This window comes from Miscanthus floridulus, chromosome 17, assembly GCF_019320115.1.
Source record: "Miscanthus floridulus cultivar M001 chromosome 17, ASM1932011v1, whole genome shotgun sequence".
NCBI lineage: Eukaryota > Viridiplantae > Streptophyta > Magnoliopsida > Poales > Poaceae > Miscanthus > Miscanthus floridulus.
Genome location: NC_089596.1, coordinates 11,518,624 through 11,590,466, shown reverse-complemented (window position 1 = coordinate 11,590,466; position 71,843 = coordinate 11,518,624). Strand labels below are relative to the sequence as shown.

The window sequence follows — 71,843 nt, the reverse complement described above, 5'->3', positions numbered from 1 at the left end:
TTTCGAAGTGATTTGGAGTGCCCTCTGTGGGCTTCCAACTACCCTTGCGGTCGGCAGCAGCCACGAGCGAATCCTCGCGCTGTTTCTTCTTATTCTTCCTTTTGGCGAAATGATTGGAGGTGGCTTCGCTAGTACCCTCATCCTGCCTTGCCTTGCCTTTGAGGCGATCGAAGATCGCTCCGACCACCTCTTCGCCTAAGGTGTGACTAGTGGTGATGTCCAGGAGTTCCTTAGTGGTTCACGGGCCCTTGCGTCCTAGCTTTTGAACTAGGGATTTGCAAGTCGTCCCGGATAGGAAGGCTCCTATCATGTCGACGTCGGCGACGTTAGGGAGCTTGTTGCACTGCTAGGAGAAGCATCGGATGTACATGCATAGGGTCTCACCGGCCTTCTGACAGTAGTTCTTGAGGTCCCATGGGTTCCTAGGGTGTTTGTACATGCCCTGGAAGTTCCCCACAAAAATCTCCTTTAGATCCACCCAACTCTAGATTGCGTTGGACGGCAGGTGTTCCAACCATGCTCGAGCCAAATCGGCCAAGAACAATGGAAGGTTGTGGATAATGAAGTCGTCATTATCTGCACCACTGACCTAACAGGTGAGCCGATAGTCCTCAAGCCAAAGTCTAGGGTTTGTCTCCCTAGAGTACTTAGGGTTATTGGTAGGTGGCCGATACCTTGGCGGGAATGTAGCGTTGAGGATGTGCCGGCCGAAGGCCTGAGGGCCTGGCAGGCCAAGGCTTGGGCTTTGGTCCTCGCTGCTGTCATAGCATCCGCCACGCCAATGATGATAGCTACGGCGGGCTCCTTCCCTCAAGTCGCTGTGGGTGCATCTACGGGCATCGAGGGTGTTGCGTGCATCACGGTTGTGGCCAAGACATTGATGTATCGGGATTGTAGCATGCTTCCCGCCGCCTTGTGGTGCTTGGTGGACCGATGCATCCCTGGTGGGGTGCACCGAGGGGGTACGCTAGCTGGCGTCGAGCTCACATCACCAAGACAACGAGCTCTCCACCTGCTGCACTGCCGCACGCTCAAGTAGCGTGTGAATCTCGAGGTGGACCCAATGATCCTCGGGCATCGTGGCCTCCGGAAGGCCATGAAGTAGGGCCATTGCAGTGGTGATGTTTTGGCTTGCCTAGATGAAGTGAGGAAGGGTTTCATCGTTGGTGATGATCCTTCAGTTTATGTTGCAGGCCACGGCGCACGTGTGCCCACCATCTCCATGGCGCTTGATCTCCTCATCAACCTCCACGTACTCCCGAACAAGCTGTTGTCTAGCTTCATCTATTTCCTGCTTTTGGGCTCCCAGCTGCTCCACCCCTATGTGAGGTGGGGCCACTGCTCCCCCTTTGGTTCCATCACTGAGGTTGCCTACCGGGGTGACCTCCTTCTCAGAGGCACTTTCGATGTGTCCCTAGGAGGTTTCCACCATAAAGCATTCCCGAGAGGGATGATGGCTCCCCCTACCGGAGTCAGAGCCAGAGTCTGACCTCGAACCTTCCACAAGGAGGGTGGAGGGATTCTGTGATGCTTTCGATCATCCCCATGAACTCGTTGTTCATGGGGGATGGGATCGCGCGCTGGGCCACAAGTTGGCTTATGGTCACCGCGGCGTTGCGGAGACCGAACAAAAATGCCATCGAGGCATGCCATGTGGAGCATTCCGGAGAGAGGGTGAGGCGGCATGGGGCCTCCCTGGATGGCAGGGGTCCAAGGGAGACGTTGGGCTAGCCCTCAAGCCTTCGGTAGCTGGAGCCGATGGAAGGGAGAGATTGGATGGTGAGATGGGCCAACGCCAACTCTCCTCCCACCGTGACGATGAAGTCCAGGTCACCAAAATGCACGTGTGCACTCAGGACCCAGCTGATTGCGTGGTTAGCCATCCGAGGCCTAATTTGGAACACGCAAAGGCCCCTACCTGGCACGCCAACTATCGGCATTTCAAACAAACACCGGCAAGTAAATTTATAATTGTTGCGCGTTAGGCCCGGGTGGTGCACTAAAGGACACGAGGTTTATACTAGTTCGCGCTAAACATCCCTATGTCTAGTATGCTGCTGCTCATGTTATTAGTACTGAAAATGGTTTGTAGTAGGGGGTACAAACAGTCGAGAGAGGGATGAGTCCCAAGTCTCTGATGGAATGGTCAAAAAGATCATCGAGAGCTTGGTCGCTGCTCAGCCGTGTGTGAAGTGTCGTGTGTGTTGAACTTATCTGTCAAGAGTTGATCCCCTTAGTGGGGGACCCTACCCTCCCTTTTGTACACCAAGGGGGGAGCAGGAGTTACAGATGGGAGAAAGGAGAAAAACTAGAGGCCAAGAAGCCCCTTCGATGGTGTTGGGCCCTCCTTTTCCGCTGAGCCAGCCCGCTGACACGGCCAGACAGTGTTAGGGATTGGCATGTTCGTTAGATGCCTATGTGCTACCGACGTCATGCCCTTACCGGATCAGCAAGTGGCCATGTCCCATCCCGCCTCTCCGAGCGGCGTGTCGAACAAGGGTGTTGACCTATAGCCCTATGGGGAGCAGACGGTGCGGTGACTGTACGTTCGTCACTGTAGAGGGCATGAGTCTCTTTTTGGACCATAGTGGTTGTCGTATGACTATGTCAGGTTCCACGTCCGAGGGCTGAAGGCGGCGCCTACAACACTATTTGGACTCTGCCACGCCCGGAATGGCCTAAAGCACCTGTCCCATCGTACCCTGACAGTACTTTCCTGTAGCGGTGCAGGGCATGGTCTTTGGTACTATGTTTGACTTGAATGTCATGTCGTACCTTGTGCTCATCATTATGAATGGGTAGGGTGTAATCGTCGGGTGAGGCAGACTCTGCCACCGGCCGTCGGGCAAGGCGGAGCCTGTCCTCAACCATCGGGCAAGGTGGAGCCTACCCTCAGACATCAGGTGAGGCAGAGCCAACCCTCAGGGGTTGGGCGAGGTGGAGCCTAGCCCTCGGGGGTCGAGTGAGGTGGAGCCTAGCCCTCTGGGGTCGGGCGAGGCAGAGCCAGCACCTCTGAGGTCGGGTGAGGCGGAACTAGTCTTCCGTCGTTCAAACAAGAAACACAGTAGCATTCCCGTCTGATCAGAAGTGTCAATGTTCAATGATCATTAGTTCCACCTCATTAGGTACCCCGGTATTAGGTCCCCGACACAATGGTAGTGAGTTCAAAAACACTATAATTAATGAGTTGTGTGATGAATTTGGAATTAGACATCAATTCTCGGCCAAGTATACCCCCACAATCAAATGGCCTTGTTGAGAGGAAGAATAGAACACTCATTGACATGGCAATGTCTATGCTTTGTGAGTACAATGTGAGTCAATCTTTTTGGGCCGAAGCTATCAACATGGCTTGCTATTGTAGCAACCGCCTCTATTGTCACCCATTGAAAGAGAAGACACTATATGAGCTCTTGAATGATAGAAAGCCCAACATCGCATATTTTTGGGTCTTTGGTTGCAAATATTATATCCTAAAGAAAGGCACTAGATTGGGCAAGTTTGACAAGAAATGTGATGAAGGATTCCTACTTGGTTATTCCACTACAAGCAAAGCATATAGAGTTTGGAATTTGGATAGTGGTACTCTTGAGGAAGTTCATGATGTTGAATTTGATGAAACCAAGGGTTCACAAGTAGAGAATGAGAACTTGGAAGATGTTAGAGGCATTCAACTTTCAAATGCCATGAAGAACATGGATGTTAGTGAATTGAGGCCTAGGCAAGTGAATGATGATGACGATGATCAAGTGCAAGTGCTCTCTAACTCAAATGTGCAAGATGATACAGATCAAGCTAGTATAAGTGGCTCTCATGAAAATGAACAAGATCAAGTGGCTAGTACATCATCTCTACCCAATGATCAAGCAAGTGCAAGCAATCAAGTTCCAATCCTCCAACCAACCAATATTGTAAGGGATCATCCATTGGACACTATCATTGGTGATATTTCTAGAGGTGTGCAAACTAGATCAATATTAGCTTTATTTTGTGAGCATTTCTCGTTTGTGTCATCCATTGAACCAAAGAAGATAGATAAAGCATTGAAGGATGTTGATTGGGTGAATGTTATGCATGAAGAATTGAATAATTTCACAAGAAATCAAGTATAAGAATTAGTAGAAAGACCAAAGGGACACAATATGATTGGAACCAAATGGGTCTTTAGAAACAAGCAAGATCAAGATGGGATAATAGTAAGGAACAAAGCAAGATTGGTAGCACAAGGCTATACACAAGTTGAAGGTCTTGACTTTGGAGAAATATATGCCCTGATTGCTAGATTGGAAGCAATAAGAATCTTGCTAGCCTATGCTTGTGCCCACAACATCAAGCTCTATCAAATGGATGTCAAGAGTGCATTTCTCAATGGTTACATCAATGAAGAAGTCTATGTTGAGCAACCTCCCGGTTTTGAAGATGATAAGAAACCCGACCGTTTGTACAAGTTGAGGAAGGCATTGTATGGCTTGAAGCAAGCACCTAGAGCATGGTATGAGAGATTGAGGGACTTCCTACTCTCTAAAGGGTTCATAATGGGCAAGGTTGACACCACTCTTTTCATCAAGAAGATTGGAAAAGACTTGTTTGTGTTGCAAATCTATGTTGATGACATCATATTTGGATCAACTAATCAAGATTTTTGTGATGAGTTTAGAAAGATGATGGCTAATGAGTTTGAGATATCCATGATTGAAGAGTTGAGTTACTTCCTTGGTCTTCAAATTAAGCAATTAAAGAATGGTACTTTTGTGAGTCAAGGCAAGTATATCAAGGACATGATCAAGCACACCAATGGGAACAAATGGTAACTTGGATAGTGATGCAAGTGGCAACATGGTGGATCAAAAATTATATCGGTCTATGATTGGAAGCCTACTCTATGTGACCGCATCAAGGCTGGATGTCATGTTTAGTGTATGCATGTGTGCAAGATTTCAAGCCTCACCAAGAGAAATTCATTTGAAGGCTACAAAGAGAATATTGAGGTACTTGAAGCATACACCAAATGTTGATTTGTGGTATCCCAAAGGAGCAAAGTTTGAGCTAGTTGGTTACTCTAACTTGGATTATGCGGGATGCAAAGTTGAAAGGAAGAGCACCTCGGGCACATGTTAATTGTTGGGAAGATCACTTGTTTCATGGTCATCAAAGAAGCAAAATAGTGTTGCACTATCAACCGTCGAAGCCAAATACACATCCGCCGATAGTTGTGCACAAATACTTTGGATGAAGGCCACTTTGAGTGACTTTGGAATCAAGTTCAAGAAAGTGCCATTGCTATGTGACAATGAGAGTGCAATCAAGTTGACAAATAATCCGGTTCAACATGCAAGAACAAAGCACATTGATGTCCGCCATCATTTTATAAGAGATCACCAACAAAAAGGGGACATTTGCATTGAGAGTGTAGGCACCGAAGATTAGCTTGCCGATATATTCACCAAGCCATTAGATGAGAAAAGGTTTTGCAAGCTAAGGAATGAGTTGAACATATTGGATTTCTCAAATATGTGTTGATGCACCCCCATTTATATGACATGCCTCTCCTTCGAGCAATCCAAGGTAAAAGTTGATTGACATGACATACATTCTTACTAAGGACATGTTTAGTGTATCTAGACATCTTTCACATTCAATAGGCCCATTCTTGAAAATCAAATGAATTTGATGATTATATGGTACCACTATTGCTTCTATGCTTGACTTGATCTAGTGGTAGCATATGACTTGTTTATGGGCTTATAAACCTAATGTTTAATCTAGAAAATAAGCTCTAAGTGTTTAACTCAACATGGTACAAGATAACCCTTATTTGGAGGTGTGAAGAAGCTTGTCCTTGGATCAAACTAAGTTAAATATCTTTGGTAAATGATCTAGATTGGACCAAATTTGGGAAAATGATCCTCACCCCATTAATTGACATTGATAATATCAACCTATCTATATTTTGAACCTTTGTGGTCATTGATGACAAAGGGGGAGAAATAGTTCACAAAGATAGTGAAAAGACAACAAAGGGAAGAGAAATAAAGATATAAGGTGATAGGGGGAGAACATGACATTAGGGGAGAAATATGACAAAGGAAAGGGTTCAATTAAAATTTTGAGCACACAAGTAGGGGGAGCAAGCTCATAAACTTGTATGGTGCATTTGAATGTGCATTTCATATGTTTGCTTGCATGGCACAAGTTTTAAATTTCAATATCCATGCTTGTGTGGTGTATGCTAGTTGTAGGCTTGAATGATGAAATGAAAATCTAGCATGCATAGGTTATCTAGTGATTCCATTTCCAAGTGTTTTCAAGTGGTATCAGGCTAACCATGGTGCTAAGGATGGTATAATGGTGCACTCCAATTGGTATCACGCTTCAAAGGTCCATCTTTTATACCTTAGCATCATTTGGTAGACATTGTCTCATATATTTCCTATCTAAGCATATGTGCAAGCTGCAATCCAAACTCTTAGCACATATGTAGGGGGAGCAATTGCCACCATTTGGGGTTCATGAAACTTGTCCATATCCTTTTACACATGGTAAATATGCTTGGGCAAGCAACATGGATTCAATTGAATTTCAATTCATATCTTTGTGAAAGGGTTGTCATCAATTACTAAAAAGGGGGAGATTAAAAGCTCTAGTTTGGTTTTGGTGAATTGATGAAACCCTAAGTGCTAACCTAGTTTATCAAGTGATCATGAGATAGGTAGCACAATCCAAGTGGTGAATCAAATGAAGATCATGATGATGGTGATGCCATGGTGATGATCAAGCGCTTGGACTTGAAAAGAAGAAAGAGAAAAACAAAAGGCTCAAGACAAAGGTATAAATGGTAGGAGCCATTTTATTTTGGTGATCAAGACACTTAGTGAGTGTGATCACATTTAGGATCGATAGCCATACTATTAAGAGGGGTGAAACTCGTATCAAAATGTGGTTATCAAAGTGCCACTAGATGCTCTAACTCATTGCATATGCATTTAGGATCTAGTGGAGTGCTAACACCCTTGAAAATGTTTGTGAAAATATGCTAACACATGTGCACAAGGTGATACACTTGGTGGTTGGCACATTTGAGCAAGGGTTAGGAACTTCACTAGCGGATTGTCCGCCCGTAGAGTGCGGATAGTCCGATGATGCTATCAGCGTCCTAGACAGAAAAGATGGAGGTTGCTGTAAGTGATCAGATGCTGGTCTCTGAAGGACCGGTGCGTCTGGTCAGCAGCAGTAGAAAAAGCGCAGCGTCGGTCATCGATCGGACGCTGGCGTTGAAACGATCGGATGCTGGCTAGCTACGTCCAGTCACACTGACATGGTCATGCATAAAGGAGTCATCGAGTGATTGGACGCTGGGTGTGTCCGGTCGAGCATGACCGGACGCGTCCGATCGAGAAAAGTCGTCTCTAGATGCTTACTGGAAACAATCGGACGCTGGGGTTCAGCGTCCGATCACTTTTAGCTACAGTGTCTGGTTGTCATAGGACCGTTGAGATTGGGCATTCAGTAATTGAAGAAAGGGACACATGGCACGCATCGTGTGACCGAACGCTGAGGTTCAGCGTCCGGTCAATATGACCAGAGCATCCGGTCACCCCATGTTGTGCCCAGTGAAGGTACAATGGCTTTATTTCATGGGAGCTTCTATTTAAGTCCCATTGCCGGCTCAAGCTCACTCTCTTGGCCATTTGCATTGACATAGCAACCTTGTGAGCTTAGTCAAAGCCCTCCAACTCATCTCCATCATTAATTCATCATCTTTGTGAGATTGGGAGAGAATCCAAGTGCATTGCTTGAGTGTTTGCATCTAGAGGCACTTGGTGTTCGTGTTTTACTGCATGATTCGCTTGTTACTCTTGGTGGTTGCCGCCACCTAGATGGCTTGGAGCAGTGAGGATCATCAAGCGGAGGTTGGTGATTATCTTCGGCTCTGATCATGGTGATTGTGAGGGGTTCTTGACCTTTCCCCGGTGGAGAGCCAAAAGGTACTCTAGTGGATTGCTCATGGCTTGTGTGATCCTCATCTTATGTTGGTTGTGCGGCACCCTATTGAGGGTTTGGCGTGTGATGCCAATTACCGCGTGAACCTCCAAGTGAGTGAATCACCACAACGAGGAGTAGCTTGCCGGCAAGCAAGTGAACCTCGGTAAAAAAACATTGTGTTCATCATTTGATTCCGAGGTGATTGGTCTTCATTGTTATTCATTCTTGTGATTGATTGGCTCCTTCCTCAACATGGCGGTATAACCTTCTTACTCGCTCTCATTACATTACCGCAAACTAGTTGTCAAGCTCTTTAGTGTAGCTAGTTGTGATAGCTTGTTAGTTTGGTTAGTGTGGCACTTTAGTTAGCTTTTGAGAGCACACTAACTTAGTGTAGTGTCATAGCTATTGTGTGGATAGAAACTATATACACTAGAATTGTGGTAGGTGGCTTGCTATTTTAGTAGGCTAGCGTAACACTTGCTTTGCCTCATAATTATCTAACTGGTGTGTTAAGTGTTGTTGTACAAATTTTTAATAGGCTATTCACCCTCCTCTAGCCATTAGGACCTTTCAGCGGGATGCCCAGGGCTCCGTGTGGCCAGTCTGGCTCGATGGGCGAGGGAGGCACGGTGGCCACGGCCGAGGCTGATGGTGGAGGGTGGCAAGGCAGGCAAGGGGACCAGGGCATGGGCGGAGGGGCGCTAGCCGTAGCGCGGCACAGGGGGGCGGTGCTCCTGCACGCCGAGGCGCATCGGCCGTGGGCACGGGCCGTCCATGGTGGCATGGCACCGAGGGCCTTAGAGCGACCACGGTGGTGCTCGGCGGGCTCGAGCCACGGGCGCAGGAGAAGGCGCGGTGGTGGCGCGGGCGAGGGTGGCTGGTGGAGGCGCGGGCACGGGCGGCGTTGGCGGCGGCTCTACTCTGCTAGGGCGAGAGAGGGAGAGGAAGAGAGGCATGGGGCCCATAGGTAATAAAGGCTCAGCGCCAGTCACTCTGGCACCGAGCTCGGCGCCAAGATCTATGGCGCTGAGCTCGACACCAAGATCTAAGGCGCTGAGCTTGGCGCTAGAGTGACTGGCGCCGAGCTCCCTGTCATGTCATCTATCGAGCCTAGGAGCTCAGCGCTAGGGACACTAGCGCTGAGACGTGTTAGTTCGGCGCTAGCATCAATGGCGCCGAGCTAAGGGCCCATTTTCTGAATTCTTTCCGCCATTGGTCTATTTGTGAGAAACTTTCAAAAAAAGGGCTAAAATGTAAAAAATTCAAATGGGGCGGCGATCAGGGGTTCATTCAATTTGTAGAAGCCATCCACGCTGATCTTGGCTGCACAAGGCCGATCCAACGGTCACTAGGCACCCCTGAGAAAATGAAAGATCTCTAGCCTATATAAAAGCTTGTGTATAATGTGTTGTACAAGTTGATTGCAGAAGTCATTGAAAAATCTTCTCAAATCCATATCTCCTCCCAGATATTTAAAAATATTCTTACATGAACCATATTTAAAAATAAAATATTCTTACTGAAACTCTAATTGCAACAAAGCTACTGAACTTAATTGTGATTAATTGTCCACACGGAACTCGATAAGGGTCCTCGATATGATTATACCTCGACTAAAAACCTAGTCATTCTATAATTGAACCACTAATCATGATAAATCGTCCAATAAGAGCATCCGGACAACTCAAGAATTTTGTATGGTGTGATTGGGAAGAATTTAGCCCACACCCTTTACGGTCCAGACACTTTCTGTGAGAGTGAGAAAACCATAGCTCGGAGATGGTCTTGTTTTGTGTTGCTTCGACATCATTTTAGACTTTTAGTGAACCTTTTTACCCCCTTATGTTGGTAAGATCTGCCACCCTGGATAAATGGTCAGGCTAGCGTCCGAACACCCGTGCCTACCCGTGTCCCATGCTGCTCCACCTATATGCACACCTACGCCTGCTTCACATGGGGGCCTATGTCGCTCCTTTTCCCACGCCTGCACGCGCCCATGCGGGGGCGGCATCTCAATCTGCGCTCGCTTCATTTCCCGCGCCTGTCGCTCATGCCCCCTTGAAAGCTCTAGTTTGGTTTTGGTGAATTGATAAAACCCTAAGTGCTAACCTTGTTTATCAAAGTGATCATGAGATAGGTAGCACATTCCAAGTGGTGAAGGAAATGAAGATCATGACATGATGATGGTGATGCCATGGTGATGATTAGGTGCTTGGACTTGAAAAGAAGAAAGAGAAAAACAAAAGGCTCAAGGCAAAGGTATAAGTGTTAGGAGCCATTTCGTTTTGGTGATCAAGACACTTAGCGAGCGTGATTACATTTAGGTTCGATAGCCGTACTATTAAGAGGAGTGAAACTCGTATCGAAATATAGTTATCAAAGTACCACTAGATGCTCTAACTCATTGCATATGCATTTAGGATCTAGTGGAGTGCTAACACCCTTGAAAACATTTGTGAAAATATGCTAACACATGTGCACAAGGTGATACATTTGGTGGTTGGCACATTTGAGCAAGGGTTCGAAACTTCACCGGTGGAGTGTCCGCCTATAGAGTGCGGATAGTCCGATGGTGCCACCTGCGCCCCGTATAGAAAAGACAGGGTTTCACAGAGTGCACCGGATGCTGATCTCAACTGGACCGGAGCATCCGATCAGTGGAACCAGTGAAGACACTGGCGTCGGTCTTTGACCGGCCGCTGGTTGGGTGCATCCAGTCCCACTGACACGGCATCACACAGTGGAGACAATGTGTGATCAGACGTTGGGTGAGAACGATCAAACATGACCGGACGCATCCGGTCGCGAATTTCCACCTTTGGAAGCTTACTAGAAGTGATCGGACACTGGGGTCCTGCACTGTAGAGCATCTGGTCACAACTTAAGTGTACCAATGACCATTGAGATTGAACGATCAGCGTTTGAAGCCGATGACACATGGCAAGATTAGGCGACCAGACGCTGGGGTCCTACGTCCGGTCGATCTGACCGGAGCGTCCGGTCACCCCGAGTTGTGCCTAGTGAAGGGGTACAACGGCTCTATTTTATGGGGGCTTCTATTTAAGCCCCATGGCTAGCTCAAGCTCACTCCCTTGGTCATTTGCATTGACATTACAACCTTGTGAGCTTAGCCAAAGCCCTCCCACTCATCTCCATCATAGATTTGACTTCTTTGTGAGATTGGGAGTGAATCTAAGTGCATTGCTTGAGTGTTTGCATCTAGAGGCACTTGGTGTTCGTGTTTCGTTGTAGGATTCACTTGTTACTCTTGGTGGTTGCTGCCACCTAGACGGCTTGGAGCAGCGAGAATCATCGAGCGGAGGTTGATGATTGTTTCCGGCTCCGATCGTGGTGATTATGAGGGGTTCTTGACCTTTCCCCGGCGGAGAGCCAAAAATTACTCTAGTGAATTGCCCATGGCTTATGTGATCCTCATCTTGTGTTGGTTGTGTGGCACCCTATTGAGGGTTTGGCGTGTGATGCCAATTAGCACGTGAACCTCCAAGTGAGTGAATCGCCACAATGAGGACTAGCTTGCCGGCAAGCAAGTGAACCTCGGTAAAAAATCATTGTGTCATCATTTGATTCTAAGGTGATTGGTCTTCATTGATATTGATTCTTGTGATTGATTGGTTCATTCCTCGACACAGCAGTATAACCATCTTACTCTCTCTCTCTCTATATATATATATATATAGTTATCAAGCTCTTTAATGTAGCTAGTTGTGTGAGCTTGTTAGTTTGGTTAGTGTGGCTCTTTAGTTAGTCTTTGATAGCACACTAACTTAGTGTAGTGACATAGCCATTGTGTGGATAAACTAGAATTATGGTAGGTGGCTTGTATTTTTAGTAGGCTAGCGCAACACTTGCTTCGCCTCATAATTATCTAGCCGGTTTGTTAAGTGTTGTTGTAGAAAATTTTAATAGGCCATTCACCCCCCCCTCTAGCCATTAGGACCTTTCACCCCTCCACTACCACGTGCATGCACGTGGGCTCAATAGCTGCGACAGTGGGTTCTATTTGCAACATGTGCAACACTAGATCTAGTTTTGCAACATCTACATGAAATAATTTACAACATACGTCTAAAACACTAGGAAAACATGTTTGTAGCCATTGCAAAACATATGCAACATCCAGATCAACACTTTCAACATACGTATGAAACACCTAAAATACTTGAAACATACGCTTACAACATGCATGTATATGCAACATCCGGATCTAATTTTACAACATATAGATGAAACACTTGCAACATACGTCTGAAACAGACGAAACATTTAGGACATACACATGAAAACACCATTGCAACATGTGCAACATCCCGATGTATTTTTGCAACATCGATATAAAACACTTGAACATAGCTCTGAAACATTTGAAACGATTGAAACACACGCTTGGAACATGCAGTTTCAGCGCAACATCTCTTTGATGCTTGGGAGAATGGATCCTCATCGGCATGTGGAGTTCTATCCCGGTCGTCGTGGGCTGCACGTGGGCGAGTTCCACCCAGGCTTCCATGAGCTTCATGTGGCAGAACCTCCTAAATTATAGGGCCCACATGCACCTATCACTGTCCAATGACCTCTGACGACTATGCATATGTTCCCGGTAACATAAGAAGATTGTCGGGTGTCCTCGAAGAACCCTGAATCATCCACGATTTTCCGAGCAGGATCCCATTACAGAGTTATTGCAGTATTACAACATTTATTAAAATATTTACATCAGAGTAAAATAGCGAAAGTCTTACGATAACTTAGTTTACAAACCCATTATTTCAAACCTTACAAACTAAGTTCGATAATTAGTACAAACCATAGTAGTGGAGTGGCATTAGTAACATAATACAAACACACAATATAAGTACCCTGCCCAAGGGTCACACATTTACTCGGCATCATCGATCTGAACAACAGTCATGCAGTACAGTCCAAGACAGACCTGCCCATGAGGCTCACCTGCAATTAGGGTCAATGAACCCTGAGTACAAAAGTACTCAACAAGACTTAACCGAAAAAAAACTGATCAGACTCAGGAATGTAGGCTCAGGGATTCAAGGTATGGCTTTAACAATAAACAAAGTTCTTTTGCGTAAAAGCTTTCTAACAAGATTCTTTCAACATTTAATTCTTCATAAAGACCATATATGAATCTGCCATGATTCGTAATGAGATCATGAACTTCATATCAAACTCTTTCTTTAAAACTTCCTCAAGTTTCATTTATTAACTACAATGATGAACAGTGAGTTGAGTCTCCATAACCGAGGAGCAGCGATGATTTGAACCGATTATAACCTAGCTGGGGATTCCCAACCACATGACATATGTAGGTCCTTGACCTACATATACCAACCCACACTCAGATCCTCTAAAACAAGAACAGGTCCACGCCACCCGAGAATACAGTACTCCACCAATCCAGCCCTTGGCCACGTGGGTACATGCTACTCCCGCCTTCTCTCCACTCCCAGTGCGCAAGTAGCCATTCTCATAATAGAATAGCCAAGTTAAGGCTTACCGGAGTATGTGATCAGTAATACAAAGTCTCACCTCATGCAATTCAACAACAGACGTGTCTTAATCGACACAGGCGGAAGGAACCCGCTCACAAGACCTCCATGGCTTGTGGCTCTGAAAGGTCCTAATATGGCTAGAGGGGGGTGAATAGCCTATTTAAAAATCTACAAATTAACTAGAGCAATTTGATTAGTATGACAGATAGCATAATGCAAACTTGCTCTAGCTCTACAAGGGTTGCAAGCCACCTATCCAACAATTCTAGTTGCAATGATTACTTAGGCACACAAACTTGCTACTCCAAAGAGCTCAACTAGATGAATGTAAATAATAAAGCAAGCTCTCAATTCTAATTACACTAAAGAGCTTGTATCAACTAGTTTGCAAGAATGTAGACAAGTAAGTAGGGTGATTATACCGCCGTATAGGGGATGAACCAATCACAAGATGAAGATCAAGCCAATCACCGGGAGAATGCAAATGACAAGAGACAACCAATTTTTCTCCCGAGGTTCATGTGCTTGCCAACACGCTAGTCCCCGTTGTGTCGACCAACACTTGGTGGTTCGGTGGCTAAGAGGTGTTTCACAAACCTCATCCACACGATAGGACACCACAAGAACCGACCCACAAGTGAGGTAACTCAATGACACGAGCAATTTACTAGAGTTACCTTTTGGCACTCCACCGGGGAAGGTACAACTCCCCTTATAATCACCGGAGATGGCCACGAACAATCACCAACTCATGCCAATCCTCCACCGCTGCTCCAACCGTCTAGGTGGTGGCAACCACCAAGAGAAAACAAGCAAAATCCGCAGCGCAACACGAATACCAAGTGCCTCTAGATGCAATCACTCAAGCAATGCACTTGGATTCTCTCCCAATCTCACAATGATGATGGATCAATGATGGAGATGAGTGGGAGGGCTTTGGCTAAGCTCACAAGGTTGTTATGTCATTGAAAATGTGCAAGAGAGGTCCCTTGAGCCGGCCATGGGGTTATAAATAGAGCCCCCATCAAATAGAGCCGTTATACCCCTTCACTGGGCAAAACGCGCTCTGACCGGACGCTGGCCCTCAGTGTCCGGTCGCCCGATGGATGCCATGTGTCACCAGCTTCAAACGTTGTTTGTCAGATTTCAACGGCTACGAAGCTGACCGGACGCTCCGGTCAAAACTGATTGGACGCTGAAGCCCCAGCGTCCGGTCGTTTCCAGTAAGCTCCCCGAGGCATGTTTTTTCGACCGGACGCGTCCGGTCCACCTTGACCGGACACAGCCAGGGTCCGATGCTCAACCCTTAGCCACTGTATAGACCAGTCAGTTTGACTGGACACAGAAACCAGCGTCCGGTGCATCACAGGTCCAGCGTCCGGTGCAACACCAAAACTGGCGACTTCTTTGCCAGCTCGACCGGACGCAGCCTTTCAGCGTCCGGTTGCTGAGTGACCCAGCGTTCGGTCAGTAGACCAACGCCAGCATCATTTCGACCAACTCTATTTCAACTCTAACTTCTTTACCCTTACTCAAATGTGCCAACCACTAAGAATTTTGCATCCGGCGCAATAGAAAATAGACATTTCATTTTCCCGAAAGCGCCTTGCGCACATGTGTTAGCCTTTTTTCACAAATATTTTCAAGGGTGTTAGCACTCCACTAGATCCTAAATGCATATGCAATGAGTTAGAGCATCTAGTGGCACTTTGATAACCGCATTCCGATACGAGTTTCACTCCTCTTAATAGTACAGCTATCTATCCTAAATGTGATCACACTCACTAAGTGTCTTGATCACTAAAACAAAATGGCTCCTACATTTTATACCTTTGTCTTGAGCCTTTTGTTTTTCTCTTTCTTCTTTTCCAAGTTCAAGCATTTGATCATCACCATGCTATCACCATTGTCATGATCTTCGTCATTGCTTCATCACTTGGAGTAGTGCTACCTATCTCATAATCACTTTGATAAACTAGGTAGCACTTAGGGTTTCATCAATTAACCAAAACCAAACTAGAGCTTTCAGGCTCCCATACACCGAGTCCGTCCCATCTAGATTTATTACTTCACATGCTCATATCTCATGATAACATAAATAACCAGTCGTATCTAAGAAAACATTTATATCTCGCAGGTGACCGATAATCACCCAACTTTTATCGTTCTAAGTATGGCTAAGCATAATTAAGCATTCTTGGATTGAAACGAGTAGCAAGGTTGATATGGGAAAAACAAGGTTGGTAATGCACCAATTAGGTTTCCACTCAACTCCTAATCACTTAATGCAGTACTAAAAAGCAAAAGCGATAAAAACTTGTAAAACACAAGGTAGGTTTAAATGCATCTAGAGCTTGCCTTGGTTGTCGGAATAATCAGGTTCCGTAGACGTTCCACAATTATCAAACCCGACCTCAACAGACAGATTAACTTCCTCCTCAACCTGATTCACTACCACGTTCTCGCTTTTGTTCACTACATGTAGTAACAATGCCATGTTTAATATGATGTGAGATATAAAACATGATGCTTGACAATGGATGCAAAAATTAATAACTTGAATACAACTTTCCTTCGCGGTACAGTTGCAAACCAACAACTAACTAAACCTTTTCATAACTCAAACACTTACTTTAAGTATCACGAATTATTTTATACTAATGACTCAAGGTCATCACCCAATCCAAAAATCAAACAAAACCTAAGTCATTAAGGTTCACTATTTGCTTTTATGAATTAAATATTTTAATTCAAAATTATGAAATAAATCAACTTCTTCCAATTGAGCTCAAAATTTTTATGAAGGCTTATCACATAATAACTAAGTGGCAAAACAATTTTCATAATTTTTGGATAAATAAATAATCCTAGAAAAATCATGGAAGCTCATTTATTAATTAATTAGAGCAATTTTTATCACATTCAAAATGTACTAAAAAATCAACATTTAATATTTTTCCTAAATAATTTACATCACAGAGAGGTCACACAAAAATTTTCATAATTTTTGGAGCTCTAATTAACTCTATACAAAAATAACAAATCACAACACTATTCATTCAATTCTGCAAAATAGAAAAATCCATTTTCAAATAACGGTCACTGACAATGGGGTCCCACATGTCAACGTCTTCCTCCCGTGTTCAACAGCGACGACCGCGGTTTGACCGCCGATAACTCGCCATCGGTGAGGTCTTCGGCCATGGCCAATGCACTACCACGTTCCCTACATCACAGCGCGTCGATTGGTGGCACTAACTAGACTAATTACGGCGAGGTTCGAGCTTAACGCTGGCCATGGCGGCCATGACGGCGTGGCTGCGCTATGTCAGTGAAACCAGGCTAGTAGCGGTTAAACTAAGCACTTGGAAAGGATCAGGAGCTCACCCCGAACACGTTCGAGTAGGAAATAGTTCTGGAGAAGCAACGGTGAAGCTCGTCGTCGATCACAGCAATCACGGCAGCGCGAACAACGTCGGCGATGGTGCTCCGGTGGCTGCGGTGGACAAAAGGCTCAATCAACAGGGCACAAAGCACCACGGCAACATGGCGAAGCTAAAGGAATGCTAAACAAGGACATATACGCACCGTGGAGCACTAGCCACGGTGACGCAAACCCGACCGCAGTGCTGCCGGCCGCGAGGAAGAAGAGCGCGCACTGTGGTTTCTCGGCAGAGTCAAGCTGCAAGAGCTGGTCGGCTGGGTGTGTGAGAAGCAAGCAGAGCTATGACAGGCTTTGCTATGATTGGTTGGTGCTATGGCGATGGCGCGAGCTCGATGGAGCTATGGCGGCGGCGTCGGGAAAAGCAGAGGAAGAAGAAAAGAGAAAAACGGCGACGGCACAAGCTTAATAGAGCGGCTAGGAAGCAAGGAGATGACACGCAGCAGCCTGCTCATGCTAGCATGAAGCCGGAGAAGGCCACGAGCGTGACTGGAAGCCAGAAGAAGGTCACCGGCGGTGAGGTGTCGCCCACGGGTACTGATCACCGAGATTACAGAATTACCACTCGCCTAATTTCCCAAATTACTCCCAAATTTGTATGGTAACTCAAAAATCTCCAAAAATAAAAGTTGTTACAAGGTCAAAGTTCTACAACTTTTCTTTAATAACCATACCCAAATTATGTCTACATTTTGAAATGCAAGTTTAAAATCAAAAGGGGACACTTTAAGTACATTTCGCCTTTTCAATTTACTTCAAATTTTATATAACAACTTTGAAAACTCCAAAAACAAACTTTGTACAACTTGACAAGCTCTACACTTTTTCTTTTAGGCTCAACCCCAAAATGTTCTTAGATTTTGAATTGGGTTTTCAGGGTAGAATTTAAATACTGAAAATCAGGGTTTTCGGAAATTCCAAAGCAATACAAAGATTTTGAACTTGATTCAAACCATACAAGTCAACACATATACATAAAGGTAAACTTGTTTTAGTGTATGCATATAAAAATTTTCACTAACACCAAAATGATGTGCAATGCACATGATGACTTGGCAGGTTTTAGTATTTAAACACCCGAGGTGTTACAATCCTTTCCCCTAAAAGAAATCTCGTCCCGAGATTTAAAGTCTGAGGGTAAGTAATGGAAAAGGAAATGCGTCGAGCGAACACATACAAAACCTATCCATAAAACAGCTAAGGTCTCTTTACAAAACACGATTTGTAACGACCGAGCACAACTAACATTATTCTATATTGACACACGAAACTCTGGAAACTTTTCTAGCAAGTAATCTTCGGATTCCCAAGTAGCTTCTTCTTCGGAATGTTGATTCCATTGTAGCTTGTAGAACTTGATTGTTCTCTTTCATGTGACACGGTCTTTCTGATCTAGAACTCGAATAGGATATTCAGAATAGGTCAAATCAGGTTCAAGTTCCACTCCTTCAACCTCAATTCTGCTCAGGCAATCGAAGACACTTCTTTAATTGAGAAACATGAAACACATCATGTATAGCTGAGAGATGTTCTGGTAACTTCAAGCGATATGCCACCTTTCCATACCTCTCCAAAATTTGAAATGGTCCAATATAACGAGATGTCAACTTGCCTTTAACACCAAAATGGGTAACTCCCTTCATTGGTGATACCTTCAGATATACAAAATCTCCTTTGTTAAATACCAAAGGTCTACGTCATTTATCTACATAACTCTTTTATCAGGACTGAGCTACCTTCAAATTATTTTGTATCTGCTTAACCTTCTCTTCTATTTCTTTCACAAGGTCAACTCCAAAGAACCATCTTTCCTCGGGTTCAGACCAATTTAGCGATGTTCTACATCTACAACCATAGAGTGCTTCAAACGGAGCCATTCTAATGCTCTCTTGATAACTATTGTTGTATGAGAACTCAGCCAAAGGCAAACATTCGTCCCACTTATTGGAATAGTTAAGGACACAACACCATAATACCCTTTATGTCTGACCATCAGTCTATGGATGATAAGCTATACTATACAGAAGTTTGGTACCCAACGAAGCATGTAATTATTTCCAAAAGTTGGAGATAAACTGTGTACCCCTATCTGACACTATGGTCTTTGGTACCCCATGTAAACTCACGATTCTTGCTAAATACATCTTGGCATATTGGATAGTAGGATATATACTCTTGACTAGAAGAAAATGCGCTGACTTAGTTAGTTGATCTACAATAACCCATATTGAGTCAAAACCTTTTGATGTCTTGGGTAGACCAACTATAAAATCCATACTAATATCCTCCCACTTCCAAGCTGGAATAGGCAATGGTTGTAACTCTCTAGCAGACCTCAAATGTATAGCTTTTGCCTTTTGACAAGTATCACACTTGGTTATATATCGAGCAATCTCTATCTTCATTTTGGTCCACCAAAATCTCTGTTTCAAGTCATGGTACATTTTATTACTTCTAGGATGAATAGATAACCTGGTGGTGTGTGCCTCTTCAAGAATTGACTGTCGCAACTCAAGAACCTTTGGTACCACAAGGCAATTCTTAAACCATAGCACACCTGCATCATCTATCCCGAAGCATGCTGCTTTTCCCTTCCTGACTCTTACTTTGATATGGGCTATACCCTTGTTTTCCTTCTGAGCGGCAATATTTGGTCTTGAATAGTTGATTCAACAATTATATTAGTCAAACTACCTTGTTGAATTACCTCTATTTTCAACTTCTCCATCTCTTGACATAAAGTCAGATCCATTGTTTTTACTGCCAGACAATTGCAATGACTCTTATGACTGAGTGCATCTGCAACCACATTTACCTTACCAGGATGGTAATGCACCTCCAGGTCATAATCTTTAATCAATTCTAACCATCTTTTTTGTCGCATGTTCAACTCTGATTGAGTAAAGATATATTTTAAACTTTTGTGATCTGTATAAATATGGCATGTATTACCATGCAGGTAATGCCGCCAAATCTTCAAAGTATGGACAACTGCTGCTAACTCCAGATCATGAGTTGGATAATGTTCTTCATGTTGCTTAAGTTGTCTGGAAGCATAGGCAATGACTTGGCCTTCTTGCATCAATACACATCCAATACAAATACCAGAAGCATCACAATAAATGTCAAACGACTTCTTGATATCTGGCTGTGCTAACACTAGTGCAGTGATTAATAATCTCTTCAAAGTCTGGAAAGCTTCTTCACATTCATGTGAGCAGACAAACTTGGCTTGGTTCTTCAACAATCCCGTGATGGACTTGGATATTCTAGAGAAATCCAGAATAAATCGATGGTAATAACCCGCCATTCCCAGAAAACTCCGAACCTAATGAACAGTGGTTGGTGGTTTCCAATCTAGTACATCCTTAACTTTGCTTGGATCCACAGCAACTCCTTCAGCGGACAAGACATGCCCTAATAACTATACTTCCTTTAGCCTAAAGTCACACTTACTGAACTTGGCATATAACTGATGTTCTCTTAGGCGTGTCAGAACAATTCTGAGATGTTCCGCATGTTCTTTCTTGTTCTTGGAATATACTAAGATGTCATCAATAAACACCACTACAAACTTATCTAGCTCAGGCATGAACACTGAATTCATCAGATACATGAAATGAGCTGGGGCATTCGTCAAACCAAAAGACATTACTAGGTATTTATATAATCCATATCTTGTGGTAAATGTTGTTTTGGGAATATCTTTAGGCTTAATTTTGATTTGGTGATAACCTGACCTCAAATCAATCTTGAAGAAAACTTTGGCTCCAGCCAGTTGATCAAAAAGTAAATCTATCCAAGGTAAGGGATACTTATTCTTAATGGTTACTTCATTCAATGGATGATAGTCGACACACAATCTTAGGGTCTCATCTTTCTTCTTCACAAAAATTGCAGGACATCCCCAAGGTGATGAACTAGGTTAGATAAACCCTTTACCAATCAACTCTTGCAACCGAGTCTTCAACTCGGCTAACTCCTTGGGAGGCATCCTATAAGCTCTCCAAGAGATCGGAGCTGTTCTAGGCTTTAGATCTATATTGAATTGAACATCCCTATCAGGTGGTAGACCGAGTAAATCTTCAGGAAAAACATCAGGGAATTCACAAACTATCGGGATATCTCTAACCTCCTTGATGGAAATTGCATAAATTTTTTCCATTGATCTCCTTAAGGTTGGAAATTGGATAAGAAGCTGAGAATTACTATCTAGCAAACTCATCCTTATTGTCCTATTCAAAGCATCTATAACAGCCTTATGCTGATACATCCAATTCATTCCTAAGATCACATCTATATCCTGATCCTTGAGAATAATCATGGTAGTGGGAAAAATATGCCCACCTAGGTTTATGAGTACCTGGTACACCATTTTCTTAGTACACAGACGTCCCCTAGGCGACTGTATAAAGAAATTTTCCTTTGTTGCCCCAATTGGAATTTCATGCTTTATGACAAAGGTTCTATTGATGAATGTATGAGATGCACTAGAATCAAAAAGCATAACTGCAGGATGATCGGCGATAGGAAACATACCCAACATCATGGGCTCCCCTTCTAGAATCTCCCTGGCCTGAATATAGAAAACCTGCCCCATCTTCTTTTCATCTTTGCCCTTCTGAGCATTTTGGTTGTTGTTCTTGTTTTGAGCTTGACCCTATTGTTGATTTCCAGGAGCCTTCTAAAAATTTGGATTATATTGCTTAGGATATGGACATTCCCTAGAGAAATGACCGGACTTCCCACAATTGAAACATGGGTAATGGTGGCCTTGGGGTGTTGGAGCACGAACACCAAGAACATTTGACTGTTGAGAGTTCTGGTTAGTTGTAACAGGACTAACATTTTGCTGTTGACTGGCTTGGAACTACGGCGGACAATAAGGAGGACGATAGTGATTCACTAGATGATAGATTATTTTCTGCCTCTTTTGATTACCACCGAAAGATCCAGTTGGCACACTCTTTTTCTTTTTAATCTCCTTATGCTGCCGATGTTTCTCTTCTGATGCAATAGCAATGTTGACTGCCTCATGATATGTGACATTGGTACAGGTAGTCATCATGGTCTGAAGTTTAGTAGTTAGACCTCGCATGAACCACTTCTTCTTCTTGACATCTGTGTTAACATGCTCAGGTGCGTACTATGAAAGGTGATTGAACTTGCCCACATACTGCATGATTGTTTGATCACCTTGCTTCAAAGCAAGAAACTCATCAAGCTTCATGGCCATAACTCCCTCTAGAATATAATGGGCATGGAAAGCAGTGCGGAACTCTGCCCAAGTTAACTGAACATCGGCTGGTTGCATAGCTACAAGATTTGCCCACCAAGCACCTGCTGCACCTCTAAGCTATTGGGCAGCAAAAACAGGCTTCTGGAACTCCATACATGGAATGAGGTCAAACTTTTGCTCCATGGTACGAAGCCAATCATCAGCTTCTAGTGGTTCATTAGCCTTGGTAAACACTGGTGGTCGTGTATCAGTGAAATCAACATACGTAGCTTCTTGCATGTGATGATTGCGACCATGGTTCCCTTGCATCATATTTTGATTACTTTGAGCTAACTCCCAAAGCAATCGAGCATTATCGATGGTCACATTGACTAGCGCTGCAATAGCATCAGCCAAATTTGGTGGAACTAGTGGTGGATCAGGAATACCATCCTCATCTTGCAAAGAACCAGGATTAGTCAAACCCCGAGTATGACGCATCTGTTCATGACAAACCAAACTTTACTCACAAGTCTTTATTGAACTTATTAAAAGAGCTTACTATAAACACATTACACTGGTAACACTTATTTAAACACAAGTTCGAACTTAAGCAAGACTACCCAACTAAACTAGAACTCAATATATTACAACTCTACTCTTCTCCTCGATCGCATCAAACCTCATGATCGGTATCCATTCCAGAAACATCTCTGCCTTCATTATCACTTTCATCAACCATCACAAATTCTTCTGGATCTTCTTCTTCCTCTTCAAGTTCATCATCATCTGCAATGATGACACCAGGGTCCATTGCATCTGCCTGAGGTTCATGATTTGGATCCAAAAGATTGTTCAACCTGTGGACTTCTTCATGTAGATTGGTAGAATATTCTTCTAAGTCTTCTACATAGAACTCTAACTCATGAGCTCGGGCTCTAGCTACATCTTCTCTATGCCAAGCTTCATTTCTTCCTTCCACCATATGAACTAACATGCACTCATAGTTCTTATGAGCGGTGGTGCGATGCTTTAATTGATCCTGTAATTTGCCCACCTGGATGACATCCAAGGCCCTATCTCTAGTAGCCTATGCTAACTCTGCTGAAAGCCTTTGTATCTCTGCTTAGGGATCAGGCCTAAAGCTACTATTGCTAGCACCATCACTCCTAGGGGCAAGCTGGTGACGAGGAACTCCTTTGGGTCCAACAGACTTACGGGGTGTTACCTTGGTATGAGTCATACTGTAGAAAGCAAGATTTCCAAAACAACAAGACGATCTCAAAACAGTCTCAAGAGCATCAAGGATGGATTACACAACTCACCCAGACTCACTACCCAACCCAGACTCAGAGGGAAAGTAAGTAACAAATGGATTAATCATGATGCATGAATCGTTCTTACGAACAAAAATATCAAAGCTCATAAACAATAGTTGTTATTTATATAGGGCATAATAAGATTACTACTCCACCACACAAAGCCTTTTTAATCAAATAAGGAATAGCGAGAATGAATTAAGATAAGTCAAAAGCAATTTGGACCAAATTAACAGTTTAAATTTTTCTATCCCAAATCATTTTGAAGTTTTTGTAAAACAATACTACAAAAACCTTATAATGATCGCTCTGATACCACTCTGTGGTAGAATCTCCTAAATTATAGGGCCCACATGCACCTGTCACTGTCCAATGACCTCTGACGACTATGCATATATTTCCGGTAACTTAAGAAGACTGTCGGGTGTCCTCGAAGAACCCCGAATCATCCACGATTTTCTAAGCAGGATCCCATTACAGAGTCATTGCAGTATTACAACATTTATTCAAATATTTACATCAGAGTAAAATAGCGAAAGTCTTACGATAACTTAGTTTACAAACCCGTTGTTTCAAACCTTACAAACTAAGTTCGATAATTAGTACAAACCATAGTAGTGGAGTGGCATTAGTAACATAATACAAACACACAATATAAGTACCCTACCCAAGGGTCACACATTTACTCGGCATCATCGATCTGAACAACAGTCATGCAGCACAGTCCAAGACAGACCTGCCCATGATGCTCACCTGCAATAAGGGTCAATGAACCCTGAGTACAAAAGTACTCAACAAGACTTAACAAAAAAAAACTGATCAGACTCGGGAATGTAGGCTCAGGGATTCAAGGTATGGCTTTAACAATAAACAAAGTTCTTTTGCATAAAAGCTTTCTAACAAGATTCTTTCAACATTTAATTCTTCATAAAGACCATATATGAATCTGCCATGATCCGTAATGAGATCATGAACTTCATATCAAACTCTTTCTTTAAAACTTCCTCAAGTTTCATTTATTAACTACGATGATAAACAGTGAGTTGAGTTTCCATAACCGAGGAGCAGCGACGATTCGAACCGATTATAACCCAGCTGGGGATTCCCAACCATACGACATATGTAGGTCCCCGGCCTATATATACGAACCCACACTCAGATCCTCTAAAACAAGAACAGGTCCGCGCCACCCAAGAATACAGTACTCCACCAATCCAGCCCTTAGCCACGTGGGTACACGCTACTCCCGCCATCTCTCCACTCCCAGTGCGCGAGTAGCCATTCTCGTAATAGAATAGCCAAGTTAAGGCTTACCGGAGTATGTGATCAGTACTACAAAGTCTTACCTCATGCAATTCAACAACGGACGTGTCTTAATCGACATAGGCGGAAGGAACCCGCTCACAAGACCTCTATGTCTTGTGGCTCCCATACACCGAGTCCGCCCCATCTTGATTTATTACTTCACATGCTCATATCTCATGATAACATAAATAACTAATCGTATCCAAGAAAACATTTATATCTCGCAGGTGACCGATAATCACCCGACTTTTATCGTTCTAAGCATGGCTAAGCATAATTAAGCATTCTCGAATTGAAATGAGTAACAAGGTTGATATGGGAAAAACAAGGTTGGTAATGCACCAATTAGGTTTCCACTCAACTCCTAATCACTTAATGCAGTACTAAAAAGAAAAAGCGATAAAAACTTGTAAAACACAAGGTAGGTTTAAATGCATCCAGAGCTTGCCTTGGTTGTCGGAATAATCAGGTTCCGTAGACGTTCCACAATTATCAAACCCGACCTCAACAGACGGATTAACTTCCTCCTTAACCTGATTCACTACCACGTTCTCGCTTTCGTTCACTACACGTAGTAACAATGTCATGTTTAATATGATGCGAGATATAAAACATGATGCTTGACGATGGATGCAAAAATTAATAACTTGAATACAACTTTCCTTCACGGTACAGTTGCAAACCAACAACTAACTAAACCTTTTCATAACTCAAACACTTACTTTAAGTATCACGAATTATTTTATACTAATGACTCAAGGTCATCACTCAATCCAAAAATCAAACAAAACCTAAGTCATTAAGGCTCACTATTTGCTTTTATGAATTAAATATTTTAATTCAAAATTATGAAATAAATCAACTTCTTCCAATTGAGGTCAAATTTTTTATGAAGGCTTATCACATAATAACTAAGTGGCAAAACAATTTCCATAATTTTTGGATAAATAAATAAGCCTAGAAAAATTATGGAAGCTCATTTATTAATTAATTAGAGCAATTTTTATCACATTCAAAATGTACTAAAGCAACATTTAATATTTTTCCTAAATAGTTTACATCACAGATAGGTCACACAAAAATTTTCATAATTTTTGGAGCTCTAATTAATTCTATATAAAAATAACAAATCACAGCACTATTCATTCAATTCTGCAAAATAGAAAATCCATTTTCAAATAACGGTCAGTGACAACGGGGTCCCACATGTCAGCGTCTTCCTCCCGCGTTCAACAGCGACGACCGCCAGTAACTCGCCGCCGGTGAGGTCTCCGGCCACGGCCAATGCACTACCACGTTCCCCACATCACAGCGCGTCGATTGGTGGCACTAACTAGACTAATTACGACGAGGTTCGAGCTTGACGCCGGCCATGGCGGCCACAACGGCGCGGCTGCGCTATGCCGGCGAAACTAGGCCGGTAGCGGTTAAACTAAGCACTTGGAAAGGATCAGGAGCTCACCCCAAACACGTTCGAGTAGGAAATAGGACCAGAGAAGCAACGGTGAAGCTCGTCGTCGGTCACAGCAATCGCGGCAGCGCGAACAACGTCGGCGACGGTGCTCCGGTGGCTGCGGTGGACAAAAGGCTCAATCAACAGGGCACAAAGCACCACGACAACATGGCGAAGCTGAAGGAATGCTAAACAAGGATAGATACGCACCGTGGAGTGCTGGCCACGGTTACGCGCACTCGACAACGGTGCTGCTAGCTGCAAGGAAGAAGGGCGTGCACTGTGGTTTCCCGGTAGAGTCAAGCTGCAAGAGCTGGTTGGCTGGGTGCGCGAGAAGCAAGCAGAGCTATGACGGGCTTTGCTACGATGCGAGCTCGACGGAGCTATGGCGTCGGTGTCGGGAAAAGCAGAGGAAGAAGAAAAGAGAAAAACGATGATGGCACAAGCTTAATAGAGCGGCTAGGAAGCAAGATGACACGCAGGAGCCTGCTCATGCCAGCGCGAAGCCAGAGAAGGCCACGAGCGCGACTGGAAGCCAGAAGAAGGTCGCCGGCGGTGAGGTGTCGCCCGTGGGTACTGTTCACCAAGATTACAGAATTGCCACTCGCCTAATTTCCCAAATTACTCCCAAATTTGTATGGTAACTCAAAAATCTCCAAAAATAAAAGTTGTTCCAAATTCAAATTTCTACAACTTTGCTTTAATAACCATACCCAAATTATGTCTACATTTTGAAATGCAAGTTTAAAATCAAAAGGGGACACTTTAAGTACATTTCGCCTTTTCAATTTACTTCAAATTTTATATAACAACTTTGAAAACTCCAAAAACAAACTTTGTACAACTTGACAAGCTCTACACTTTTGCTTTTAGGCTCAACCCCAAAATATGCTTAGATTTTGAATTGGGTTTTCAGGGTAGAATTTAAATACTGAAAATCAGGGTTTTCGGAAATTCCAAAGCAATACAAAGATTTTGAACTTGATTCAAACCATACAAGTCAACACATATACATAAAGGTAAACTTGTTTTAGTGTATGCATATAAAATTTTTCACTAACACCAAAATGATGTGCAATGCACATGATGACATGGCATGTTTTAGTATTTAAACACCCGAGGTGTTACACTTCACACGGACGAGCTCCACAACCGGCCGTAGCGAGCTGGGCAGACGGAGGCGAAGGTCTTCCTGGTCTCTGACCAGGCTTTGCGACCCCCATGGTGGAGGCAGTAGCTGTCTCCCTCACCACAGGCGGGTGCGCGCAGCGTAGCCGGTAGAGCTCAAGCGTACATGGCTAGCGGCGGCGCTCGACGCTTGTGCGTATGCGGACAACGGCGGACGCGGGCGCTAGCAGAGCTCGTGCGTGTGTGACTGAAGGGTGGGCGGTGTGGTGGAGCTAATGCGAATGGAGAAGATAAGATGTCGCTCTTTTTTTAAAAAATTTTTAGAGAAACCATGTATACCAATGAGGGAGCAGGTCTGTGGACCGTCCACAACGCAGCTAGCCGTGTCTCGATTGACCGACACAGAACGGACACCCATGGAGCATTAGCGTTCTTTCATCTTGTAATAATGTTAATTATTGTCAAGCGACTCCGGATGAGATGAGCCAAGGGTTGTTTGGTTGCCTGGCACCGTGCGCCACGCCACACATGTGACTACCACCGAGAGCTAGGCTGGTGTTGGTTCCGTGCCGATGTGTGCCACGCCACAGACTACGACGGCCACCAGCTCTGCGGCTACTGTTTGCTTTCTGTCAAAGCTATGGCTGCCACAGCTACTCCCAGCACAAAATCACACCACACAGGCACTAGAATTTGTCGCCTCTCCTTCGGCGCTGCCGTTGTTGCGATGTGGCGAGCCACAACAAGACGAGAAAAGGCTTCGGCAGCGCCACACCTAGTGACGGCGGCAAAGTCGCAGCCCAACAAAACTAGGAACAGGTTTTCAAAAGGAAAAAGTCCATTTTAACTTCATGAACTATCCTCAAAGTCTAGTTTTTCTCCCTAGACTTCAAAACCGATTAAACCACCTCCCTTAACTTTTCAAACCGTTCATTTTACCTCCCTGATATGGTTATAGGTGGTTTTCAAAGGCTATGAATTTATAATAGAAAAGTATAGATCTAAAGTTACAGTAAAAATTTTATACTAAAGTATATCATATTATATGTTTATTGTGTAGATCTACTCATATGGAGTCCAACAAAATTAGATTTTCTATTTTAGAATTTTTTTTATTTACTATAATTTTCAAATATTCAACTAAAATAAATAAAAATAAAAAAGACAAAACCGTCTTTAAAAATCATCAGTAGCCGGATCAGGAAGGTAAAATAAACAGTTTTAAAAACTGAGAGGTGGTTTACTCAGTTTTCGATTTCTGGAGGAAAACTAAACTTCTCGGGGAGGTAAATGGGCTTTTTAATAAAGGCCCAGCAAGCCGCCGCCAACACCAGCCCAGCCCATCTTGAAGACTCCAACCCCTCGCCGTCTCCCGGCGCCGGCGCCGCATCCCGACTCGGCGACTCCGACGCGAAACTCGATTCGGTGACTCCCCGTTGCAAGCGCGACCATGCTCGACGGCGCCCGCGCCCCCGTCGTCTGTTGCCCCAGCCAGCGCACCGCACAATCCGCGACCCACTCCTCCAGCCCTGCTACAGCCTGCGGTGTTGGGCGGCTGGGCGCTACACAGGTGAGCGGCCGATGCCCACTGGCTAGTGCCCAGGTTGCGACCCGGCCCCAGATCCCAGTGCCCAAGCGTCGTCACTCGTCAGGAGCCAGGATAACATTTGTAGGTCCGGCTCTTCTCCTTGTTTTTGCTTAGGTAGTAAGCGCCTTGTTTTTGCTTATGTAAGCATTAAGCAAGTTGGACATATAGATTATACTGAATTTGGTGGAAAGGAGTTCTGAAGCTTAGAAACATTTGTAGGTTGTGCTAAAATATCCTCATGTTCATTTGTTGCTTACTAGAATATTTATCCAATTATGAATACACTTTTGAGTTTATAAAGATGATTGACATTCCTTTGCCCAAAATGCACCAGTTAGTTTTAATTCCATATGTATATATTAATTGTACGAATACTCAGAAAGATGATTTTTTTTTATTTAGCATCATTACATGTTCAAATGAACTTGTTCCCGGTTACTAGTGTATTTAAAAAGTACTCAAAATTAGGCTTGGTGTTAAGTCAGGACAAATTTTGCCTAGATAGGTCACATGAAAATTAGCCCCCCTCGCCTCAATCCTGGATCCGCCACTGTTTTTTGAGTTTCAGGGCATAAACCCCTGCCCGTTTGCACTGCAATCAGGACAAAGCTGGGATTACAAACAAGTGAACCCACTACCGAAAAAAAACACTTGTATAACTGTATAAGCATTACTTTCCAATCTCAGACTAGTGTCATATTCAGACTGCATCTTACTATTTTTTTTTTCCTTTCTTGTTTGCAGTTTAGCTTAATTCGTACAGGATGCTCTATTCTGGCGTTGTTGCTCCGTCCATTATCTGTTGGAGTTGGTTCCTGCTGGAATAGTCTCCTGACATGATCATAGGATAGAATCACTATAAAATTTATTCTGTTTTAAAATTGAAAACTCAAAACAGATACCATTTTTGCATTCAGTTGAATTGAGCACCTAGATCTCAGTGTATATGTTGTTTTGTTTTTCAGGCAAACAGAGAAGTCACAAGGATGCATATACTTTGTGCTTTGTTTAGTTAATGGAACAGAGGAGCCATGACAGCAACATTACTGCATGTTTCTCTCTCCATTCACATATCGTTACTGATGAACGCAAAACAGATCAGGTTAAATCCATCTATCATACTCAAAATTTTGCAAAATTTAGAACCAAATCGAAATCATACTTTGACATTGAATAAATCCACAATTAAGTTTTTTTACTGATCAAAAGGCTTGCTAAACCATTAAGTTGCTGTAGTTGAATATTATAAACAAAATTCATCATACCATCATATCCCAAATTAGAATAAAAAATCATAGAAATCGAGATTAACTTAATCCTCTCTAATAATCCCTGCAACAGTACAACAACAACTAAGCCTTTAAGTCCCAAACAAGTTGGGGTAGGCTAGAGTTGAAACCCAGCAGAAGCAATCAAGGTTCAGGCACGTGAATAGCTATTTTACAAGCACTCCTATCTAAGGCTAAGTCTTTGGGCCTTTCAAGTCTCCTTTTATTGTCTCTTCAATTTTGGTCTCCCTCTGCCTCTCTTCACGTTACTATCCTGGCTAGGATTTCACTGCGCACCGGTGTCTCTGGAGGTCTCCGTTGGACATGTCCAAACCATCTCAACCGGTGTTGGACAAGCTTTTCTTCAATTGGTGCTACCCCTAATCTATCACGTATATCATTATTCCGAACTCGATCCCTTCTCTCTACCCCTAATCCCTGCAACAGTATTCCTGTTTATTCATACCAATTTTCCATTTCCATCATACTCTCTACAGTTTACATAAATCTGTAGGGCTTGACTTTTCGGGTGCCTGCTGATGGCGCCTCTCAATGCAGATTCTATTTTGGACCCCTGACCGCATTTAGCACATCTATACAAGGAGATCTTTTCGAGGCTAGCAAGGTGCTCGATGCCACTAACTAGATTGTCGTCTTGCAGTTCCATTGCACCTTGTCCAAGGCCAAGTTGTATCTCCAGTCTCTGTAGCTGTGGCATTGCAGCTGGCTCAAAAGTCAAGCTTGGCAGCTCACCACAAAAGAATTTGAAGCACTTGAGGCTGTGGAATGTTTGGGGGTGGATAATGATGATGTTCTCTGGGATTGTTTTAGCTCTTAACTGGAGGTAGATGAGGCAGGGCAACTGTGCAAGAACCTGGACATCATCACTTGGGAGCTCCTGGACCTCTAGTTCAACATGCGCCAACCTGTCTGCATGCGCAATCCAATTTGGGACCTTGGGCATTGTTACGCCGTACAAGCTAAACCTCTGCAGATGCCGTGGGCTTGCCAAGCAGTTACTCCAGAATTGTGCTGATGGGGCCCTGGCACTTGACACAACCTCAAAAGCCAGATTGCAGAGGTTGCTGTTCCCAAGCTTGTTAAGAGAAGTTGACAAGATTGTTGTCTTACGATTATTTTCTACGCCATCTGGCCTTGAGTAATTGTACATCATCACCTGAAGATTTCTAAGATTGGTCAACTCACTGAGATCTCTGATGCACTCTGTGGAATTAGAACAAAAGTCAAACCAGAACAGATCACGTAGGTTGCACAACTTGCTAAGCCCATTTTTGAAAATTACACATCCTGGTAAACTGAGATGCCTTAGAGATGACAAGGAACTAAAATCTGATAGTTGTTCACTAGGATTATCCAACCATGGCTGGGACATATTTAGGGTCATCAAATGCTTTAGCTTTCCAAATTTCTTTGGCAGCACGACGCGAAAGCCCCAGACCCTCAGATACCTCAGCAGAAAGAGGTGATTTATAGCAGACACATCAAGGCATATAAGGTCCATAGAAAAGCTACGTTCCATGTCCAAGACTCTCAAAAGCTCAAATTTCGAAAATGGAGGCATACAATCAGCCACACGCAAGGAAACATATGTCCGGACTTGTGATGCACTCATACTCTCAACTGTCAGGGCCATGTCTCTGTTATGGAACTGATGATGGCTGATCCGGCGAATCTGCAAAGCTCCATTCATGGGGAACTTCCTATCGATTATAGTGATGAAGTTTTCCTCTTTGCACTTCGATATAATAAGCTCAAGCATTAGGTCGTGAACTTGACATGTCAACACCTCACCAAAATCATCTTCATTGAAGCAAGGTTGGATCATACTTCTGTTGATGAGTTCATTGAAACAGCTTACAGCAGCTTCCTGCATATCTAAACCATGCTTTTCCCTAACAAATCCTTCAGCTATCCATTTTCTTACCAATTCATACTTGCGGATTTGATAATCTTCAGGATACGTACCAAGATACAACAAGCATGTCTTGAGCTCATGTGACAGGTCATTGTAGCTAAGACTTAACACATGCCTCATCCATTCTAGTGTAGGATTTGTGTACAACTCGGAACCCAACGAATTATGTATCTTCCCCCATATGTCAACGTGCATGTGGTTAGCCAGAAGGCTAGCAATACTAGTAATTGCCAATGGTACCCCTTTACATTTCCTTAACATGTCATGTGAAATCTCTCTGAATTGCTCAGGACAACTATCTTCTGTATCAAATAGCCTTTTGAAAAACAACCTTCTTGAGTGAAGCTCATTAAGAGGTTGCATCTGGTATACATGGCCTTGACTTAGAAAGCAACAAGATGCACCAACGTCTTGAATACGTGTGGTAGTTATCACTCTGCTGGCATTATTATTTTCTACAAAAGTGCACTCAATAGTGCGCCAATCCTTGATGCTCCATAAGTCATCAATTATGATGAAGTACCTGCAAAATAAGTAACTTTTGAGTCTATCCAGTTTGCAACACAATATGATGAAGTAAATATGAGTAATACGTCACTTAAATAAGAAGAAAACTTATGTTTTTGTCATTTGCTTGAACAACCATTAATTTGATATTTGCAAGTATCTGCGCACAAACAAGATAAACAAACGGTGACTATGCCACCATAAAATAAAATGTCAAATCTTAAATAGCTAAGGTATTAGTCATTTAAAAATTAAAACAATTGTGAAATCTTAAATATCTTGTAGCCTAATAAATAAACAGTTCATGTCAAATGATAAAACGATAATTGAAACAGTTCATGTAGAATACGAAGTTGGGGTATACACAGGATGAGGCATCCAAATATAATAGACAACACTAATCCACAATGGCAGAGGCCTTTAATTTCTTTTAAGGACAAACAAAACCTAGATATGTTTTTTGTGCGTAGTAAGTTTATGTGAGAGCTTAAAACTCATCACAAATTTGAAAATGTACAAAATCATTCTTGGTAATTAATTTTCAAATGAATTAAACTTATTTTCTCAATGACTAAACGAGAAAGCTATTTATAAGTTTCAGAAAATAACTTGGTAATAAGTTTACATGTTGCTACTATTAGATAACAATGGAAAAATGTAGACATTTGAGACAGCCAATTAGAAATACAACACTAAAAAGTTTACAGAAAAATATATTACCATAAACTCCAGATGAATACATACCTCTTATCGTTGAGCGTAGCTCTTAGTATCTCAATAAGCTTTTGGACATCATCTTCCATTTCCGTGTCACGATATCCAACTCCAGACAGTATTCCCTTGAGAATCTTTGGCATGTGAGGAGTTCTAGAGACGGTCACGAACGCCGTGCACTCAAACTCATTCTTGATTTTAGAGTACACTTGGTTTGCAAGAGTTGTCTTGCCGAGGCCACCGAAACCGACGATGGATAGCACTTTAAATTGTCGAGAACAATGACGGTCATCTTCTCCCATCAACCGTTCGATGATTTCCTCTCGTGGACCATCAACGCCCACAAGCCTCTTTGCATCCTCAAACAGTGCAGGCAGCCTTGGATCGACTTCCACCACTCTAGACTCTGAGATGGATCCATCGATCCTGTATCTCTCTCGGCTTTGACTCTGCTCCTCAACACGAGCTCTGAGCTCCTGAATCTTGTCAGCAAACTGGTAGTGCAGCCGCAGCTCCCTAGCCTTGCCTACAATCCTGCGAAATAAGCCATCCTGCTTGTCGTCGTCTTCTTGGCCAAGCTTGAGCATGAAGATGTCGATGGAATCCTCGATATCACAGGCCATCTCGCGAACCTTGTCTCTCCACACCTTTGCTTGGGCATCAAGCTTCACCATGTCTGCTAGCTTCTCTAATGCGGCGTTCATGTCTGTCAGCTCACGGCGGAGGAAGTCGATATCCCTTCGGACTCCCTTGCGTTGCTTGTACTGGTCAGTGAGCAGGTCCGTCAGCTTGGAGAGGAGTGAGCTCAGCGCCCCAGTGGCAGCACTCACCACCATGCCCGCCATCTCGATCAACCTCGCTCGTAGCTGGCAGCGACAATGGTGCTAATTAGGGGAGGAGATGTGAGGATGGTAGGTACTCAGTCAGAGAACTTATCTCAAAAGCTGAGGCAACCCTGTTGACTTTGAGCTTCTCAAAGATGAGTCTATTACCATCGCCTGTTGTTTAGACCACAAAATCCTCACCCACGGGCCACGCCGCACACGGCACACCACCTGCAATCAACGACTCCACAAGAGGTGGATGGGAGGTGCCAGCGTTCAATGGCTCTGGGAATTGAAGCAGCAAGCAAGCACTTGGTCGTCGTGACTCGTGAGATTCGCATCTCAGACTTTTAGCATCAAAGTTGACACTCTATAACATTAGCCCCTGTTTTCATTCATTCACAGCACAGGTTTTTAGCATTTGAACGGCCTTGAAAGTTTTTTATGGTTGCAGTTATGTGCATCAAAATAAAATCCTACGTGGTAATAATTGATATATCTTTTATTGTGCTAGCTATTCGTACATCATAAACACTCACTCAAGTAACACCAGCAGCAATCGGTTGTTAAAGTAAGTTCAACACAAATTATGCATGGGTCGTTTGCACCCCCTTTTTTGTGGCAAAGTGATACCAATGTGATGTGAATGCGAGCTGTTTGTTTTGCAATTCTATGGGCTTCATGGGAGCTTGCAGATATGGCATTTTGTGTTCGGGTGCAGCAAAATTTGCTCATAAGCTGGGAGCCTGGGAGGCCTACGGATATCGGAATCAGACAGAGCCAGAAACAAAGACGGACTTCTGTAGAGTGGTCCTCTTATCAAGCTTTTCTCGGATGGCCTCCAACGTGTCTGAACTCAAGTGGGAAAATTAGTGATCTCAGCAGCCGACTAAATTTGGTATCAACATACACACTGTTCTACATTACACCATAGGATAATTCTGTTGTCACTAGAAACCCTGGAGTGCAGGAATGTGAACGGTACTACAAACTAGTATTCTTATAACCAGTATAAACCTGTTCCCTGCTATCATTTGCTTTCAAACGGTGCAAATTGCAAGAGACGGGCGCCAAAAAAAGAGAGGAAAAATAGGCTTTTCAGCTGAGGGTAGCTATGTGTATGTACGCCAAAATGGCTCAGTATGCACATGATGTTGCTGATCACTCTTTGTTTGTGCCAAGGACCAGGGATTTCAGTTCTGGCATCAGCCTTTCTTCCAGATCTTCCTTCCTTTCTCGCATTCGGTCTGATGTGCAATCTTCTTCCTACAGGACAAAGACACGATATAAGTTCATGGTTTAACTTCGTTCCCCGTCCTAGAAGATTGTGTGCATTATTCAAACGTCATGCTCATGCATGAATACTGAATAAACGTGCAGAATAATGTACAATGGCAGCCAGTAAAGGATGCACTTGTGTATGCGCAAGCTGTGGTGCTTAAGCGTATGTGGCCTCATAATCGCAAAGGTTAAGCTAATGAATATTTACCACCTACAGCATGGCTTGGGGATCTATAAAGTTTCAGCATTATGTATGCACTACAAGTTTCAAGCCAGAATCAAATACCTATTGCAAAAAAATATCAATACTTTTCCTCCAATGCAAAAGCATGAATAAGTAGATATAAGTTTGCAATTGTGTAAGTGGACTTACATCGTCAGTAGCAGCAGCTTGTAGTGCTAGAAGTTTCACAGTAGTGCTGTGATAATCAGCCAATACCTTGTAGGTTGAAGCTGGCAGCTTATCCTGCAAAATGGAGAAGAGTGGTACAATCACACACAGAGATTTTGCTTTCATGAAAATTTAATCTGAATATGAAAAATACCGCATCACATAAGTTCAAACATCTACTAAAAAAAGCTTAACTGATCACGGCAAAAATGAACTGGGAGTGGGGAGATTTCTCAAACCTATTTCAATGGATTATATGCATATGGAGATGATTTCCAAACTTTGAAATATAATTGATAAGTTAGAAGACTTTTTTAAACCAGACAGTTTCTAGCAAACAGAGAGGGAATGCATGTTCAATGGGTCCTAGTATTTAATCCTCATTTATGCACTGTGCAAAGAAACACATGCGGTCTTATGAAAGTATGCCCTTTCTACTGTGAGAAGCGACTCTTCCTCTCTGTGCACTCATGCAAAGAAAGGAAGTGACCAATAGCTGGCTAGCCAATTTCAAAACGGGATTTTTTTCCCTTATTTGTTGATGAATAAACAAAGCTAAGTTGAGTACATAACACACAACACATTGTACAAGCTGATTTTCCCAGGGGAAACAAAAAATTAAGAATGAAATTCATTATAAGAGATGTGGGACAAAAATTCTTCTGGAAGTCAAATGACAAATATGCAGCTCAATATGTCAAACAAATAGATCATCAATCTACCATCTTTAATTACTATTGCTACAGAAGATGATGTTCTGCCAGAACTACATTAGAATGTCTAACAAGAAATGGAAGTGAGTACTTGTAATTACCTTCAGCAGTGTGATAACAGCACCGACAGCCCTTCCTGGTGCCTGAAGAGCCTTATTATATGCCTACAAAATATTAAAACAGGTTGCAAATGAGATCAATATGACAATATAGAATGACGATTTGAGAAATAAAAAGGAGAAAATATATAATCAAACTAACCTGCAGAAAAAGTAAAGCAACGACTTTTGGAAGAAAGGAAACAGGATCGTTCTCTGATGAAACTTGAGCTGTCAAGTCCTTCATTGCATATATTAAAGTGTCAAATATTAGAAATAGAAACTCTAGGCATAAAAGCAATTAAAATGCCAGGCAAATACCATATTCTTTGTTCAGTACACTGTATTACTATATTGGAATAGTCTTTTTCCACACGCAACACCTCAGTAGTTTAAACTCATCATCGTATTAATCAATCTAACAATCTTTGTAATATGATCAGAGATTTTGTGTTATGGACTTATGGTACTTGTGCTTGCACTATTTCCAAGCTAAATAAATAAGAAGCAGTGTATGCTCATGGAGTGATGGAGATACTAATACTAATACATAGATATTAGCAAATTATTATTAAGCCAGATACAGAAAATTCAAACAAACAGGGGAACAAAGAAAAAAAGAAACTACAGTACATCAGTTTTGAAACCCCTACAAGAAAGGTTCCAGCTTTCCCATAGTTTGCTAAATTTTCAATTTGAACTTTTCATAGTTTGATTTTGGGGCATACGCATACCTAATGAATTGGCAGATCAAATAGGATGGATGTGGTTTAGGGCATGATCTGGCTAAAATTTGGAAACCTGTTCAGGGACTGGTTACAAGGAACCAACTGGTTCAAGCCAGTTCTCTGAACCCTGTTGTGCAGTCCAGAAAGCGAAAAACATACCTTGCGATAGGAATGCAGCATTGTCCTCTCTAATCTTTTATCAAGCTTCTTAAATGTCAAGCCACTGCTTCCAAAAAAAAAAAAAAAGAGTAAGCACTTTGATAACTATGAAAAATGCAGGTTACAGTTGCAAACGTTACATATTACCTTTCCTCCAGTATATCTCTTAAGGCATCCATAAATGAATCAAATCTCTGCCACATATTATTCATAAAGGTTAGAAAGGAACAAAATTCCAGGTCATATTGGACGTTAAGCAGCTTCATTATATATTGAGACAGCAATTTGTCATTACTGTTAGACAATAAGAACTACAATCACATACTTGAAAATGTGTGTGACTGATGAAGTAATCATATGACTTTTTAGGTATGCTAAACTTCTCATAAAATCTAAACCACTGTCTACATCCATGTTTTGAATTAGACAAGTTTTTCTTACATGATATACTAAGAACAAATCCAATACTTATCTTTGTGTATGCATACCTTTTCCGGATATTGTTTTCATATTCATTCTACATGGTATTAGAAAATAGAATAGCTGGTATCTTGGCAGGATGTTTTAAAGGATATAGGCACAACACAAGCATCTACAGATTCGCTAGTGTATTAAACAAAAATCAGAATATAGCATCTTGACACTATGGCACTGAACCATATTCAGTGGTGGAGCTAGTAGTTCATGGGAGGGTGAACTGGCACAAACATGATTGTGTTCGAAATCAAGAAGGCTAATTTAGCATCTAGTTAGTGTATAGAAGGTAAAACCTAAATGCTAGTATTATTCTTAAGAAAAATTTAGCTTAAGGGAGGGCCATGAACTTCTTTGGCTTCCTACCACTGAAGAACGTCCTAATAATGCAGAATCACCAGTGAAGAACTTCTGAAGAGACAATTTCATTGCTTCAAGAATATTTTCACGTTAACTGGTCAAATCCTATCCATACCAGATACCACAACTTACAGGTCCTACCTTGTAACTTCTAGCGCATCACCAAAATTGCAGTAAACATTACAGATGTAAAAAAAAAAACAAAATTCAGGACTTAATAAATATGCCAAATTTTTACTTCATATTCAAAGTTATACCTTTCCCTCCAGTGCTTCGATTAAAACTTGAGCCTTCAATGACAATGCACCAGGAAGATCCTTGGCCTGAAGAATTATTTTGCATTTACATGGAGGGTAAGTCCATAAAGTTAGACCAAATGAATTTCTCATTCAGGACTGATGCAGGGAACCATCAGATGATACATGGCAGAATGAAAAATAGGTTAATTATACCAGAGAGCTTCGGTCAGCCGTGCTTAATTGGATGTGATCTTCTTCGCTATCCTCAACCTCTATTCCATTCTTCAATTTGCTATCCTTATCCTATTGATAGTTCAGAAAATAACTCTTCTCAAGCTCATCAAACAATAGAACACCTTAGCAACCACACGAGCCAGAGTAAAACAGCTAGAGCAGTATAAACTGTGGAAGCAAAACCATACTACACAAAAGAAACATGTGTGCATGAGCAAGGGTATAAATTACCAATGTAATCAAAACTTTGTCAACTATTGGAGTGCCCATACTTCTTAGCAGATGCTTGTGTAGTATACCCTGCAACCACAAAAGGGGATAATCAGACGGAACATAAGTAAATACTCAACTAATTTGAGAAGCAAGCAATCTTGTGAGAATGATGACTATGGCAGCTTACAGAAGTAGAAGGATCGTCCTCAAATACATCCAAAGCTTTTTCATAAAGTTGCATATCCAGAACAGCCTGATCACAATAGATAAAGAATTCCACTCAAGAAACAACAGATAAAGAATATAGGACAGTATCATCGAAAGGGGCACATGATTTAGCATCACAAAAGGGTGCAGAAATGTGGAAAAACAATTTGAATATCAGACTAGAGCAGCAATGACATAAAACCGTGAGGCAATACATATATAGACCAACAATTCAAATTTCGAACACAGCCACCCCGGAAACTAAAAAAAAGCAGGGCGAGTACAAAAAGAAACCAGCATATAAATGGGATAAGCTGATCACCTCATCTATCTGCTTCTGCAGATTATCGAGCAAGCGACGCCTCCTTTCAGCATTTCCAGACAGCATAGTGTTCCGTTTCTTTGTCCATGAGTCAACAAGCATTGGCCTCAAGTGAGAAGACAACAACTTAAGGGGGGCATTCGAGTCATCAGAGCCTAATATTCATTTAAGCAATTAGAAAAAATTTAGAAATTAGAATCACTTCAACTCAAAAGAAACAGTTGTCTAAATGTTGATCTAATTCCTGACCTCCTAACTCTTCTAACTCTGGAGCGACAGCCAGAACCTTTTGCTCTATCAATTCATCAGGGAAGATGTTTGTACTCTCCTCTTTCATTTTCTCTGACGCTTTTTTACCACCATGTTTTACATCGCCTGATGCACCAGCATCCTTGTTTTTCCTATGAGATTTCTTTCCCTTAACAGGAATACTTTCTTCATTGTCATCATCCTTTTCAAGTGATCCACCTTTGGTAGACCCTGTCCCTTTCCCCCTTTTCTTCTTTGACCCTCTGTCTGATGAAACACCAGTACTGCTAGTGTCATTATCACCAAGATCTTTTGTGTCTGAGTACTGACCAGATCCTGTCTTGTGCTCACTACCCAGATTCGCATTCACAGGCCTTCCTTGACCAACACTATGTCTAATACCAAACGAGTCCATATCTTTCTCAAGTCGGTCAAAAATACCCTGAAATTGTTCACAAAACAAGGGACATTGAATTAATTCAGAAGCTAAAATACAAAGAGTAGACAATTGCAAGAAAGGTTATCACAAGGTCATGAAGCTTTGAGGACTCACCTTAATAAACATGTTACTAAAGACACATGACTCTCCAAATACCACTGCTTTAGAAGACTGCAAAAGAAAGAAGAGTTGGTCATCATGAAAAATGTACAACTTGAACTACTTAAAGGCACTCACCTTGATAGCCTTCTGCAGAGATGGACAGATAGACAAAATTTTGGTTGCATCAGGGCCACTAATATATGATGGAAGAACTGAAAGAGAATCAATCCTGAAAGAAGAAAGAATATCTTATGGCACCACAAAAGTAGCTGCATGGCAGCAAAACAGAGAAATTACAGTCAACTAGAAAATTCTGAAAGAGAGATAATGATGTACTCGAAATTGTTGCTACTGTATTTAAGTCCCAGCTGTTTCAGTGTATATAACTTTGTTTATTACTAAAAAGTGTGAACCAAAGTTACTAGCTATTCTGTTTACATAGCTTGTTATTACTTGATCAGTTTACATCATTTGCACATCTAGTATGATGATGTTATATGATATGTCACAACCTGTTTGTAATAGTTCAACACCATGTGCATAGGTAGAGAATCAAAGACGAATGAGAGGATTTTTTTTTTTTTTTTGGCAATATGTGCCAAGTTAGGAGCTCATAGTAAATAGCAGTGGAAATCACAATAAACTATTGAGGGATGAAATTTAACAATACCAGTGTCCGTTCTCAATTGCATCACCAACAGCAGTATCGAGCATATCAACCACGGAAGGATGAACAAAGACAGCATCCAATGCAATACCATCTGGATATCGGGCCTATAGGAAATCATTAGATAAACATTCTAAGAAAATAAGGATGGCTGGAACAGAACTGCATATTGGTAGACTCAAGTACCTCCAAGAACTGTTTAGGTTGAGGAATTGCAAGTTTCTGAAGCACGTCATACCCAATGTAAGAGTTCTGTACAAAAAAAAAATGAACAAGTCAATACAAAAGGAAATAATGCATCACAACAACAGAGTATGAGATAAAAGTAAATGTGATTGTGTTAAATACTAGACACAAAGATGTGAATAGTACTAGCAAGATACAATGTGTGGGCTGGTGGGCATGTGTGAGTGTGCGCATGTGTGAGTGTGCGTGCATGAAAATACCATACACGCTTAGACTTTAGGTCTTGTCTAACAACAACAACAAAGCCTATAAGTCCCAAACAAGTTGAGGTAGGCTAGAGTTGAAACCCAGCAGAAGCAATCAAGGTTCAGGCACGTGAATAGCTGTCTTCCAAGTACTTCTATCTAAGGCTAAGTCTTTGGGTATATTCCATCCTTTCAAGTCTCCTTTTATTGCCTCTACCCAAGTCAACTTCGGTCTTCCTCTGCCTCTCTTCACGTTACTATCCTGGCCTAGGATTCCACTACGCACCGGTGCCTCTGGAGGTCTCTGTTGAACATGTCCAAACCATCTCAACCGATGTTGGACAAGCTTCTCTTCAATTGGTGCTACCCCTAATCTATCACGTATATCATCGTTCCGAACTCGATCCCTTCTTGTATGACCGCAAATCCAACGCAACGTACGCATTTCCGCGACACTTAACTGTTGAACATGTCGTCTTTTCGTAGGCCAACATTCTGCACCATACAACATAGCAGGTCTAATCGCCGTCCTATAAAACTTGTCTTTTAGCTTCTGTGGTACCCTTTTGTCACCTAGGACACCAGATGCTTGCCGCCACTTCATCCACCCTGCTTTGATTCTATGGCTAACATCTTCATCAATATCCCTGTCTCTCTGTAGCATTGATCCTAAATATCGAAAGGTATCCTTCCTAGGCACTACTTGACCTTCCAAACTAATATCTTCCTCCTCCCGAATAGTAGTGCCGAAGTCACATCTCATATACTCAGTTTTAGTTCTACTGAGTCTAAAACCTTTGGACTCCAAAGTCCCCCGCCATAACTCCAGTTTCTGATTCACTCCTGTTCGGCTTTCATCAACTAGCACTACATTGTCCGCGAAAAGCATACACCAAGGAATGTCCCCTTGTATGTCCCTTGTGACCTCATCCATTACTAAGGCAAACAAATAAGGGCTCAAAGCTGACCCTTGATGTAGTCCTATCCTAATCGGGAAGTCATCCGTGTCTCCATCACTTGTTCGAACTCTAGTCACAACATTGTTGTACATGTCCTTAATGAGCCCGACGTACTTCGTTGGGACTTTATGTTTATCCAAAGCCCACCACATAACATTCCTTGGTATTTTATCATAAGCCTTCTCCAAGTCAATAAAAACCATGTGTAGGTCCTTCTTCTCCCTATACCGCTCCATAACTTGTCTTATTAAGAAAATGGCTTCCATGGTTGACCTTCCGGGCATGAAACCAAATTGGTTCATAGAGACCCGCGTTATTGCTCTCAAGCGATGCTCGATAACTCTCTCCCATAGCTTCATAGTATGACTCATCAACTTAATTCCCCGGTAATTAGTACAACTTTGAATATCCCCTTTATTCTTGTAGATCGGTACCAATATACTTCTCCACTCATCAGGCATCTTGTTCGATCGAAAAATATGGTTGAACAGCTTGGTTAGCCATACTATAGCTATGTCCCCGAGACATCTCCACACCTCGATTGGGATACCATCCGGTCCTATCGCCTTACCTCCTTTCATCCTTTTCAACGCCTCTCTGACCTCAGATTCTTGGATTCTCCGCACAAAGCGTCTATTGGTGTCATCAAAAGAGTCATCCAACTAAAAGGTTGTGTCCGTATTCTCACCATTGAACAATTTGTCAAAATACTCTTGCCATCGATGTCGAATCTCATCCTCCTTCACCAAGAGATGCTCCCTTTCATCCTTAATGCACTTAACTTGGTTGAAGTCCCTTGTCTTTCTCTCACGAACTCTAGCCATCCTATAAATGTCCTTCTCTCCTTCCTTCGTACTCAAACGTTGGTAAAGATCCTCGTACGCTCTACCCTTTGCCACACTTACAACTCGCTTTGCAGTCTTCTTTGCCACCTTGTACTTCTCTATGTTGTCCACATTCCTGTCATGGTACAAGCGTCTATAGCCCTTTGGACTTCCTCATTCCACCACCAAGTATCTTTAGCCTCGCCTCCACTTCCTTTGGTTACTCCACACACCTCTGAGGCCACCTTCCGAATGTTGGTTGTCATCTTCTCCCACATGTTGTTTATGTCTTCTTCTTCCTTCCAAGAGCCCTCTTCGATAACCCTTTCCCTGAATACCTCTGACGTCTCCCCTTTCAGTTTTCATCATTTTGTTCTTTCAATCTTAGCTTGTTTATCCCTACGGGCACGCACCTGAAAACGAAAGTCTGCCACCAAAAGCTTATGTTGAGAAACAACACACTCCCCTGGTATCACCTTGCAACCCAAGCATGCTCGTTCGTCCTTTCTTCTTGTGAGGACAAAGTCAATCTGGCTAGAGTGTTGTCCGCTACTGAAGGTCACTAGATGAGATTCTCTCTTTCTAAAGAAAGTGTTGGCTATCATCAGATCAAAAGCTACCGCGAAGTCTAGAACTTCCTCCCCCTCCTAATTCCTACTACCATACCAAAAACCTCCATAAACTGCCTCGAAACCTGCACTTGTAGTACCTACATGCCCATTAAGATCTCCTCCTATAAAAAGCTTCTCACTACTAGGTACAGCTCTAATCAGGCCATCTAAGTCCTCCCAGAATTGTCTCTTAGCACTCTCGTCGAGGCCTACTTGGGGGGCATACGCACTAATTACGTTCAAGACCATATCACCAATGACAAGCTTGACTAAGATAATCCTATCTCCTTGCCTTCTCACTCCTAAATTCATACATATTTTGCTCTGTGAAGTCTGATTTGCCTTTAGCCCAAAATACTCTGATTCTAACATAGGCTGAAATGTAGGAACGGAAATATAAGTTACAAATATCTCAACCTGTGAGAAAAAAGCATCAACACTCTCCTTTTGGGCATGGGCAAAAACCTAACAGAGAATAAAAAGACAAGAATGTTAAACACAGTTTGAGAATTAAGAATATCAATTAAACAAATGCAGATCTTACAGCTGGTGTCCACTGTCCTCCTGCACGGACTGATCCCAGTACAGCACCTTGTTTTAGCAAACCATTGAAAATGGATTGGAAGAATGAACCTTCCACAGAAACTCCACTAGCACCATGCATCTCATGAAGCTGTTGTTGCAAGGAGTTCCAAACAGATGGCAAGTTTGTCGGCACTGTTATACCCCTTGCAGCACCACGGACCATAGCAGTAATCCGTGAGACATATGCTGGAGTGTATAGCTGTCCACCTTCTAGCCTTCCTTTCACCTGGAAGGAGGGCAATAATGATAGCAGAACATATGTCAAGTTTTTGTGAATGGCACATATGTAATTTTTTTTTAAATAAAGTATTGCAACATGGAGATTTAAAGTTAGAAGATGTGAAACTCAACTAAATATTCTGATCCTAAGCACCAGGTTTGGGAAAACAAATGCCAATGGAACACGATCTAAAGCACCAGACATACCAAGAGACTAGACACATACACTACTGTCTAAAACAATTTAATGGTTCTTCTAAGAGATGATTCACATGAATCAGCTAATTCATAATGCTTGAAATGGCAGGTTGTATCAAGATTACTGAATTTAAACTACAGAACAAAGACAAATAAAGTACCACTACAAGAAAAGCCATGAGAAGCATACAATACTTCCAAGCCGTGGCTCGAGGATACTGATGACAAGCTCAGATCCAATATGCAGCTGGGCAGCAATCTCTGCCAAGGCAATCTGGCTGCGTTCCTGCAGCTTCTCATTTATCTCTTCTGTCACGGTGTCCCAGTAAGATTGTGACATGATCTCGCCATTTATCAGCATTAGAGTGGGATCATCCGAGACGACCTTCTGTGACTGCCTCTCAACATGGTAAAGGTCCACCCCCAGGGTATCTGATAAGTCGACTAGAGACACACGGCCTTTCTTCTTGATCTCCATCTTAATCTCATGCTTCAAGTGGTCCTGCCACACCATAGTTTACCATGAATCAGCTAAAAAATCAACGAATTCTCAACTGAGCAAGTGTTCAGAACTGAACTGAACAATGAAAGAGCTATGTCATATCATAGGAATTGTAGATGAAATTACGCAATAACTCTTAACCTGCTAGGGACATAAAAATGTGCAACTACCTATTATCTCTAATGTCTGCTTTTATGGTGAAACCATGAGAGAAAGATCGAGTCTTCATTATAAATACCAGAACCCATCCAGAGGTTTGCTCTAAGATATTACTAAGGCAGAATCCAGTCCCAAATCAAAAACATGTTTCACCGGTTTCATGGAATTCCCTGCTTCCAAACTGAATAATGCCATCCCAGTATCCTTTTGAGTTACTAACCCCAATATCCTAAAAACCCTTCCTAAATGTTGGCATAGTTCAGCAACTACTAGTACTAGGATAAAAACTGAATTATATGTAAAGAATTCAGTCCAGTCCACAGTGATCAGATCGTCGACAACAACAGTTTCTGCATTGTTTCTATGATCCACACTCGACACCATTTATTTCTATATACAGTATACGCTTAGGAGCTGCTGCAATCCCTACGCTACGCAGCCACGGTAAATCGAACCAAACGAGAGAAGAAAGGGCGATGGTGTTGATGGGATTGGGGAAGCAGCAGCCAGAGAGACAAAGTGGAGGGGACGAATAGAGAGAGGGAGGAGGTCGGGAAGGGGGCGAGAGCGCGTACGGATGTGATGTACTCCTTGCCGGAGACGGTGTGGAGGAGGTCGAAGTCGATGATGCCGCGCTCCTGCAGCTTCTGCACCAGCTCCACCACGTTCCGCTCCGACAGGCGCACGCTGGACTTCGCGCTCTGCGCCGCCTCCAGCTGCCGCTGCAGCTCCAGGAGCTCCGCGTCCATCTCCGTCCCCTCTCTCGCTCGCTCGTCGCGGGCAAGTGTAAGGTGTGATGCCGCCCGCGCGCAGCCTCGCCGGAGACGCGGAGGACGCGACGGCGAGATCGAACTGCGGGGGAGAAGTTGTGACTGGCAGGTGGGCCCCTGCGGATGACGGCGGCGTGCGAAAGAGTAGAGACGGAAGGGGATCTGGGGCTGCAGCGGAGGGCCGACAAGTGGGCCCGGTGCAACGCTCGCCTGCAACTGCAAAGAACAGTAGGTTCTGGCCTTCAGGGGATGGGAGGTTTTACAGAGAAATTGTGTACTTGTTGAATGATGATGGTTGATGAGGGGTCTTCAGCTGAAGCTGATTTTCAGACTCACAACCGGTCGTTATGGGATGCGTGCATCAATCTTTCTCAATTTTAAGTAAATTTGTAGAAAATGCGTGTAACATTTATATCTTCAAATAAGTTATATCTAGTGATACTAATTATGTATTATAAATATTAATATTCTTTTATATATAATTGGTCAAAGTTTAAAAAAGTTGACTATTCAGGAAGCGAGAACGACTTCTATTTTGGGACCGAGAGAGTATCTCATAGCGCGAGTTTGGATGGTTAGCATACATCGACAAACATCTTGTCAAAATTTAGGTGAACAAATTCCTCGCCACAACTTAGGCAAACTTTAGCGAAGTCTTGAGTCTGTAGTGTATGATTGGTTCGCTTTCAAACTTTATCATGCTAAAGATTTGGCAAGTCATGATTTTGGCTAATATTTGGTTTGGTATCAAAACTTGTCAAGCTCTCACATTTGACTTGCCAAATCTATGACAATTTTTTTCCTTAACTTTTAGCTTGCCAAATCTTTGGCATGGTAAATTTTGAATGTCAACCAAGGCCCATAATACATCTGGTTGAACTCTAAAAAAACAAACAATGTCATGTTAGCTGCCACGAAAGTCTATAAATTATGGTGTGGTAGTGAACAAAACAGTCTCATTTGCCTTCAGTTATTCATGATTACGCAGGAGGAAACTCTGCGTATCAAATGTTTTCTCCTTGGGTACTCCAAAATTATACTCCTAATGTCGAGAAAGATTGGAATGAATCTGAGCAGCGGAGTGCTCGGTCGACAAGCCGAGAAATGCCATAATGTAGGCACATTTTCGGAGGTTAACATCACTAGGACATCCTAAGTGACTTGATTACCATTGGCATTTGCCTCATAAGAACACACACCAAACGTATCAAGTATCAAGTATTGACTAAAAGAGAACGACAATCACAGTTCGAGAGCCAAATAAAACTATTTTACTATTTAATAGACGTATTGTCATCATTGAACTCCACAAAACATGATAATTCTGCGGTAATGATCACTATCAAAATTCGCCCTCCTAGCTACGGGCCAATACCAAAACAATTTCCTAATCCTAAAAGTATTTAGGCTACACAGCACACCAGCTCCAATGTTTCATCCCCGTGTTGGTACGTCCACACTCGTCTGGATTGCCTGCTGCTGCCTGCTGGTACAGATACAAGCAAACGTCCAATGGCAAATCTTATACATGGTAGAGCTGTTCAGGCCATTTCGGGTAAGCGCGTTTATACAAGCTCATGCACACAGTATCATGCTGCTGAATGCTGCTATTGAATATGCATTTCATGGCACCTGTGTCAGGGAAAGAAAACGTTAGCAAAAGGTACAGAAATGGGGATATAATAATGACTACTGAATCTAAGATGTCAAAAGAATTGATTGATCAACCGACGCACCATGTGTACCAACAGTCTCCTTGATGCGGCCACGACGACCATGTTTCGTCCACAACTCAACAGGCTGCAAAACAACATTGTTATTGGAAGTGAACATGAATAAATAAGATATGTCAATGGCAAAATGGCACATAAATACTTGCCTTGAACCATTTTACATCGTCAGGATTGTGGAACATGTACCGCACGATTGCTTTCAGTTTTGACACTCTCTGTGGATACCTGCATAATAACATGTCAAAATGCGCCCGCCCACTATATTAGCTGAGATCTAAACAAGAGCCTTAAAGGTGAAGTAACCTGTCTCCATAAACTGGAAAACTCAGCAAAACATTAATCGAATTGAAAATATAGCAGTGATTGTGTACAGGTAGAAAACCAAACCCCTCCAGCAAAAAATAAAAGAACACAGAATTTTGCGTAAGTAATTGCCTTGTGCAGATGGATGCACCCAAAGCTTACCCAGTCAAAACAATTTTCTTCAGAATGATCCGATCTGGATCCACACTTTTTAGTGTACCTATAGCAGCAATGGCAGGTTGCTCGCCATCTCTGTTCTTCAAAACTATTAGAGGAAGTGGAGGGAAGGAAATTGGAGCATATACAGAGGCAACAGAAAACCGTCCATGGTGTAGAAATCTCTCCATTTTATGTTTATTGCAGTTGATGTTGTCGGATGAAAACAATGGCCTAAGATACAAAAGAGCAGTGAGATATCTTCCAAGGGGCAGTGTGAAGGTAAACAAGAGAAAAGAGAAATATATATCTCCTAATAATATTAAAACTTCCATTACCTTGCTGTAAATTGCCGGAATCCAACATTGAAAATTAAAGGCTCCTTAGATTTGATAGGAGCTTCATATGAGTCATGTTTCTTTATGCTGCAAAAGAAAAAAAAAGACAGAGGAATGTTAAGCTCAAGAAGCATATTGCAGCAATATTACTTTCACCAGATAAGGACACAAGCTAAGAGCAAACAAATTAAAGAGTGATACATCATTAGGCTATTCTGACATGAAAATTGAGTACACACCACCATTCAAGATATGCAATAAGGACAGAAAATTGGAGCAGATAAAACTTAGTATTGATTAGTAAGGATGAGTACCTGAAGTGAAGAACTGACATTTTTGACTCGTGTTGAAAAAGACCAGAAACAACCACAGGTATTCTTCTTGATGGATGACAAAGTTTGGAAGCAATATCTGTAGGAACATTTTTCACATAAAGCCTAACATATGATCCCAATTGAGCACAATCCTTCACGCCTCCATCTAACTCGGCCATTTTAGCAAGAACATGCTTTTGAGTTCGTGTAAAGTTATCAAATGCAAATATTCTTGCATAGTCAGATGGCAATGATTCCTACAGCCAACAGGATGAGATAAAACCCATCACATGAAATGAGTAAGTTCTCTACTAAAATGTAGACTTTTAAAAAAAAAGTAATTTGGGATAATCAATGTTTTCAAGTCGTCCAGTCGAACCTAGTCGCCATGGGACCAACTAGGACGATTAATCGGATGACTTGTACAAGTCGACGGTACCCCTAATCAGTCAGCAGGGACCGATTAGGACAATTAATCGTGATTAATCGCGATTAATCGGACGACTTGAAAACATTGGTGATAATTAAATGATAGATACCTTAGGATCCCAGGATGACGTCCTAAATGACTTTAGTCCTCTGAATTTTGCAAACCGTTTCTTTGCTGGGACATCTAATGGTGTCTCCACCTCATCAGGAAATTCTGCAACATTAGATGAGATGCATGTAATCTCTTGTCAATCATTTACCAAAAGGTAAAAAATGATAAAATTCACAGAAGCTAAGAGTCCATTCAGAACTGATATCGACTTGGACAAGTCATACAAGAATCTTTGCTTAGCTCAAGCTCAACCAAAAAGGACGTATACCATTTTTAGACACCACCTCCATTGAGACACTATCTCAGCATAGCTAATGTGAAGACGACACAGGCCTAGACAATACATTAATATTCCTGACTGATTTTCATGGTTGTCTTGTGACGAAGTTACAAAATCAACTTTAAAACTGGAAACAAAGGCTAACAAAATGCTATCTGATCCTAATGCAGCACCATCGTTTCCTACCCTTTATGCAACAACAGGAAGTGTTGTGCGGGGAGGAAAGGAACAAGGTGGCATTGGCTCGGGAAGTTGTGAAAATCAAAGTACTTACGGTGGATACAAGCTCGGTTCTGATGCTTAAGGGTGATTGTGCGACTCTAAAGGGTGTACCCAGTGCAGAGAGCTCCCGCTCTATGCGGGGTCTGGGGAAGGGTGTCAGTGGCAAGCCTTACCCTCGCCTGTGCAATGCAAGGAGACCGCGACTCGAGCCTGGGACCGGGCAATGCAAGGAGACCGCGACTCGAGCCTGGGACCTTCCGGTCACAGGCGGTAAGACTCTACCGATTGCACTAGACTCTGTTTTCTTCATTTCACTCAAATCTTCCATCCGAATATTGTACAGCCAAAACTTTCAATATGAAAGAAATCCAGCAAGGGGATCAATGCTGGTAACTCCCCATATTTCAAACTGGGATAGGTTGAGCTAGTGGCGGAGCTTGGGCCAAATTCGAGCAGGGGCCAATAAAACTAATTTGATCAGAACAAAGAGCAAAAGTTTACAAAATATTGCAGAGTGGGCTTTAATTCTATAGAACTATAGAAGCTTTACTGGGCCAGGGGTGGCCACACCCCACGTTGGCCACAATCAAGCTCCGCCCCTGGGTTATTTTGCCAAAATGTTCCTGAAATTATAGAATTGCAAGCTCCCGCCCAAATAGCTGAATTCACAGCTGGGGAGGAGCCCATTGCAATCCCTAATCATGGCCTGACCACATCAGCTAAAGTTGAAGGATATATGTTTCTTATCCTTTTAGTATGCATACAACGTAACTTTTTGGCCTTTTTTGACAAGGAAATGTGTTCCATACTAGATTGGCAGTCATAACTTGCTGGAAAACATACGACCACCCAATAGGAACTGGACAGGAGACTTGTTAGGCACCTTTGTATATCACGCTCAAATAATGGCAATTTAACATTACAAGGTTATAGAAAACCCATTAAAGGTAATAGAAACCCATACCTTCATCATCAGCATTAGCTTCTTTGATTTTCTTAATCTCTGCCTCTATCTGGTCTTTAGTCAAATTTTCTTCATCCTGCAAATGCACAACTATCACTTTATGTTTTTTTTTTAGACAATTTATTATTGCCATGCACCCAAAAGGAATTTTGTAATCGCTTAAATCAAAAAAAGGAGAGGATGGAAACCTCATAATTTATTGAAAAGATAAGGAATAAGGTCGATTTAGCAAATCCCCCACCCCCAAAACAAATACAAATACACACACACACACAACCTTTTCAGTAGTACAATTTTACAACCCAAGGCAACAATTCAAGAAACCTAGGGACCGAAGGCACCAAGTTTTGGCCAAACATCAAAATGGTTCTGAGACTACAACATTTAGTCAGCAAAATCTCTCACTCTTGTTCCTCTCCTCTGCAATCTTAACCAAGGTTATGAAAATGATAGTTCAAGCCAAGCAACATTTCTCGAGTCCCTTCTTCATGGAATTCTTCATCATTGGCGTCTGGCAAATCTGGAAACAAAGAAACAACAACATCTTTGATCGTGGTCACCCCTCTTTTGATTCATGGAAAACACTTCTCCGAGGAAGCTAGGCTTCAGGCTCATAGATTTAGCGACTCAAAAAAACCAGTTTTCCTCTCCCTGCTAAGCCTCTTTGCTTAAGCTCCTTTCTCTTGCTTGGTAATACAGTTTTATTTTTGTTGTTTTCTCCTCCCTCTTCTGTGTACAGTTGCTTGTTTAGTGGTACTTTTTCTTTAAAAAATCTTACAGTGAGGGCCTCCCTTTTTTCTCGAACACGCAGGAGAGAGTGAGGGCCTCCCTTGCTGTATTTACGCTTCAAAAAGACCAAGGCTATGAACAGGCTCACACTACCATTGAGCCAATTCATCAAATGTCACCACTAGTTATCCATGACCCCGGGCACAGCAACAGTACCTGTCTTCTTGTTACTATATGTGTTTGGGGTCTGACAGAACATTGGATGGAAGAGGAAAGTGGAGAGTGGGAAGATGGCCAATGCTTGGGAGTTGGGATTGGACAATATGAGTTTCCCCTTCTAATTCCTTCTTGCCCTTTATTGGTAGACTACCTCTCGTGATCATGGTAGTGTAACTTCCACCCAAATGGTATGGACTGGTTTGGTGAACAATCGATGCTTAAACGATTCTCCAGCTTTCTTATCTAATACCTGGCTATGTAAGAAACTGTGGTCCTCTTTTGGGTCCTGTGGGCCCATAAACACAGCATAACATACAGCTGATTACTAGTGAAACACTGAACTCCAATATTGCAAGCAAGTGCTTTAAAATGCATAAAGTCCATCAAATGAGGACAAAGGAAACTTACTGCCATCTCAGTATCCCCAATAGTTTCTCCGTCGAACTTCTCCGTAAAGTGAGACACTGCATCTATATCCGAACCATCACTTCCTTGGTCTGAGTGACCTTGCTCATCAATGACCATTCCAGAACCAGCCTGGTTGTCATTATCAGAGTCATTATCTTCATCATCTGTGTCATCAACAATCCAAGCAGCCTGGCAATAGCATTTGATGAGTATTTGTAAATGTAGTAAATATAATCAATTTAGAGAGGAGGTACTTCAAACTCATGCCCTGTTCGCTTGAGCTACTTTTCAGCCATGAAACAGTGTTTTCCTCACAACATTTCAGCATAAGCCAAATTTCAGCATAAGCGAACAGTTGAAATGCTATGGAGGAAAGAATTGCAAACCTGGTACTCTGAAGTGCCTCGGGGAAGCTTCCTCTTTACCAATTTTCTCTGTTTGTTGTTTATGTCAGCCTCCTTCATATCTTCTTCCGTTGGCCAAGTCTAATCAAATATAAATATTATTACAATCTAGCATTTTAAAAAGATTAAGTAAACTTTTCACCTTTTTACTTACAAAAGCACAAACGTTCTAAAAGAAAATATGAATGGGTGATCACAGTTGAAATGCTATGGAGGAAAGAACAGTGCAGTTAATGAAAATCTACAAATAAGAGAACTATTTATACGGATGCTATTTATAATGGTACAGGGAATATAGCCAATAAAGCACATAACAAATGTTTGTCAAAATTACAACTCATGGAGCAGGATTGGAAAAATACTCACCTGCTCCCCGGCAAGAGGATCTGGCACATTTTCAACAAGTAAGGGTTCCTGACTTGAAGGGTCTGGAACAAAGGTGTTAACAATCTGAAACAAACCGGGAGGTTAAAAATCTGTGTTAAAATATGACCTTAGCATACGAAAAGTGCCTAGCATGATTACATTAGCATTATTCAATTTCAAAGGCTTTCAAATCCTCTATACAACAAACCTGAATTCCATTATCTTCTGTTTCCATTACATCAGAGCTTTTCCGCTCACTAAGAGGGCATGGATCCTTGAGGACATCAATTTGACCCAACTGAAAATCACCAGCACCTGAAACATGTACCTTTTGAATGGAGAAGGTATTAGAAAAGGACATGGCAAAATAGCTAAGAACTAATTTTTCAAAAAAAAAGCTAAAAAATAAACATAGATCACATACAAGCTGATTCACTGAAAGATTGTGGGCCCGCAGATATCCAGACACGAGCAATGTGCACAATCCTGTATTTTCATCAGGATTTATGCAAACCTGAAGCAGCAGTACCACCCGTTATTATATAAAAGTAGTATATAGTACATAAATTTCAACACTGGAACGCCAATTTAGTTCTTTTGGCAAAATTTCATATTTGGCCAGTATAAATTGGCACTGTTCTAGGAAAGCAACACAGTGTAGCATAGCAAGTAATAAAACCTGCTCAGACATAACATAAGGTCTCTGGCTTCTCCAATGTGGTGACGAAAGATGCTGCTCCTTGAAAAGCCACATGAACTGGACAATTCGAAGAATACGTAATCAAAACAGAGAGTTCAAAAGAACAACCGTGAAGGTAACCAGATGGTCTAATATTCAATATTCAAAAGAATACTAACCTTATGCAAATCATCCTTTGTGTCTGCTAAGTAAAACTTGCAGTCCTCAGGCAGCTCTGCAGAAAGGAAGGAACTTGCTGCTTTCTTCAATTCCTGCCTACTTTTACTATCCGCTGGAAGATCCTGATTATGTAACTAGAACAGGTAAATCAACAGAAATCATAGAACAATACCTTAATGAGAAATGCTCATGACTGGAACTTACACGGATGAAAACGGCTGTACTAGGTAAGCCCATGGCCCTCAATACAGACAGACATTGAGATCCAAACTCGTCAATTGGGCTGTTCGAATCACCACTGTAGAATGAATTGGCTGGTAGTACGAACGCTAACAAATCAGCAACCTATGTAGGAAAGGAACATTTGCAGGTTCCAGGTTAGAGCTAAGAAATTATAGAAGACCATAAACCACAACAACCTGAGTTTGGTTGGAAATGCATACCTTTGCCAGTTCCATGCATGTGGTAAGATCACCATATGGTGCTTGCAGTACCTTCACAGATATTATGAAATATGAAAATTCTATACGTGGAATTGATTATCTAGATTAAATAATTGGAAACAAATAATTTAACAAAACATTATGGTTAATAAGTGAATAATGAATCACTAGAACCTGAGATAGAGACATAGAGTACAATATATAACCCAGTTATAAACACGCACAGAAAAGGGTAGAGTAATAGTCAATTGTATAGTGATGGGTACATATGCAACAAGGGATTACGACACCAAAAAATCTCAACAGTCAACACTAGCCTCATATTGAACTAATAGTGGTGCACTCAAAACATCAGAACAATATATTCATTTTGAACTTACCGTGGTTCGAAGCTTATGAGTAGGAGAAGCAACAGTAGATGATTTCAGTTTCCCAGCACCGCCTTCCGCAAATGCCAAAAGATCTTTGGCAAGCGATCCGACATTTGCTGATGAAGAAAGGCCGACAAGAACCTGCAATAAATAATTACCAATTGATCTAAGGAAATACCTATGGTATTACCACACAAACAACAAGAGTAACCAGGTAGCATCCAGAAGCAGAAGCTAAGAATACTAACAATGACACGTGGTGAGCTTGAAAATCCAGTTGATGAACGTTTCTCCTTCAGCAAAGCAGCACGTTTTTTATCACGGATCTGCACCCACAGGAAGATATTGGCAGGTTAAAAACTATAAACAAGGATGAGGAACTGTGCCCAAAAGAAAGAGTCCATTCATAGCCCCAAAAGCTGCAACCTCCCAATAACTGTAGAGTAAGCTCAAAGCAAGCTAAAAACACCCTGCGCAATCTAAGCACAGACCAATCCTATGCAACAACACTGATACGAACGCAGTTCTTGTTGCAGCACACCTCAGAATAATCATTATGAACTGATAAAAACAACCGCGCAAGCTACAGAATTTGTCAGCTTTAACCTCTACACAGCACAGAAATAGGGGAAAAAACATATGTGCACGGTGCTGCATGGAAGACTGACCGCCTTGCTCTGCTGGATGCGCGCGGCGCGGGCACCCTTGACGGCGGCGCGGTGGCTGGTCTCTGACTTGTTCCTGACCTTGTCTGGAAGCAGACACAACCAGTGAGATGAGACATGAGTCGCGGAAGGTGGAGAGGAAACGGGGACGAGAGAGGCCGACTGTACTTACCTATCTTGTGCGCGTGGCGGGAGGCCTTGGACGCGAAGCGGCTCTTGTGGGCCTTGTTCACCTGCGCGCGGCCCCCGCCCATGTCGGCGGCGGCGGCGGCGGGAGGTCCGGCTGCTTTGCTGCGCGGGTCGTTGGAGTTGGAGGAGGGATGGTGGAGCAATGGGCAGGTTGGAGTGGGCAAAATCGGAAGCGCTGGCGGCGGGAGGAAGAGGAGGTGGGTGGGTTAGGGCTTCCCTCTCCCGGGAGATTTTTTTATTTTATTTTATGCCTCGGCTCGGCTTATAATCAGTACTTTTTCGGTAATAAACAATATTTTTCTAAAACAATAAATCAGTCGATTGGCTTATCAGCCAAGTAAATAGGACATTATTTTCCAGGTAAATAGCTGCTTGCGGCCGCCCGATCCCAATCTGACGTCCTAAAATCGGGTAGGCGAGATCCATAATCTCATTTTTAAGGGTCATCGGTTCAAATGCTTTAGTCGGCTGATGCCTGATAGTCGTTTTTTTTTCTCATGGAGAAGGGCTAGCGCCCGATGTCCGGTCGCAGGACTCGTTCGGAAGCTCCTCCATTGGTCAGGGGAACGGCGGCGTCAGCAGCACCTCGACACAGCGGGAGACAGGGCACGGCACACAGCGGCGGGGGATGGGCACGGAGCGCAGGGGCGGGGACGGGGCATGGCATGATGCGACGCAGGATGGGAGCGTCGCGTGGTGGTGAGGTGGCTTGGGACGTTCGGACGGCGCGGCTCACCATGATGAGCGAAGCAAGTCGAGGGAGTTGAAGATTTCTCACCTGTCATAGTGTAGATGGAGGAGAGACAATAGATAGAGCAGGGCCATCGTTTGCTGTTGGGCTGGTCGCCGCGCAAGTCTAGGTACGGGGCGTTCGGACGGACGCACCTGGACGAACGTCCTCACTAGAGTATTATCTTTTTTTTGGTGGGGGGCTAGTTGTAACACCCCTGGTGTTACGATCTCGTTTAGCACCGCGATTTAGGCCTAAGTAAAATTTTCAAAACGAGTTTCTCGTGTTTTTAGTTTAAAATGTACTTGAGGCGATAAGCGAATCCGGTGACCCAATTTTGTGGACTCGAATAAACGCCCAAGTTAAATTACTCAGTGCGTAGAAATATTTAGGAATGTCCGACGACAATTCTAGCAAACGATTTGTTCGGTTAGATTAAGCATGAAAATCAACTTTTATAAATAAAATAAAATCCATTAATAAATAGAACGATACATATATATAAACTCACGGGTTTATTTTGTTAAGCACGAACTGACGAGAAAGAGAGCACAGCAGCTTCGTTTATTTTTTTCCGGCGTGCAACGTACTCGCCTGGCATTACTTTTGATCACTGTCTCATTCTCATCGTGGCCCTGCAATTCACTGCATTGCAAAGTCTCCTCATCCATCCGCATCCATGCTCTCTGGCTTTTGCTTTGCTTCTCTCTCTGACTTGATTACTTCTGTCTACATTTGCTGAGTCGCTCCTTGTTTTCCCTCCCTCATTGCTTGTCTTTGTTTCTCTGATTGCCTACATTGCTTGTCTCTGCGGCCGCGGACTTGTCCGTGCCAACCGGCACGCCCTGCCGGCCACGTTGGGCCTAGCCGTCCTGGCGTCGTGTTTAAGAAGTAACCGAGCCCGCACACGTCTCCTTGCTTGTTCGTCTTGAGCTAGTCTGCGAATGATCTTCTCCTTCTCCCTTCTTAATTTAATTAGCACACATACACTCTTTATTGATGATCAGCCCCATTGACACGATAAAGACACACACGAGTCCAAGTCCATCATGAATCAACTAGCCCAGTTGACACGTCGAAAGACCAAAGACCACTCAAGTTCATCACCTGAAATCCAAACACGGTTCACTGCGTCTTGCCCGTCTTGCACGGTGGGAACTGTTCACCGTAGAATCACTGTAGCATGGAGAAAATACTATTCACAGTGGAAACACTGTTCATCCGAGCATCGCGTCGTACACAAGCAGCGCTTTATTATCTTTAAGCAAGCTAGTTAGCCACTAACCTTATGACGTGTCACTGTCGCGTCTACGCTTCTCCAGTTCATTCACAGTATCCATGCCTAACCTTCTCGTCGTCCTCCTTATCCTTCTCTTGCATAATTCCATCCCCGCGTCTCCTGCCTTTAAAAGGATACGCCGAGCCGTTCCGCTCCGCTGCTCACTTGCTTCTCTCAAATTAAGTTTCTCTGTTCTTACTCGTAAAAGCTGCGCCTATTGATCTCCTTCCTCGAGCTGCAATAGACCAAGGTAGATAGTCCCCATACATCCCCTACCCCCTTCTACCTCTCCATGCCCTTGGATTTGGAAGTCATGGCCAGAATTGCCATCAGGCGAAAGTCCAGCAGTTGTCCATGGCGAATGAGCTGGGGAGCACAAACGCCCAGTGCTCTCTTTGTCTCTCTCGAAGAATCCTAGGCGTATACCCGCTCTGCTCTTTGTTTAGTCCATAGCAGCAGCTTATCCTATGCCAGGTGCTGGTAGTAAAGCTGAGAACCAACTCAGCTCCTATACACGTAAAGTCAAGAGTCGTGAGCCATTAATCCACTCCACCCATTTCTTTATTCCTTTTCCCTTTCTAATAAACCAGCGGCAGAACGTGGCCACTAATCACGTTTCATTTTCTCTCCTTGTGATTAATTAGCGGCCACCTTGCACAATTAATATCTCCACTATGCTAACTCCGATTCCATTACTTCTTCTTCCTAAATTCATCTAAAATCGAACCCCACCTATCCATAAAGTTTCATAATTTTTGGAAAACATTTGAATTTATGTGAATATTTATTTGTGTCTGTTTACCGAGTACCGCGAGTTCGACGCCGACGGAGGGACGTCGATGGATCACGGAGTCATCGGGAGTTATTGGAGAAATGGTACTTTTGGAAGCATGATTGGATTTCTAAGCGTTGCGGCTGTCGTTAGTTATTTACATCTATGCATTTGCATCAATGCATACCATATAGGTACGATGATGGATCAATTGAAGGATGATTGGGAATCCGAGGATGGTGTAATGATATTCTCTCCAGGAGATGATGCAATGGACTTTCTATTCAGTTGATGGTGGATGATCTGAAGATGCAGATAATAACTTTTTAATATATCTTACAAAGGCAAGCCCTAGTGCATAACCCCTATTTTGCTACAGTTTAAATTATATTTGTGCATTAAGTTTAAGGAGTTGAATGAAACCCACTTGCATATATATATATATATCTTTATCCTATGAGTCTTACTAGTATGACAGGATCGTGTAGATTGCTATGCTACATGACTCCGATAGAAGTCGAGTGATGGCTGTCACTCGCAAGAGATAGGAAATATCTTAATGGATTATTATCACTTGGAAAATATAAATGGTGGAAAGGAAAATGATGACCGGGCAGGGATATGGTTTGGGTATTGGTGGGTGTAAGAGGTTGTGTCACCATGGATGCGGGGCATGCCTTGGTTACACTGTTTTCCCTGTCTAGTCGGTTAAGGACCGATCATTGCATAAGGCTCTAGACAGGTCACAGACTTATTATCCTGAGCACATATTTGTGTATGGGGCACTTGGAAGACTTGTTGCTCTCTTATCATGGATTCGGCTCTTTTCGGACCGACTGTTAGGGTTTTATTTTGGTGGAGGAGGTCCTTGCACCGCACTGAGTTCGGGACTCAGGGGCGGGGGTTTGGAGTCCTAGTTTGGATGGGGACCTGGACACCCAGGACAGGAGAGTGATGGGTTGGTCCTGCTTGTGCCTGGGGTTACAAGTGGGGCGTGTGTTTTCAAGGTACCCAGCTGGGGGCATTGATTCACGAATCACCGGGAAATCCGGTACGGCTTGTCTACGGTTTAGCATCGTAGTAAGAACTGAAAGATGCAAGATGGAAAAAGGAAATCTGATTGCTTACCACATGCTTGAAAGTAGCACAGGTGCTTACATAGAATGGTTAGTTAATGAACCAATGCGACTATTAATAAAAATCCAATGTAAGGATGCACGCTTAGTAAAGCTTCCTGCTAATGCAGTAAACCCACAAGCCAGATAGCCTTGTATATCCTTGGAGTCTTTTCTTTTCTCCTATCGAGTAAGTCTTGCTGAGTACAATTGAGTACTCAGGGTTTTATTCCCCCTGTTGCAGGTGATAGGTAGAGGCTAAAGCTGACCTTTGTATGTGGATTCCTCCTAGTGGGCTCAGCAAGGATTTCCTTTATGTAGTGATTGTAGTTGTTATTTATAACTCTCACCAAAAGCTTTTATAAACGAAAGTATTATAATCTGTTGTCATAGTTTATATATCAATGCTTCATCATTTCATGAATAGATATTTATTTCCGCTTTAATTCTGATCACATGTTTATATTCTACTGTTACATTAAATTATTCATAACTCTGATAATATAATTACATTCCGCTGTTGTAGTAATAAATATTATACTCTGATGTTGTACTAAAAATGATGTAAGAAATGGTTAAGAATTATATAAGCTGTATTCTCTCATTTGTGATCCTGATGGCAAAAATGTGGATTTTCAGGTTCTCCCCTGGGGTGTGCCCGACGAAACCGAGTAATTTAGTGTTCTCCTTTGGATGCTTAGTGTCTAATGGAAGACGAGCACTCCTGAGAGGCATTAGATTAGATGGTTCTACCACAGGTGGTATCAGAGCGCAAATGAGAAAATAAGGCTTCGAAAACTTTTTCTAAACTAAAATTTAACAACAAATTCTTTCAAGGAATAGGATGTTTGTATGCGAAGTTATATAAGTAGCCCTATTACTATGGTTATGTATCTAGGATAGATGGCACTCTGCTAACTTAGATAGAGTTAATTAATTTTTCTACAGGTACACTGACTCGAGTATAGTTCTATAGTATCGACTAGTTACAGAGAGAGAACGATGTGCCAAAACTCTGAGAACGGTTGGCCTATATGGTTGCAACAGTGGAAGGACGTATAGGACGTGCATTCATGCATACCTTGTTTGTGCATTGTAGTGCCGTATTACTTATACGCCATCCATAGGTGTCACGCGTGTCATATTATGCACGATGAACTTGTTCCTGTTCCAGAGTTAGGTCGACACTGTGGCTCGTTGAAAGGTCCTAATATGGCTAAAGAGGGGGGTGAATAGCCTATTTAAAAATCTACAAATCAACTAAAGCAATTTGATTAGTATGACAAATAGTGTAATGCAAACTTGCTCTAGCTCTACAAGGGTTGCAAGCCACCTATCCAACAATTCTAGTTGCAATGAATACTTAGGCACACAAACTAGCTATGTAATTACTCACTAAGAGCTCTCAACCTTGCTACTCTAAAGAGCTCAACTAGATGAATGTAAATAATAAAGCAAGCTCTCAATTCTAATTACACTAAAGAGCTTGTATCAACTAGTTTGCAAGAATGTAAATGAGTGAGTAGAGTGATTATACCGACATGTAGGGGATGAACCAATCACAAGATGAATATATAGCCAATCACCGGGAGAATGCCAAAGACAAGAGACAATCGATTTTCTCACGAGGTTCACGTGCTTGCCAACACGGTACGTCCCCGTTGTGTCGACCAACACTTGGTGGTTCGGCAGCTAAGAGGTGTTTCACAAACCTCGTCCACACGATTGGATACCGCAAGAACCGACCCACAAGTGAGGTAACTCAATGACACGAGCAATTTACTAGAGTTACCTTTCGGCGCTCCATCGGGGAAGGTACAACTCCCCTCACAATCACCGGAGACAGCCACGAACAATCACCAACTCGTGCCGATCCTCCACCGCTACTCCAACCATCTAGGTGGTGGCAACCACCAAGAGAATCAAGCGAAATCCGCAGCGCAATACGAATACCAAGTGCCTCTAGATGCAATCACTCAAGCAATGCACTTGGATTCTCTCCCAATCTCACAATGATGATGGATCAATGATGGAGATGAGTGGGAGGGCTTTGGCTAAGCTCACAAGGTTGTTATGTCAATGAAAATGTGCAAGAGTTGTCTCTTGAGCCGGCCATGGGGCTATAAATAGAGCCCCCATCAAATAGAGCCGTTATACCCCTTCACTGGGTAAAACGCGCTCTGACCGGACGCTCCGGTCATACTGACCGAACGCTGGCCCTCAGCGTCCGGTCGCCCGATGGACGCCACGCGTCACCAGCTTCAAACATTGTTCATCAGATTTCAACGGCTACGAAGCTGACCGGACGCTCCGGTCAAAACTGACCGGACGCTAAAGCCCCAGCGTCCAGTCGTTTCTAGTAAGCTCCCCGAGGCATATTTTTCTGATCGGACGTGTCCGGTCCACCTTGACCGGACGCAGCCAGCGTCCGGTGCTCAACCCTTAGCCACTGTGCAGACCGGTCAGTTTGACCGGACGCAGAAACCAGCGTCCGGTGCATCTCAGGTCCAGCGTCCGGTGCAACACTGAAACTGGCGACCTCTCTGCCAGCTCGACCGGACGCAGCCTTTTAGCGTCCGGTCGCTAAGTGACCCAGCGTCCGGTCAGTAGACCGACGCCAGCATCATTTTGACCAACTCCATTTCAACTCTAACTTCTTCACCCTTGCTCAAGTGTGCCAACCACCAAGAATTTTGCATCCGGCACAATAGAAAATAGACATTTCATTTTTCCAAAAGTGCCCAAACCCATCTCAACCCTACAAACACCTTGTGCACATGTGTTAGCATATTTTCACAAATATTTTCAAGGGTGTTAGCACTCCACTAGATCCTAAATGCATATGCAATGAGTTAGAGCATCTAGTGGCACTTTGATAACCGCATTCCGATACGAGTTTCACTCCTCTTAATAGTACGGCTATATATCCTAAATGTGATCACACTCACTAAGTGTCTTGATCACTAAAACAAAATGGCTCCTACATTTTATACCTTTGCCTTGAGCCTTTTGTTTTTCTCTTTCTTCTTTTCCAAGTTTAAGCATTTGACCATCACCATGCCATCACCATTGTCATGATCTTCACCATTGCTTCATCACTTGGAGTAGTGCTACCTATCTCATAATCATCTTGATAAACTAGGTTAGCACTTAGGGTTTCATCAATTAACCAAAACCAAACTAGAGCTTTCACTCGTGTTTTGCGTTCGCCCGTGGTTCACGCCTATCTTGACCCACGTCTTCCGTACCCATTTCCTGTGCTCTTGTCGGACCCTTGCCCTGTAGTCATACTAGTCAGTAATGGCATCGCACGTCGCTCGCCTCAAATGCGTGGAATTTGGTCGATTCGTCATAGTGATCCCGCGTGGGAACCCTAGTGAACCGCACTAGGACCACTGAATGCTCCACCTTTATAAGCAGAGCCTGACTTAGCTATTGGTATCACCACTCGGCGTACTTTAGCTCGCTTAGCTTTTCCTTTGAGCCAGCTTTTCGCTCAGCCTTCCTTACCACCACCGCCAGAAATGGTAGGAGCTTGGGTTAGTACCTACTGCCTTAACGTTGAGGGTTTTCCCAAAATCCTGCATGCCACCCTGCAAAAGCTCGGAGTTAAAGATCTTCCTGAGTATAAGGGCCATGAGTATGAGATGCATGGCACCGATCGGTGTGAGGTTACCGTCTACATCAGGAAGAGTGAAGAGTTCCCCGATCTCACTGAAGCCTAGAGTGTGACTGCAATCGGGTGTAGCTTCATCGACACCTACCAGGTTGTAGCCCGCAAAGCCTTGCGGCACCTCTACCAGATCTATGAAGAGCCCATTGCCCGTACCCCTATGCGGTTCTTTCCACCTTTGGATAGGAATCAGCGGGCATAGAGGGCTCGCATGGAGGCTTTGCAAGGGCGAGATGCGCAAGAGGATAGTCCAACCGTGGTGCACTTGACCACTTACTTGCTTGCTCTGGATGAGTAGTTTGACTGGCAAGCCTTGGAGCTGAGGGCGTGCCTTCGGTGCGCCGAGGAAGCCAAGGTCTTCAATCGGATGCTCCAGGTGCAGCTCGCCAAAGCGCATGCCAGCGCTACAGCTGCTGAGAGCCAGGAGGCTGCCATGGAGGAAGCTCTAAAGGAGGCTGAGGATCGACATGTCCATCAGCTGCGTGAGGCCTATCTTGTCACCAGGGCCAAGCGGAGGACGCTGGCTGCTGAAAGGCAGGATGCCCCCATCTTGGAAGGGATCCCTATCCACCCACCAGAGAGAAGGAGAACCGGTGATGCAGAACCGCCAGCACCTCCACCGTCAGAAGTGTTAGAAGCAGAACCCTTGGTTCCTCTCACTCAGCCATTGCCACGAGAAGATGTAGATTAGTTATCTTGGGATGCTGTATCCAAAGTAGTAGTGCTTTTCATCACTATCCTTCGGTATTGTATTTTTGCCATTGTTGTTCGTCCGTAGTTGCTGAGATCGTACGCTAGTAGGGAAGATGAATGTTGTATCGTGAATGGGAGCCTAAATGCTTGTATGATGTACCCGTATAAGACCGTTGGAACATGCATTTTATTTAGTTCGCTGTGTTTATTGCGTTCATCTACCTTAAGTTCGTTAGATGTGCTTAAGAGTTTCATGGGTGATATTAAGCGGGTTGCAAGAGAAGTTACTATTTGGATGCCAACAAACTAGCCGTGATTGGAGGACATAGGACACTGTACCGACGAATTGTGGATGTCCCAGTAGAACACTTGAATCTCTTTAAACAAATCCACCGTTGGATTTGAATTCCTTGTCCCTTGTTGTAAAGGGAACCTTTGTTGTTTGAATTTTTCCCTTGCAATACTCCCCTTATTCTGTGGTCTATAACCCCACTGCCTTCAGGGCGTGTAAGTTGGTAGTAGTTGTCTGGTTAATAGCTTATGGTGCTGCGACAAAACCGAGGGCTCCCTGTGGAACAGCTGCCACATGGTGACGCTACTCGACACGCACTGGTATCGAGGTTGTTGACCAAGTACCTTTACCAAGTTACACCGCCTACCGTTTTACTACAAATTTTTTTTTCCTTGGAAATATTCAGGTGTTCAAACGAGAAATCCACAATGGGTTGATGATATAGTGTTCTCTCAAGATAAGCAAGAGGAGGTGGTTTTGGAGGAAGCGTGTATGTCGTGCTCTCAGAGGTTGGTACATATTGTGGGCAAGGAAAGGAAGGAAAGAAAAAGAAGAGTAGTAAGAAAAGTTAACCTCGCGTAGTAGGGAGTCATTATAAAGCCTGAGGGGATGTCATGTCCCAAGCCTTTGTTTAGTTGACCGCACTACATATGCCGGGTTATTACGTTGCGTGTCCTGCGAACACCGTCGGTGTCGGGTCCATTATCTCCCCATTTTCGCGTGGCAGCGGCATCGTGCCGCACTCGCTGTCCTTGTGCACTGTGTGCTTTTCCTTTTCGCCAGCATCCGGTCAGCTCTCAATGCTCATGCCTCGTCCCCGTACCGGACCCCCCTTCCCCTCCCTCTTTTCTTCTTTTGTGAACATGGTCGCCCGCACGCCTGCCTCATCGAGCGGACCCCCTCTCCTCTCCCTTATTTTCCCTCCACCGCTCGCGCATGAAGCGCACCATGTCTCTGACCTTATCTCCACAGCATGCACCGTCTATGTATCCCATCCTCGCCGCATCCGCTTCTGGTGTGTTACGCCCCACCTCCGTTCACCGCTATAAGACCCCCTTGGTCCTTGCTCTTCTTCTTCATTCCATTCCCTCGCATTCGAAGCAGAGCTACGAGATCCAGTCGTCACTCGTGGGATTAGGTTCGTCAGTCTGAGGTGATGGTGTAATCTAAGTAGAAGAAATGATCTGGTTCGTTGAAGAAGTTCAAGTTCCCTTGGGGTAGTCAACCTTAGGGTTCATGATGTTTTACTTCTCCGTCGACTATTTTTGGATCTGTTGGTGCTACACCATGTTTTGGATAATCATTATCTTGTTGTTTCTCCATTGTCCTCGTCTATCTCAACTTCTGGATTAAGTCTCGGTTGTACCAGGTTGCTCTTAACCATGTATGCCTAGATCCCCGTGTGGTTTAGTGTTTGAAGTCGTGTAATATTTTATGTAATCCCTGATCTACGAAATGAGATCACGTTTTTTCCTCTTCTGGTTTTTGCTTCGAATCTCGGGACGAGATTTTTTTAAGGGGGGTTGGTTGTAACACCCCTGGTGTTACGATCTCGTTTAGCACCGCAATTTAGGCCTAAGTAAAATTTTCAAAACGAGTTTCTTGTGTTTTTAGTTTAAAATGTACTTGAGGCGATAAGCGAATCCGGTGACCCAGTTTTGTGGACTCGAATAAACGCCCAAGTTAAATTACTCAGTGCGTAGAAATATTTAGGAATGTCCGACGATGATTCTAGCAAACGCTTTGTTCGGTTAGATTAAGCATGAAAATCAATTTTTATAAATAAAATAAAATCTATTAATAAATAGAACAATACATATATATAAACTCATGGGTTTATTTTGTTAAGCACGAACTGACGAGAAAGAGAGCGCAACAGTTTCGTTTATTTTTTTTCGACGTGCAACGTACTCGCCTGGCATTACTTTTGATCACTGTCTCGTTCTCATCGTGGCCCTGCAATTCGCTGCATTGCAAAGTCTCCTCATCCATCCACATCCATGCTCTCTGGCTTTTGCTTTGCTTCTCTCTCTGACTTGATTACTTCTATCTACATTTGCCGAGCCGCTCCTTGTTTTCCCTCCCTCACTGCTTGTCTCTGCGGCCGCAGTCTTGTTTGTGTCAACCGGCACGCCCTACGACCATGTTGGGCCTAGCCGTCCTGGCATCATGTTTAAGAAGTAACCGAGCCCGCACGCGTCTCCTTGCTTGTTCATCTTGAGCTAGTCTACGAATGATCTTCTCCTTCTCCCTTCTTAATTTAATTAGCACACATACACTCTTTATTGCTAATCAGCCCCATTGACACGATAAAGACACACTCGAGTCCAAGTCTATCATGAATCAACTAGCCCAGTTGACACGTCGAAAGACCAAAGACCACTCAAGTCCATCACCTGAAATCCAAACACGGTTCACTGCGTCTTGCCCGTCTTGCACATCGGGGCACTGTTCACCCACAGAATCACTGTAGCACGAAGGAAACGATGTTCCACATGGAAAACACTGTTCACCATGGAAAGCACTGTTCATCCAAGCATCGCGTCGTGCACAAGCAGCGCTTTATTACCTTTAAGCAAGCTAGTTAGCCACTAACCTTACGACGCGTCGCTGTCACGCCTACGCTTCTCTAGTTTATTCACAGTATCCATGCCTAACCTTCTCGTCGTCCTCCTTATCCTTCTCTTGCTTAATTCCATCCCCGTGTCTCCTGCCTTTAAAAGGATACGCCAAACCGTTCCGCTTCGCTGCTCACTTGCTTCTCTCAAATCAAGTTTATCTGTTCTTGCCCGTGAAAGCTGCGTCTATTGAACTCCTTCCTCGAGCTGCAATAGACCAAGGTAGATAGTCCCCATATATCCCCTACCTCCCCATGCCCTTGGATTTAGATGTCATGGCTAGAATCGCCATCAGGCGAAAGTCCAGCAGCTGTCCATGGTGAACGAGCTGAGGAGCACAAACGCCCGATGCTCTCTATGTCTCTCTCGAAGAATCCTAGCCGTATACCCGCTCTACTCTTTGTTTAGTCCACAACAGCAGCTTGTCCTATGCCATGTGCTAGTAGCAAAGCTGAGAACCAACTCAGCTCCTATACACGTAAAGTCAAGAGTCGTGAGCCATTAATCCACTCCACCCATTTCTTTATTCCTTTTCCCTTTCTAATAAACCAGCGGCAGCACGTGGCCACTAATCACGTTTCATTTTCTCTCCTCGTGATTAATTAGCGGCCACCTTGCACAATTAATATCTCCACTATGCTAACTCTGATTCCATCACTTCTTCCTAAATTCATCTAAAATCAAACCCCACATATCCATAAAGTTTCATAATTTTTGGAACGCATTTGAATTTATGTGAATATTTATTTGTGTCTGTTTACCGAGTACCGCGAGTTCGACGTCGACGAAGAGACGTCGATGGATCGCGGAGTCATCGGGAGTTGCTGGAGAAATGGTACTTTTGGATGCGTGATTGGATTTCTAAGCGTTGCGGCTGTCGTTGGTTTTTTTACATCTATGCATTTGCATCAATGCATACCATATAGGTCGATGATGGATCAATTGAAGGATGATTGGGAACCCGAGGATGGTGTAATGGTATTCTCTCCAGGCGATGATGCAATGGACTTTCTATTCAGTTGATGGTGGACGATCTGAAGATGTAGATAATAACTTTATAATATATCTTACCAAGGCAAGTCCTGGTGCATAACCCCTATTTTGCTGCAGTTTAAATTATATTTGTGCATTAAGTTTAAGGAGTTGAATGAAACCCACTTACATATATATATATATATATATATATATATATATATATATAGAACTACTATCCTATAGCTGGCTGCAGAATAACTTATTCTGTAGCCACTTTGAGTTACGATAATTACTATGTTAATTTACGAGATTTACAGTAACTCCTTACTAAGTGGTTTACTATAACGTTATGGTAAATATTCCCATGTGTTATAGTAACCCAACTATCGTAAATATGTATTGACATTATGGTAAATTAGTATATAAAATTATGGTAAATAGAGGTGGCTACAGAATAACTTATTTTGTAGCCGGCTGCTGAATAGCCTCTCCCTATATATATATATATATATATCCTATGAGTGTTACTAGTATGACAGGATCGTGTAGATTGCTATGCTACAGGTCCGGTAGAAGTCGAGTGATGGCTGTCACTCGCGAGAGATAGGAAATATCTTAATGGATTATTATCACTTGGAAATATAAATGGTGGAAAGGAAAATGATGATCGGGCAGGGATATGGTTTGGGTATTGGTGGGTGTAAGAGGTTGTGTCGCCGTGGATGCGGGGCATGGCTTGGTTATACTGTTTTCCCTGTCTGATTGGTTAAGGACCGATCGTTGCATAAGGCTCTAGGCAGGTCACAGACTTATTATCCCGAGCACATACTTGTGTATGGGCGCTTGGAAGACTTGTTGCTCTCTTGTCGCGAATCCGGCTTTTTCCGGACCGACTGTTAGGGTTTTATTTTGGTGGAGGAGGTCCTTGCACCACACTGAGTCCGGGACTCAGGGGCGGGGGCTTGGGGTCTCAGTTTGGACGGGGACCTGGACACCCGGGATAGGAGAGTGATGGGTTGGTCCTGCTTGTGCCTAGGGTACAAGTGGGGCGTGCATTTTCAGGATACCCAGCTGGGGGCATTGATTCGCGAATCACCGGGAAATCCGGTACAGCTTGTCTACGGTTTAGCATCGTAGTAAGAACTGAAAGATGCAAGATGGAAAAAGGAAATCTGATTGCTTACCACATGCTTGAAAGTAGCACAGGTGCTTACATAGAATGGTTAGTTAATGAACCAATGCGGCTATTAATAAAAATCGAATATAAGGACGCACGCTTAGTAATGCTTTCTGCTAATGCAATAAACCCACAAGCCAGATATCCTTGCATATCCTTAGAGTCTTTTCTTTTCTCCTGTCGGGTAAGTCTTGCCGAGTACAATTGAGTACTCAGGGTTTTATTCCCTCTGTTGCAGGTGACAGGTGGAGGCTAAAGCTGACCTTTATGTGTGGATTCCTCCTGGTGGGCTCAGCGAGGATTTCCTTTACGCAGCGATTGTAGTTGTTATTTATAACTCTCACCAAAAGCTTTTATAAACGAAAGTATTATAATCTGTTGTCATAGTTTATATATCAATGCTTCATCATTTTATGAATAGATATTTATTTCCGCTTTAATTCTGATCACATGTTTATATTCCGCTGTTACATTAAATTATTCATAACTCTGATAATATAATTACATTCCGCTGTTGTAGTAATAAATATTATACTCTGATGTTGTACTAAAAGCGATGTAAGAAATGGTTAAGAATGATGTAAGCTTTATTCTCTCATTTGTGATCCTGATGGCGAAAATATGGATTTTCGGGTTCTCCCCTGGGGTGTGCCCGACGGAACCGAGTAATTTAGTGCTTTCCTTTGGGTGCTTAGTGTCTAATAGAAGACGAGCACTCCTGGGAGGTATTAGATTAGGCGGTTCTGCCACAGGCTAGTGCCCAGACGTCCGACTGTAGGACTCGTCCGGATGCTGCTCCTACACCTACGCCTGCATCGCGTCTCATGCCCCTGTGCCCCACATCGCATCCCACGACCCCGCGCGCCACATCACATCCCGTGCCGAACGCAGCACCCTCGATGACCCCAATGCCAATGCCAATGCCAATGCCGAGGCAAGATGGAGGGGAGGGATAGAAGAGGAGAAGGCGAGGCATGTCGCGTTAGGTAGGAGCTGAAGCCCTATCGAGGTTGTTGTCTGTCGGGCACTGGAGCCCTTGTAACATATTCAACACTGAAAGGATCAAGATGCCCAAGAGGGGGGGGTGAATTGGGCTAATTCTAAATTTTCTTGCAATAATCAAATCCTACGGATAGCCCAATTAACCCCTTGTGCCTAGAAAAGTGTTTATATCAAACTAATGCACAACAACCTCTCAACCTAAGTTCCAAACTTACTCTAGCAAGCAATTCTTATGGAAGTAAAAACAAGTATTGAATTGCTCAAAGTAAATGCTCAAAGTAAATGCTCAAAGTAAGTGCTCAAAGTAAATAGAGAGAGAAAGGAACACGGCGATGTTTTGCCGAGGTATCGGAGAGTCACCACTCCCCACTAGTCCTTATTGGAGCACCCGCGCAAGGGTGTAGCTCCCCCTTGATCCACGCAAGGATCAAGCACTCTCTACGGGTTGATTCTTCGACACTCCGTCGCGGCGAATCACCCAAAGCCGCTCACAACTTGAGTTGGGTCCCCCACAAGCTCCGCCGGGTGAACACCAAACTCCCAATCACCACCAAGCCATCTAGGTAATGGCGATCACCAAGAGTAACAAGCACGAACTCTCACTTGACCACGCGAAGCCTAATGAGAAGATGGATGCACACTTCGCTACTCTTGATTTGCTAGTGAGGCTACTCTCTTGGATTCTCAAATCACAAACACCTCACTAGGACCTTGCTCTTCTTGGCACTCATAAACGTGTTTCTCAGCTGTTGGAATGAGCAAAAGATCCTCCACTCACGAGTGGAGCTTCTATTTATAAGCCAGCCTGAAAAACGAACCGTTATGAGCCTCTACGGGATGACCGGACGCTCCGGTCGTGATGACCGGACGCTCCGGTCAGTTCAACCCGTGAACCAGTTTTCAAGTGATGACTAGACGCTGTCAGGGTCCGGTCAGTACCGACCGGACGCGTCCGGTCGCTCTTGGATGCTTACTGTAAACGACCGGACGCTGGATACACAGGGTCCGGTCACACTGACCGGACGCGTCCGGTCACTCTTTCCCAAGTCTAGACCCTTACTCGAGTCGACCGGACGCTGGCCCTCAGCGTCCGGTCACATGACCTCCCAGTGTCCGGTTACACCAGACTTGATCTTCATGGTCAAATGAACTGACCGGACCCTGCGTCCAGTGTCCGGTCGTACCGGAGCCAGCGTCCGGTCAGTGTTTGACCCTCCATTCACTTCCAACTTCTGAACATATGTGAATGAAGTTTGCTCCAAAAAATCTTAGGCATTCATAGGAGCTACCTAGAGCTAGTTTTAACAAGTGTGCACCACACCTAACTCACTAGACTCAACTAGGTCAAGCTACCCGTTCATACCCCCCTTCATAGTACGGCCAAAGGAAAAAACAAAGTCCTAAACTACTCTAAGTGTCTCTCCAACTCCAATCGACACTTAGAACTAGTTATCCTTAACCTTGTTGTCCAACCTTTGAAAACCGAAACGATTTCCATCGTAGGGGCATGACAACCTCGATTGCCCAATCGATCTCCATTACCATGACCTAACTTAATTGTTTCTGCAAAACACACGTTAGTCATAGTAATCTTGTATTGACATTAATCACCGAAATCCAACTAGGGGCCTAGATGCTTTCAATCTCTCCCTTTTTGGTGATTGAT

At 43.2% G+C, this 71,843-nt stretch overlaps 3 protein-coding genes and 1 long non-coding RNA gene across 5 annotated transcripts; 1 reads left to right on the top strand and 3 right to left on the bottom strand.

Annotated features, from left to right (window-relative positions):
* Positions 1 to 28,726: 28,726 nt before the first annotated feature.
* LOC136516387 (uncharacterized) lies at positions 28,727 to 30,931 on the top strand. Its single transcript, XR_010774038.1, has 3 exons — positions 28,727 to 29,049; positions 29,709 to 30,624; positions 30,791 to 30,931. It is a non-coding gene; the product is annotated as an uncharacterized lncRNA (long non-coding RNA).
* LOC136516385 (disease resistance protein RGA5-like) lies at positions 30,689 to 34,953 on the bottom strand. The gene is made up of 2 exons (XM_066509769.1): positions 33,420 to 34,953; positions 30,689 to 32,691 (listed from the first exon to the last, which is right to left on the bottom strand). The coding sequence occupies exons 1-2, from the start codon at positions 34,232 to 34,234 to the stop codon at positions 30,693 to 30,695; spliced, it is 2,814 nt and encodes a 937-aa protein (XP_066365866.1). The 5' UTR covers positions 34,235 to 34,953; the 3' UTR covers positions 30,689 to 30,692.
* Positions 34,954 to 35,082: 129 nt separating this feature from the next.
* Positions 35,083 to 46,567, bottom strand: LOC136516386 (E3 UFM1-protein ligase 1 homolog). Of its 2 annotated transcripts, XM_066509772.1 has the most exons (20): positions 46,153 to 46,567; positions 45,107 to 45,418; positions 44,459 to 44,725; positions 44,332 to 44,379; positions 41,276 to 41,341; positions 41,093 to 41,196; positions 40,558 to 40,651; positions 40,435 to 40,491; positions 39,882 to 40,323; positions 39,633 to 39,787; positions 39,291 to 39,356; positions 39,122 to 39,190; positions 38,870 to 38,959; positions 38,675 to 38,740; positions 37,731 to 37,777; positions 37,584 to 37,647; positions 36,860 to 36,937; positions 36,700 to 36,762; positions 35,868 to 35,960; positions 35,083 to 35,479 (listed from the first exon to the last, which is right to left on the bottom strand). In XM_066509772.1, the coding sequence occupies exons 1-20, from the start codon at positions 46,324 to 46,326 to the stop codon at positions 35,375 to 35,377; spliced, it is 2,460 nt and encodes an 819-aa protein (XP_066365869.1). In that variant the 5' UTR covers positions 46,327 to 46,567; the 3' UTR covers positions 35,083 to 35,374. The 2 variants fall into 2 exon arrangements, with proteins under 2 accessions (XP_066365869.1, XP_066365870.1); XM_066509773.1 differs by lacking the exon at positions 46,153 to 46,567 and having other exon boundaries at positions 45,078 to 45,211.
* A 1,049-nt stretch (positions 46,568 to 47,616) lies between these two features.
* On the bottom strand, positions 47,617 to 56,049 carry LOC136516719 (uncharacterized). The gene is made up of 21 exons (XM_066510198.1): positions 55,835 to 56,049; positions 55,666 to 55,748; positions 55,246 to 55,323; positions 55,007 to 55,138; positions 54,627 to 54,677; positions 54,388 to 54,528; positions 54,183 to 54,305; positions 54,004 to 54,081; positions 53,749 to 53,838; positions 53,533 to 53,652; positions 53,325 to 53,408; positions 52,941 to 53,039; positions 52,555 to 52,743; positions 51,199 to 51,274; positions 49,731 to 49,834; positions 49,192 to 49,448; positions 48,878 to 48,964; positions 48,546 to 48,773; positions 48,227 to 48,305; positions 48,084 to 48,147; positions 47,617 to 47,979 (listed from the first exon to the last, which is right to left on the bottom strand). Exons 1-21 carry the CDS (start codon positions 55,914 to 55,916, stop codon positions 47,870 to 47,872), a joined length of 2,355 nt encoding a protein of 784 aa, XP_066366295.1. The 5' UTR covers positions 55,917 to 56,049; the 3' UTR covers positions 47,617 to 47,869.
* Positions 56,050 to 71,843: the final 15,794 nt, after the last annotated feature.

What these genes read in the sequence shown, in the direction of transcription:
- LOC136516386 (XM_066509772.1), bottom strand. Translation starts at nt 46,326, where the DNA reads ATGGACGCGGAGCTCCTGGAGCTGCAGCGGCAGCTGGAGGCGGCGCAG. An exon ending in AACCTAAACAGTTCTTGGAG is followed by an intron (nt 41,197 to 41,275) that starts GTACTTGAGTCT and finishes GATTTCCTATAG; the next exon opens with GCCCGATATCCAGATGGTAT. An exon ending in AGGACGATCCTTCTACTTCT is followed by an intron (nt 39,191 to 39,290) that starts GTAAGCTGCCAT and finishes TTGTGGTTGCAG; the next exon opens with GGTATACTACACAAGCATCT.
- LOC136516719 (XM_066510198.1), bottom strand. Translation starts at nt 55,916, where the DNA reads ATGGGCGGGGGCCGCGCGCAGGTGAACAAGGCCCACAAGAGCCGCTTC. An exon ending in ATCCTCTTGCCGGGGAGCAG is followed by an intron (nt 53,040 to 53,324) that starts GTGAGTATTTTT and finishes ATATTTGATTAG; the next exon opens with ACTTGGCCAACGGAAGAAGA. An exon ending in GAGGCACTTCAGAGTACCAG is followed by an intron (nt 52,744 to 52,940) that starts GTTTGCAATTCT and finishes TGCTATTGCCAG; the next exon opens with GCTGCTTGGATTGTTGATGA.
- LOC136516385 (XM_066509769.1), bottom strand. Translation starts at nt 34,234, where the DNA reads ATGGCGGGCATGGTGGTGAGTGCTGCCACTGGGGCGCTGAGCTCACTC. An exon ending in GCTACGCTCAACGATAAGAG is followed by an intron (nt 32,692 to 33,419) that starts GTATGTATTCAT and finishes CTTATTTTGCAG; the next exon opens with GTACTTCATCATAATTGATG.